General features: G+C 40.2%; 1 long non-coding RNA gene and 1 other non-coding gene across 2 annotated transcripts; both read right to left on the bottom strand.

Annotated features, from left to right (window-relative positions):
• Window positions 1-29,632: 29,632 nt before the first annotated feature.
• On the bottom strand, window positions 29,633-50,250 carry LOC117976802 (uncharacterized). The gene is made up of 4 exons (XR_004667571.2): window positions 50,144-50,250; window positions 31,229-31,461; window positions 30,497-30,790; window positions 29,633-30,202 (listed from the first exon to the last, which is right to left on the bottom strand). It is a non-coding gene; the product is annotated as an uncharacterized LOC117976802 (long non-coding RNA).
• LOC112437810 (small nucleolar RNA U13) lies at window positions 44,919-45,020 on the bottom strand. Its single transcript, XR_003026323.2, has one exon. It is a non-coding gene; the product is annotated as a small nucleolar RNA U13 (small nucleolar RNA).
• Window positions 50,251-72,089: the final 21,839 nt, after the last annotated feature.

The raw sequence follows: 72,089 nt of genomic DNA, 5'->3' as shown, positions 1-72,089 counted from the left end.
TTAGGTCTTATCATTGGAAGATATAGGTTGACAGATTTCAACTCATTAAAAGAAAAATATTTCTAAGTGGTAAAATTGCCCAAACATTAAGGAAGTGGCTATGAAGTAAAAATTGATGAAAGCAGGAGACAGATGTTATAGAAGAGGTAATGCTTTGTCTGTGAGAGTGGACCACCAAGAATCTACAGTTCCTTCTGCTGTAATTGGGATATTTGACCCTCTAAATCTCATGTTGCAATCTGATCCCCAGTGTTGAAGATGGGGTCTAATGGGAGGCATTTGGATCATGCGGGTAGAGCCCTTATGACTGGCTTGATGGCATCCTTGTGGTAATGAGTGAATTCTTATTCTCTTAGTTCCCACAAGAGCTGGTTGTTCAAAAGAGCCTGGCAGCTCCCCCTACTCTTGCCTCTTTTTTTGCTATATGATCTCCACACACTCTGTCTCCCTTTCACCTTCCACCATGAGTGGAAGCAGTCTGAAGCCCTCACTAGAAGCAGATACTGGCACATGCTTCTTATACATCCTGCAGAACTGTGAGCCAAATAAATCTGTTTTTTAAAATAAATTACTCAGTCTCAGGTACTTCTTTATAGTAACACAAAGGAATGAAGACACCTTCCAAATGTAGTATTCTGGGCAGAACTTAACGTAAAAGCTTCCCAGTGTCATACCATGCAATATAACCAAAACCATCTCATGTAAAACCTTCAGCATTGTCTAGAAGCTGTCAAGTGTAATGATCTTCAAAAATGAGGAACATATTCTTCACAGTTACACAAAAATAAGATACTGGGATACAGAAAAAAATAGATATTATATTTTTATTTAATTTTTATCTAAAGTATGAAAATTAAGCTTTTCTAATATTGTATATACAGACTGACAGTGTCTTTATTTACTCTATAAATAAATATGCATAAACATAAGTATATGCTCATTTTTGAGACCATTGAAGTGCATTTATTTATCCAGGTAAAAAAAATTTATTAAATGCTGTGTCCCAGACATTGTTCTAAATGCCAAGGAGACAGCAGAAAACAAGATAACAATATATATATTCTCTTGGAGTTTGGCTAAGAAAGGACTAATTGTAAAGAAATAAATAAATACAGTCAACTCTCTTTATTCACAATAAGTATGTTCTATAAAGTTGCCACAAACATCGAATTAGTGAAGACTAAACCATTGCTCTTAAGAAAAGTACGGAGTTAGATTGCTGTGAGCCCTTGATTACATCTTCATCAACTGATTAATACCCAAGCTTGTTTTATGTGTGTTTTTGTTTAAAGGTACCTTATCTAATATGTATATATACACCATTGATTCATTAACATTGAGCTCATGTCCAACAGCAATATAACTTATGTCTGACTACAGCATATTTAACACCATGTTTTGTATGTAAGGCATATACAGCCTTCCTGCACATAGAAACTCCAGACAGCACTTCAGAACTACACTTGGGGGCCATTTTAAACAGAGAAATCACCAACAAAAATGTGGGGAAAAAAACATGGCACTAAATATATCACAAAAAGGACACCTGTTTACAAGAAAATAGATGATTACCTTGTTCAACCCTAGCTGGGAACCTGTGCATCAGGTGACTCACGTATTTTGCTGCTCTGTGCATGCCTGCAAATGACCACAAAAGTAACTCCAGTACTCGCGCCTGTAATCCCAGCACTTGGGGAGGCCGAGGCGGGTGGATCATGAGGTCAGGAGATCGAGACCATCCTGGCTAACACGGTGAAATCCCGTCTCTACTAAAAATACAAAATATTAGCCGGTCGTGGTGGCGGGCACCTGTAGTCCCAGCTACTCGGGAGGCTGAGGCAGGAGAATGGCGTGAACCCGGGAGGTGGAGCTTGCAGTGAGCCGAGATCGCACCACTGCACTCTAGCCTGGGAGACAGAGCGAGACTCCGTCTCAAAAAAGAAAAAAAAAAAAAAAACGTAACTCCAGTATTGATGTTGAAGTTACAAATAAATTTTAGCAAGCAGGCAAACTCACAAATATGGGATACAAGAATAATGAGAATTAACTACATATTCTAAACAGATCATGTGGTAATAGGTGCTATGAAGAAAAAATAAATCAAGTAAAGGGAGTAGGGAGTGTTGGATGAATGGTATATATGGCATCCATTCTCCTGTTCTCAGGCCTTCAGGCTTGAACTGAAACTCTACCAGCTGTTTTCCAGGATCTCCAGCTTATAGACAGGAGACAGCTGGACTTCTCAGCCTTTGTAATTGCATGAGCTAATCATCATAATAAATATCTATCTATGTATATGTCTATGTATGTGTATGTATGTATCTATCTACCTATCATCTATCTATCTTGTGTTTGTTCTATTTCTCTGGAGAATCCTGACCGTGGTGAAAGTAAACACACCATCTCATTTACTTTCCAAATTGGAAAATTTTGAAAGCAAAGGAGAATGCTATCAAAACTTACACTAGATGACAGGTATAAACTGGAACTGTCTCTGGCAAACTAGGATGTTTCATCATCCTACTTATGACTGATTTTAAGCAAATTAAGCAACACCCCTGCTGCAGCTGAAGAATGCTAGATGCCACCTTGCACAGCCCGTGCCACCAGACTTAGAGTTGCCTCTGCCATTGCGTCTGCTGCCAGAATGAATTCTCCACTGAGCCTACCTGTTTGCCTCATTTAGCAATGATTCAGAGGGTGGAGGTTATCTGAGGGATTGAGCCTTGCTCACATGCACACTCTAGCTGCAAGGGAAACCAGGAAAGAATCTGTCATTTTTGGACTGCTACCTTGCCACCTTCTTTAGCAGGAGGTGAACCCTGCTTCCTACCAAGACTCATAAGGTGGTAGATTTCTCAAACACAGGAGGGGGTTACAGGCTTGAAGCAGTTAAGAAAGACCAGAAAGAAAAAAAAAAATAGTAAATGTCCTTTAGAGTCACCATTTCTTCTTCCTCCTTAGTTGAGACCTTGAAACGCAGCCAACATCCTCTGTGTCTTTTTAATCTTATGAGACACTATTAGGAGTTCAATTTGGGAATATTTGATTAATGACATAGATTCAATCAGAGTGCATTTATTACCAGTATTGCAATAATTTCACATCGGAAGACGTAACTGTGAGCAATAAATTCACTTTCTAAAATGCCAATTTTACACAAATAAAATCAATTTGAAATTGATTAACTCATAAGCACTGGCATTTTCTAATAAAATATGAATGGTTTAAATTATTCTTTATAAGTATTACAGAAGTGTTGAAGTTTTCATGGGTTATTCCATAAAACATTTTATGACTTCATGCTTCACTGTCCATTTTATGAACAGATTGCAGAGACATCTCAGAGGTTGGGGCACACCCTCTAATCAATACTCCCTGATTAGGTGCAGCATTTCTTTTTGACTATGAAGATACTGCAGAGCTGCTTTTCTTAAATACAAACAGGCACTTGCTAACTTAAAAGCTACATCTCAGTGTTTGCAATGCAGAATTCCTTCCAAAATAATAACAAAATAACAATAACAATATGTTTACTCTGTGCTGGAGATTATATTGTGTGCTTTATAAAGATTAATTTACCTAATCTTCATAATACCTTATAAAGTGAACAGGATTATCAACATTATTTTATAGATGAAAAATCAAAGCTTGCTGAGGTTAGTAATTTGTACAAATTTATACTACTAGTAATTGTTGGAGTCTAGATACTGACTCAGGTCCACTTCAGAGTAACCCACCCCCTTGGCCATCCACCTTGTACAGCACATTCACACATACACACACACTCACCATCATCATTGTACAGCTGGGTACTTGTGATTACATTTAGGGTCCACCCAGATAATCCAGGACAATCTCCCCATCTCAAGATTCTGAGCATCCTCACATTGCAAAGTCACTTTTGCCATATAAGGTAACATTCACAGATTCCAGATGCAAAAGCAGGATCTATTTGGAGGTCATTCTTCAGCCTACCATTAAACTCCTAGTCACTAACAATTCTTCAACTTCAGTGAAACCTCTATGCATGAAACCCACCACTATTTCACTCTCTATTACCCCCTCATTATTTCTCTTTCCACTTTACCCAGCCTAAAGTCCCTGACCCAAAATGACAGTCAGTCCATTGAAAACATCTTTAACAAATTCACCCCCTCCCTTTTTTACACACACCTAGAAAAACCCCAACCCTTGTCAAATCAAAATGTCCACACACTCTGAACCCTGAACCTTCTCCCCAACAGCTGAACGTTTCTTCTTCTTTTTTTTTGGGTTGCCCAGGCTGGGGTGCAGTGGCACAATCTTGGCTCACTGCAATCTTCACCTCCTGGATTCAAGTAATTCTCATGCCTCAGCCTCCTGCATAACAGGGACTACAGTTGCTCACCACCATGCCCGGCTAATTTTTTGTATTTTAGTAGAGACTGGGTGTCACCATGTTGCCCAGGGTAGTCTCGAACTCCTGAACTTAGGCAATCCACCCTCCTCAGCCCCCCAAAGTGCTAAGATTACAGGCATGAGCCACCATGCCCGGCCGAATTTCTAGTTTTAAACCCCACTCATATTATTATGTCAGGTAACCTCAATGTAATGATAAAAATCCCGATAAGCACTCAACTCCCTAGTAACTTCCACTGTACATTTCCTGGAGTTCTTTTACATCTTCTGTCATCAAATCTCCAATGCATACTCCCATCACCAACACCACACTCAGCAGAACTTGATGTCACCCAAAAGCCATCAAGAGACTAGAATCAATGAGACAGAAGCACCTGTGTCTTCCCACTATCGAATCTCCCAAGCCACGAGAACATCCACCCTAATTCTTTCTTCCTTCCTGACACAGTGAAAGAATTGATCCTCCTCCTATCAAAGGCCAGCTCCTGGACTTTTTCAGGACAGTGTGTGCCTCTTGCTAATCCCGGCTTTTGTCCCTGCAATTGTCCCCTCTTTGGCATCATTACTTATTACTCACTATGGGGTCATTCTCACTGGTATATATGAGTGCTCTAGTTTAGTCCATCTTTTTTTAAAAAAATAAATAAATCACTTCTCTCCTCATTATAATCCCTCAAAATATCCATTCCATTTCTCTGCTGAATTTCAAAGCACAACCATTCACTATATGCTAGACTTTCTTCTGGTGTTCAAATTATCAGGTTTGATTTTAGGAATGGAAAATTCCTGACACTATACCCCACAGAATCTTCCCACCAACTAGTAAGAGCCAGAAATTCAACTCTGAGGCCTTCACATTGAGGCTTTTGTTCCTGCTAAAAACACACTATGTTACTTTGTTTCCTGTCATTTATTTCTTGAGTAAATGAAGTCTCCATGGTCATGTACATGTGGATGAGGGAGGCGGATGCATAAGAAACAATGCAATAAACAAAAAAATTAGTTTGTTAATTCGGGAGTTTGGGGTGGGGCATAAAATTCCTATGTCTGTTTGATGCTAGATCAGCCTAGGAAGCAGATTCCCAATTTTCCTGGGGTTGCTGGGGGGCAGACAGAGATGACAAAGGGAAGACCAGGGGAAGTAGATGGGCTACTTCTCTCTTTGGTAGTCCAGACTCCAGGATAGTTAAGAAGCATGGGTCTAACCTGGGCATAGGATGTGTGGACAGGCAGGCAGCAGTCAGAACTAAGTCGTTAAGTGTGGGCCAAATAGAAGAGGTGGCATATCTGGCTGACTTTAAGTTGGAAAAAGACCCAGAGCAAATGGAAAAATGTCCCCCTGTTCTGAGGCCCAAGTCCCAAATGTCATCCAATCAGTAACTCCCACCACCTTTCTCTATGGGTATCGTCGCTACTCCCAGTGAATTAGGTTCCTCATGGAGGTTTGGAGTCCCACATAAGCTGAATGAGGGCTGTTCACTCAGCCTTACAGTCCACCAGTGCTGGAATCAGAGTTTCCTCTTCAGGACCATCAGCCTAGCCTCCATGGAGACACAGATGTCCAGGGAAATGTGTCTGTGAACATCATTGTGCAAGAATTTCACTACAGCATCAGCATCTAGTTCACATCATGAGAACAAGACAAGTCCAGTCCATGGTTTTGCCTGGCCTTGGTCCAGGGAGTCTCTCTCCCACAGCACACCTTTCTCCCCAGGCCCAGTAGAGAAGATGCAGCTGGCCTGAGAAAAACTTCCCTCTCCCCAGCTCAGTGCATTCACCCATCCCATCCGTTTCTTTCTTTATCTTCCTACATCTTATTCACTTTTCAGAACGTAGTTTGGGCCCCTTCTCAAGTCTGCAAATGATGTCTCTCTTTTGGGCTCCCACAGTCTGGTGCTCATTGTGTGAGAATTGCCAGTTTCCTTGTCTAAGCCTTAATATACTTGTCTGTTACCTCTCTTCCAAGGGCATCAGTGAATATTTGTTGGATAGAACTATGGCTTATTCAGACCTGCTGAGACCTGGGGGTAAAGTGGCCACACTCAATCCTTGACATTTTGGGGCACCTTTTAGCTTCAACTTTCCTTGTTTTGCTTCTTGAGTGGGACCTATAACTTCTCCAAAATAAAGTGAGTTCTTCTTACCCGACTTAGCATGGCGAGATTTCCAAAACAACACAAACCCAACTCCAAAGACTTGAAGAGCAATGAGCATCTTTAATGAAGACCTTTTCATTTTAAAAGGGAGGACAAAGTGAAGAGAGACCCGCACTACCCAATGCATAACAATACCTTCCTTTGAAGTTCTTTTCTCGTCTCTTTCCGCATCTCGCCCAAAGCCACATCATCACAGCTGATACAAGTTCATCTCCTCCCTGCTTTGTAAAAGCTTCAACTTTTGCAAGTTCTCTTTCTTACCTCACCTTTCCTCTCTCTCACTCCACCTCCTTCACCCACCAAAACTACCTCCTTCCACTAGACTTCTCACCCCACTACCCCTGGAAGCACATCAATGCCTTGGCCAACAAATGTGTCTTTCTCTTTCGAAGGCAATAGAAAGAAGAGATAGTAAATACTTAACACATTTTTTTAAGCACAAGGAAATTGGAGAAATTTGTCTGATCTTAGTATCTCTACATGTTCTTTAACATATTCTCCATTAAGACTGCAATTGTAGCAAAAATGTTAACATTAAGAACTCAATGATAATACAAGGCAGAGAAAACAGAAGTCCCAAGAGAGAAACAAGGCACTATAATGAGGCCATGGGGAAGAAAACTGAAGATCTTGGGTGAACAACTTCCCTTTCCCTTCTTTGATGTGGTACATTTAGCCCTAGAAACAGTAAACTGGCCAAGACCTCAAGGTTTTCCCTTGCATATTCAGGCTACTCCTACATCCTGCTGGATTCCTGTCACATTTCTCTGCCTTCTCCTCTAACACCTCTATTCCAACAGCTTCCACCAGCCATTTGGGGATCTAGTTCATTTCAGAGCTTCACAGCTAGATGGAGAGAGGGGTACTCAAGGGGAAGCTCAGGGAAAAGGTAGTGTTAGCAAATGGGCTCAGTTCTGGGAAAGCTGAAGTATCTCCATGCATGGGCAAATACAACTGCTTTCCAGTTCTGAATGGCTGAGGGGCGGAAAAAAGGCCTCCTCACTTGCTCTGCCTGGAGAACTGTCTTTTAGAGAAAAACTACACTTACTGACCACTTACCATATATAAGTCGAACACCTGTTCGTGCCCTTTACATACGTTAACTCCTCTTCTTCTCAATAACCATATAAGGTAGGTGTTGTCATTATGCCCATTGTTTTTAGACAGGGCCCAGGAAGGAAGCCTGTCTCAGAACACATGGCCAATAAGTGGTTTGGGTGCCCATGCCCTGACTCCTTCCCTGCTTTCTCGACCCCAGCACTGTACCTCCTCTTTAGCGCACAAGGAAATGTATTGAGCAGCTTCTGAATGTTTGGTTTAATCCACTTATTTCCCATCTTTTCTCAGGGGTGGTGGGTTGTGTTTCTGGGTGGAAGAAAGAGCTTAAAATAAAACCAGGGAATCACATTCTGGCATTGTGTCCATGGGAATAGAAGACAATTCTTCTAGGCCCTTATGGAAACACACAAGTGTTCTGTGGAGCCCAGAAGCTCAAGGTAAAATCCTCAGTATGAACCTGCAATCTGTAATATAGGGGTACATGGAGGGACCACTCCACCCCTCAAAGTTCCCCGCTCCCTCAGAACTTCTTCTTTTCTTGGCTATACATCCAACTAGAAATTCAGTTTGACAACTCTTATTGTCAAATACCAATACTAAGGCATATGATTCAAACCACAGCAGCCGCCACCCAGCGGAGTGCCCTCTCATATACACTTTGACATAGGATCCTGCATGCAACAAGTTTGAATGAATTGCTGTCTCTCTCAAAACTGGATTTAATCCCTAATATCAGCATTTGGTTGGTACTCTTTCAGAGATATACCTTGAGCATTCAAAAAATACTTAAAAGATTCATTATTTTACAATCATAACAGTAATAATGACAAAGGCTAAAATAAATTATTTATGTCTAAATCTTTCAAGAAGATTAGTCTGGCAGGCTAGAAAATCCAGCCAGTATTTTTTAAAATGTTTTTAGTTTTCTAGAGACAGGACAGAGATATCGCTATGCCACCCAGGCTGGTCTCAAACTCCTGCCAGCCAACATAACATGAGTCAGCCTCCAGCCTCCTTCTCCAACAGCAGCTGCAGTGTATCTCAGTTGCTTGATGTCAGCCAACACTCAGGTTCTGAAATTACTGAATGCATTACTTCCACTCCAGTGTGCAAATAGGGTAAGTTATTTTTTTTAAGCCAGGAATGAAAATAACCCTGCTAGGAATCAGTGCTATCAACAAATGAGGTAGGCTGGGCATGGTGGCTCATGCCTGTATTCCCAGCACTTTGGGAGTCCAATGCAGGGGAATCCTTTGAGGCAGCAAGTTCAAGACCAGCCTGGGCAACAGAGCAAGGCCCCATATCTACAAAAAAAGTTTAAAGTTAGCTAGGTGTGGTAGTGTGTACCTGTAGTCCTAGCTATTTGGGAGGCTGAGGTGAGAGGATTCCTTGAGCCCAGGGATTGAAGGCTGCACTGAGCTCCATCACGCCACTGCACTCCAGCCTGGGTGACAAAGCAAAACCCTGTTTCAAAAATAAAAAAATAAGTGAAAATTCTTCTATTTCTCAATAATGCCATATCTTTCATGAAATCAAAGAGAAAAAGAAACCAACAAGTCTAGAGTATTACTCTTCATACCAGATATTTAGATCCATATATAGAGATAATTGTCTACTATGTATAGCTTGTTTGGAGCCTTTGCCTAATAGCACCATGGCTTCATCAAAACCACTAATAACTATTAGGTGACGTAATAATCTAAGACGTCTCAAAGGATCAAAGTCTCTTTTTGGTCTGACATTTCCAAGCACTGATAAATATATTAGTGACTCAAAATAGACACTACACAAATTTCTCATTGCAATGATACTTGATTAATTTACTCCATGTTGATTTTCCAAATATGTTGTTGCATGGTCTGGCTACAGAATTTGCTTTAAAAAAGACAACTTCCTTGGATATTCTAGCACAAGTACACACATACATACATACACACACACATTTCTTGGCATTCTAACTTCTCAAAATATTTAAGAAAACCTGTTCTGCACATGGATGCACAAAGGGGAACAACACACACTAGGGTCTTTCAGAGGATGGAGGGTGGGAGGAGGGAGAGGATCAGGAAAAATAACTAATGGTACCTGGGTGATGAAATAATCTGTACACCAAGCCCCATGACACAAGTTTACCTGTGTAACAAACCTGCACTTGTACCCCTGAACTTAAAATAAAAGTAAAAATTCCTCTATTTGTATACATTTATAGAAGACTTATTTTGCAGGATTATTCCATTAAAGATAAAATATTTGGTATTACGAAAAAAAGAAAAGAAAACATGTTCCGTACTGAGACAGTGGGAACCTGACTAGGTGACAAGAACTGGGGAGGGGAGGTAATTATCGAGCCTAGGGCACTTGGAGAGATTGAAGGCAGAGCAGTCAGCACTGCTGCAGGGAATTGGGGCAACTGAGTGTGAGCAGGAGGAAGATAGAAAAAGAGGGGCAAGGCCCTTGAGGAGAAGGAATGGAGAAGTGAATAATGGGCACAGAAAAGGAAGAATTGAGATGGATTTCACCTTCTCTGCAATGGTTCTGAGTGTAGTCTCTTCTTAACAATTCTTGACAATAAATTTTATGTCCCAGTCTGCTCATCAAACCTTGGATTGGCCTTTCCAAATTTTGCACAGGTTGCTTAAGCCTTTGATGCTACTCAAACTGCTCCTTCCAGTTTTTTGGTTAACTGACCAAACATTCGTTGGTCAGTTGAATGTATTGGAAACCTGAACGTATTGGAACGCAACTCTACCTCCTAAGTGGGAAAACTCTAATGTGAGAGTCATATTAATCATGTCTTTTTATTTTCTGTGTTTTTGATGCTTTCACATCTTGGGAACTTGCTGACCTGCAAGGGACAGCTTCTCCCAAATTACTAGAAATGACTCATCTGTACGTACATCTTTCATATGCAAACCAACCTATCCAGGGCCCTCTCTCCTCCACACTCTGGGTCACTATTCCTCTGCTCTAATCACCACAGGGCCAGGTACCAGACAACTACAGACAACTCCGATGCTCCAGAGCCTGCTGAAATTATTCAAACTAACCAATCCTAAGCTTGCTTGCCTTGCCTTTCCCACAGAAACCACAATAAAGGCTCTTGCCACATTGTCCCTTCACTCTGCCTAATGACCGACCCTGGTGCTTCTCCCTGTGACCCTGTGGCATGGTACAGTGTGCCTGGTCCTCTTGGGAACTGTAAGTAGCAAACTGTCTTTTAAATGGCAGTCATCCTCTAATCTGTTGGCCTTACCATACCTGAACAATAATAAAACCTACATTTAGAACAACGGTAGGCAGTTTTTAAAAGTGATGGTTGGGAGATTAATTTGCAGGCTCTATAGGAGGAAAGAACTCGGTACAGAAATGGCATTTTGGATATGGATTGGTGCCTATGTATCTATGTGTACATGTCAACGTGCACACACTTGTCCTAATTAACTTTTTCTTCTCTTTTCATTAATATTAGTCATGTGTTTATAAAAAGGGCAGAGGAGAACAGACTTTAAGCTTCATTAGACTTGGTTTTGAAATTAGATTTTCTGGCATCCAAGTTCCTGATCAAGAGCACATTGAGGCATCTCTGAACCTCAGTTTCTCTATGACAAAACAGGTCAACAATATCAATCCCACATTGAAGTAGGAATTAAATGAATAATATATGTGACAATGCATCCACTGTTTGGTTATCTAGAATATACAGTGCCATTTCAGGTATTATCTCATGAAACATCACAGGTCATTGGATTTAACATCCTTATTTTTGATATGAAAAAACAGAGGCTCAAATAGGTTAGGAAACATTTCCAATAAGAAATAGACAGTAAATCACAGACAGGAGGTTAGAGACCAAGGCCTTTGAGCCACCTTCGGAACATGCTTTCAATGTTTGCTTCTGGTTCTTCATAGCTGAGCTTTATAGTTCTGTAGGAGAAAGAACCTCACCAACTAATTTAATTTCAGGTATTTTAAGATGAATCTGGTTTTCAATACACCTGACTGTGGGGATTGGGGGTGAGTAGAGAGAGAAGGAAAGGAGGCCGTGGCAGTGACTGCAAAGGAATAGCAGGAGGGATGTTTGTGATGAAACTGTTCTGTGCCTTAACAGTAGTGGTGACATACAAGTCTACACTTTTGATAAAATTTCCTAGAACTAAGTACACACACACGTACACACACACACACACACATGAATGTACATAAAACTGGTGAAATCTCAATGCAGTCAAGAGATTATATCAATGTCAATTTCCTGTGTGTGATATTGTACTATAGTTATACATGTTGTTACCATTGGAGAAAATGGGGCAAAGAGTACACAGGGTCTCTCTGTTGTATCTCTCACCATTACATGTCAAGCTACAATTATCTTAAAATAAAATGTAAATAAATGCTCCTGAGACTGAGTCCAGGAAGGTGGAATTTTCAGTTGGGGTAGGAAAGGAAGTGGAAGAAATATGTTGTAACCAAGATGAACTTCAGAGGTCTTTTAGGTATGAAAGGTCCTTAGCCCTACCCCACCAGCTTTGCCCTGGCTGTATGCAATCAGACAGGGAAGGAAGGCTTTTAGTGAGGTGCTCTAAGCCCCCTTATCCAACCTTGACACCACACTCAGGGTCACTATTCCTCTGGAGTGGCCCAGAGACCACTGCAGCCTCTGTCTCAGAACACTCCTGCAGATTGCCAGGGAATCCAACAGGGCAGAGGGAAGGGAGTTAGTCATGGAGCCATGGCTCTCACTTTTCCTTTACCTGGAGGTTAGGCAGGGGTCAAGCACAAGTCACAGAAGACACTGGCTTAATACAATTATGCATCTCAAGTTTATGCCACAGTATGGGGTAATAGTCTGTGGGTTTTGAGGTGGGGGTTTATTGTGGGTTATGCTGTCCTTTGGTATGTGACATAGTTCTTCTGTTCCAGGGGCCTCATGACTGAAGCAAGTATTCTGCTGTCTCCTTATGGTCTTCAATTAATGTGGGAATTAGTTCCACATTCCCTTCTCACTCCTTTCTCTTTCCCTCAGAAAGTCTAAGGAAACACATACCAGCTGTAGAATCCAGCGTCACGCCTGGCTTTAGACACTTCAAAGCCAGATGCTCTCTTCCAACTGGCGCCGAGCAGGACAAAGCTGGTTAAACCTGCCTTTGTGCTCCAGATGTACAGTCTATGTCCCTTTCACATTTCAAAAGTGCCTCCTTAAAATCCTTCATGCACCATGGTCCTACAACATGCAGGTATCAGGGACTGAAAACAGCTTAATAATAATGCCTCCTATGTCGTAAAGTGCTTTATTGTTTGGGGAGCTCGTGACAACCCTGGAAGAAGACAAAAAATTAATTATTTTCTCCATTTTATGGATGTGAAAATTTAGTCTATAAGAAGTTAAGAGACTAGCCATAGACACAGAGTTAGTTAATAGTGAATCTAGGATTCCAGTTCAGATTGGGTTGCCTGACCTGGTAGTTTTCACTTTACTTCACAGTTCATTTCCTCATCCTCAAACTGTGTTAAGTTAACCCCTATCTACTGAAAAACCAGACCCAATGTGCATAATAGCTCAAGCATATAACTTTACATCTTGCTCCACACAACAGTACTAGTACTGCATGGGCCAGTAACTCAGTGAGGTTGCCCTCCTCCATGCAGTCATTCAGGGAACCAGGATGACAGAAGCTCAGCCATCTTCACCCTGTGGCTGTGAAAGTCACCTTGGGGCCATCTCCTTCTAGCCAGCCAGAAAGAGAAGAATCACAGGTAATGAGTGTGGGAGGTTTTTATGAGATAAGCCTGAATGTTTGTGCACCCATAAACTCATATATTTAGATCCCAACCCTCAGGTTGATGACATTAGGAAGTGGGGCCTTTGGGAAGTTATTAGATCATGAGTGCAGAACCCTCACAAACAAAATTAGGTCCTTAGAAAAAAGGACTCCAAAGCGATCCCTCCCTTCTTCTGCCATGTAAGGTCACAGCAAAAGACACCATCTATAGACCACGAAATGGGCCCTCATTACACTTAATCTACTTGCACCATGATCTTGGACTTCCCAGCCTCCAGAACTGTCAGAAATACATTTCTGTTTAATTTATTCTGAGATTTGGCTTCTCCTAGAGGCATTTCCTCTTTATCAAAAACTGAAACCTTGCCAGGCACAGTGGTTCATGCCTGTAATCCCAACACTTTGGGAGGCCAAGGTGGGTGGATCACGAGGTCAGGAGTTCAAGACCAGCCTGACCAATATGGTGAAACACTGTCTGTACTAAAAAATACAAAAATTAGCCACGCATGGTGGTGCGCATCTGTAGTCCCAGCTACATGGGAGGCTAAGGTGGGAGAATCGCTGGAACCCAGGAGGCGGAGGTTGCAGTGAGCTGAGATCATGCCACTGCACTCCAGGCTGGGCAACAGAGCAAGATGCTGTCTCAAACAACAACAACAACAAAAACTGAAACCTTAAGCTAAAAAGTATTTCAGCCAGTAGAATTCTAGCTGTTTGCCATTCACCTGGCAGCATGAATGGGGAGTCAAGGGACTTCTGCTGCTCTGAAACCTCAATGCAGAACTTCTGCCAAGACACAGGGCCAGGCAGCCCTATCAGGCACTCCCCAGGCATTTGAACACACAAGGAGACAAAATTATAAGGGATGCAAGAACAAAATAATGCTAGACCATGGTCCTACAACTGTTTGTATCCTTGACTTCTAAAAGTATTTGAACACTTGTTTAAAATTTCTGCAGTTCAGTTTTTACTTTATGAAATGGAGGAATAACTCAAACCCCAGATTAAGCATCAGACTGAGAGGAAGTCTCACTGACTCCAGTATCCCATTGAGAATTCTTTCTTTGTAGTCCTGAACAATGACGTGTTCTTTGACTCCAAGAAAGTAGAGGTTGCCAACCCCCTCCCCTCAGTAAGGTATTTTCACTAAACATCCCACAAGGGTTGGTATACAAGTGGGGTCTTTTCCCCAGTACTATAAGGGGAAAGGGACTCAAGTCTCTTTTCATGGTCAAAAGGACCTCTGAAACTGAAGGATGTGATTAATGAAGATTGAAGAACCATCACCATCCAACAAGCAATCTAGACTGAGTGAGGGTGCTCAACTTAGACCTGCCCCTTTGCCTTGCTGTGCCTTCCTCCCTCACACCCTCATCCCCAAGGGTTTTCTTTCATAGCCTCATTTTGCACCACAGGAAAAAAATGAGTGTGCTGGCAAGGTAAACCCAATACTCCTGATTGCCTCACAAAGCCATGAAAAGCTAACTGAAGACTATCTATACAGCAGGGGAAGTACCCAAACCAAATATCCATCTTCATGCATCCCAGAAAGATTTAAGTCAAAGGTGGTAATGCTGTTTTCTACTGTGAACCACTGACCCATGGAAAAATCAATGGAAAGCCACAAACAAATACAAAGCAACCTGGTTCTTTATTTTCCTTAGAGAAATATAAAGTATTAACCTGCTTCCTAAATTATAAATAAGGAAGCCTTGGAACAAAGTCAATTAAAGTATAATATTAAAAAGATTGAAGAAAAAGAGACTTGTAAGATTTAGAGGAAAAGGCAGAGTTATCTCTTTTTAATGCTTACTTTCAAAGATAATCAGCTTACTAATTTTCTTGACTTTTAGGTCAACCTTAACCTTTTAACACATTGGTTGTTATCGGGAGGGTGCACACCTGTGGAAAGTAGTAAAACTGTACTTTCCTGGGCCATCTACAAGATCTTGATTCATTGGGGCTTTATCATATATGTATTTTTTGCTCCATGGGTAATTCTCAAGCACCATTCTGGTTCAGAATCTTGGTTTTAACTTATGGTCTCAACAAGGCAGCCCCACCAGTCCACAAAAGGATAAAGATTTCAACTTCTCTACCTTCTTCAATATCATGCTTACCCATGTAGCTTGATTTGGTCAATGAAATGTGGGCAAAGTGTCACTTTGGGAAAAGAGTCTACTTACCCAAAATTCATTGGCTTTTACCCCCTCTGCCACTATGATTAGTATGTGTCAGATAGAGGCTGCACCATTCTCCTGAATTCTACAGTGAAGAGGAATAAAGATAAAGCTGACCCACAATGGACTTGTAGCATGAGCAAAAACTAGGCTTTGTTTTTGCAGCCACTGAGATTTGGGGATTTCTGATGGTTAATTTCAGATGTCAACTTGACTGGGTTAAGGAATACCCAGATAGCTGGTAAAGCATGATTTCTGGGTATGCCTGTGAAGCTGGGCCTGAAAGAGATGGACATTTGAATCAGTGAATTGCATAAGGAAGATCCACCCTTAGCCAGTGTGGGAAAGCACCATCCAATTGGCTGAGGGCCCAGGTAGAACAAAAAAGCAGAGGAAAGGTGAGTTTATTCTCTCTCTCTCTCTCTCTCTTGCATGTGCGCACATGTCTTTCTCTCTCTCTGAGAGCTGGGATAGGATACTCATCTTCTGCCCTTATACATCAGAACTCCAGGTTCTCTGACCTTCAGATTCCAGGACTTGTACCAGCACCCCCATCAACCATGTTCTCTGGCCTTCAGATCTGAACTGGGCCACCCTATTGGCTTCCCTGCTTCTCCAGCTCGTAGACAGCATGTCATGGGGTGTCAGCCTTCATAATTGCATTAGCCAATTCCCCTCATAAATTTCCTCTTGTGTATCAATATATATGTATATATCTTATTGATTCTGTTTCTCTGGAGAATCCTGACTAATACAGGACTGTTTGTTACTGCAGCATAATCTAACCTATTTTGACTAATACACAGCTCCCCAAAATAAGATAAATGTTTTATTTCTTTCACTGGCTGGAAAATCCTTGTCTCTGCCTTACGTAAAAGGAGGAAAGTAGGCAGGTGACTCCTACCTGCCTGGTGCATTACATACCTGCCTGGTGTCTTTTCAGGTTTTTAACAATGCCATAAGGAAGTTGTCCCTTATTTCCACGCCCTAACCTCTTATCTCTGCACCCCGATCCCTTATTTCCATGCCCCGACCTCTTATCTCTGTGCCCCAACCCCTTATTTCCATGCCCTGACCTCTTATCTCTGCACCTCAACCCCTTATTTCCACGCCTCAACCCCTTTCCCGCTTTTCTGGAGGATAAGAACCCCTGAACCCCTTCCCTCCGTGTCCCTACTCTCTCTTTTCTCTGGGCTTGCCTCCTTCACTATGCGCAACCTTCCACCCTCCATTCCTGCTTCTTCTCCCTTAGCCTGTGTTCTCAAGAGCTTAAAACCTCTTCAACTCACACCCAACCTAAAATCTAATGCCTTATCTTCTTCTGCAACACCGCTTGGCCCCAGTACAAACTTCACAATGGCTCTAAATGGCCAGAAAACGGCACTTTCGATTTTTCCATCCTACAAGATCTAGATAATTCTTGTCATAAAATGGGCAAATGGTCTGAGGTGCCTGACATCCAGGCATTCTTTTACACATTGTTCCTTCCCTACTCTCTGTTCCCAATGCGACTGGTCCCAAATCCTCCTTCTTTCCCTCCCGCCTGTTCTCTCAGTCCCAACCCCAAGCGTCGCTGAGTCTTTCTAATCTTCCTTTTCTACAGACCCATCTGGTCTCTCCCCTCCTCCCCAGGCTGCCCCTCACCAGGCCGAGCCAGGTCCTAATTCTTCCTCAGCCTCTACTCCCCAACCCTATAATCCTTTTATCACCTCCCCTCCTCACACCTGGTCCAGCTTACAGTTTCATTCCGCGACTAGCCCTCCCCCACCTGCCCGGCAATTTCCTCTTAAAAAGGTGGCTGAAGCTAAAGGTATAGTCAAGGTTAATGCTCCTTTTTCTTTATCCAACCTCTCCCAAATCAGTTAGTGTTTAGGCTCTTTCATCAAATATGAAAAACCCAGCCCAGTTCACGGCTGGTTTGGCAGCAACCCTGAGACGCTTTACAGCCCTAGCCCCTAAAAGGTCAAAAGGCTATCTTATTCTCAATATACATTTTATTAACCAATCCGCTCCTGACATTAAATAAAACTCCAAAAATTAAATTCCGGCCCTCAAACCCCGCAACAGGACTTAATTAACCTCACCTTCAAGATGTACAATAATACAGTAGAGGCAGCCAAGTAGCAATGTATTTCTGAGTTGCAATTCCTTGCCTCCACTGTGAGACAAACCCCAGCCACATCTCCAGCACACAAGAACTCCAAATGCCCGAACCGCAGCTGCCAGGGGTTCCTCCAGAACCTCCTCCCCCAGGAGCTTGCTACAAGTGCCAGAAATCTGGCCACTGGGCCAAGGAATGCCCATAGCCCGGGATTCCTCCTAAGCCGCGTTCCATCTGTGTGGGACCCCACTGAAAATCAGACTGTTCAACTCACCTGGCAGCCGCTCCCAGAGCCCCTGGAACTCTGGCCCAAGGCTCTCTGACTGACTGACTCCTCCCCAGATCTTCTCGGCTTAGCAGCTGAAGACTGACACTGCCCGATCACCTCGGAAGCCTACAGGACCATCACAGACGCTCTGGGTAACTCTCACAGTGGAGGGTAAGTCCGTCCCCTTCTTAGTCAATACGGAGGCTACCCACTCCACATTACCTTCTATTCAAGGGCCTGTTTCCCTTGCCTCCATAACTGTTGTGGGTATTGACAGCCAGGCTTCTAAACCTCTTAAAACTCCCCAACTCTGGTGCCAACTTAGAAAACATTCTTTTATGCACTCTTTTTTAGTTATCCCCACCTGTCCAGTTCCCTTATTAGGCCAAGACATTTTAACTAAATTATCTGCTTCCCTGACTATTCCTGGACTACAGCCGCATCTCATTGCTGCCCTTCTCCCTAACCCAAAGCCTCCTTTGCATCTTCCTCTCGTATCCCCCCACCTTAACCCACAAGTATGGGACATCTCTACTCCTTCCCTGGCAACCCGATCACATACCCATTACCATCCCACTAAAACCTAATCACCTTTAACCCAATCAACGCCAATATCCCATCCCACAGCATGCTTTAAAAGGATTAAAGCCTGTTATCACTTGCCTGCTACAGCATGGCTTCTAAAACTTATAAACTCCCCTTACAACTCCCCCATTTCACCTGTCCTAAAACCAGACAAGGCTTACAGGTTAGTTCAAGATCTGTGCCTTATCAACCAAATTGTTTTGCCTATCCACCCCGTGGTGCCAAACCCATATACTCTCCTATCCTCAATACCTCCCTCCATAATCCATTATTCTGTCCTAGATCTCAAACATGCTTTCTTTACTATTCCTTTGCACCCTTCATCCCAGCCTGTCTTCGCTTTCACTTGGACTGACCCTGACACCCATCAGGCTCAGCAAATTACCCGGGCTGTACTGCCGCAAGTCTTCACAGACAGCCCTCATTACTTCAGTCAAGCTCAAATTTCTTCCTCATCTGTTACCTATCTTGGCATAATTCTCATAAAAACACACGTGCTCTCCCTGCTGATCATGTCTGGCTAATCTCCCAAACCCCAATCCCTTCTACAAAACAACTCCTTTCCTTCCTAGGCATGGTTAGTGCGGTCAGAATTCTTACACAAGAGCCGGGACCGCACCCTGTAGCCTTTCTGCCCAAACAACTTGACCTTACTGTTTTAGCCTAGCCCTCATGTCTGCGTGCAGCAGCTGCCACTGCTTTAATACTTTTAGAGGACCTAAAAATCACAAACTATGCTCAACTCACTCTACAGTTCTCATAACTTCGAAAATCTATTTTCTTCCTCATATCTGATACATATACTTTCTGCTTCCCAGCTCCTTCAGCTATACTCACTCTTTGTTGAGTCTCCCACAATTACCATTGTTCCTGGCACGGACTTCATTCCGGCCTCCCACGTTATTCCGGATACCACACCTGACCCTCATGACTGCATCTCTCTGATCCACCTGACGTTCACCCCATTTCCCCATATTTCCTTCTTTCCTGTTCCTCACCCTGATCACACTTAGTTTATTGATGGCAGTTCCACCAGGCCTAATCGCCACACACCAGCAAAGGCAGGCTATGCTATAGTACAAGCCACTAGCCCGCCCCTTAAAACCTCTCGTTTCCTTTCCATCATGGAAATCTATCTTCAAGGAAATAACTTCTCAGTGTTCCATCTGCTATTCTACTACTTCTCAAGGATTATTCAGGCCCCCTCCCTTCCCTACACATCAAGCTCGAGGATTTGCCCCCACCCAGGACTGGCAAATTAGCTTTACTCAACATGCCCTGAGTCAGATAACTAAAATACCTCTTAGTCTAGGTAGATACTTTCACTGGATAGGTAGAGGCCTTTCCTACAGGGTCTGAGAAGGCCACCGCAGTCATTTCTTCCCTTCTGTCAGACATAATTCCTCAGTTTAGCCTTCCCACCTCTATACAGTCTGATAACAGACCAGCCTTTATTAGTCAAATCAGCCAAGCAGTTTTTCAGGCTCTTAGTATTCAGTGAAACCTTTATATCCCTTATGGTCCTCAGTCTTCAGGAAAAGTAGAATGGACTAAAAGTCTTTTAAAAACACACCTCACCAAGCTCAGCCACCAACTTAAAAAGGACTGGACAATACTTTTACCACTTTCCCTTCTCAGAATTCAGGCCTGTCCTCGGAATGTTACAGAGTACAGCCTATTTGAGCTCCTGTATAGATGCTCCTTTTTATTAGGCCCCAGTCTCATCCCAGACACCAGACCAACTTAGACTGTGCCCCAAAAAACTTGTCATCCCCACTATTTTCTGTCTAGTCATACTCCTATTCACCGTTCTCAACTACTCATACATGTCCTGCTCTTGTTTACACTGCCAGTTTACACTGTTTCTCCAAGCCATCACAGCTGATATCTCCAGGTGCTATCCCCAAACCGCCATTCTTAACTCTTAAAGTAAATAAATAATCTTTGCTGGCAAGGCTATGCTGAACCTCTTTAAGCACTCTCTAATTAGATGTCCTGGGTCCTCCCAATTCTTAGACCTTTAATACCTGTTTTTCTCCTTCTCTTATTCCGTTTAGTTTTTCGATTCATACAAAACCGTATCCAGGCCATCACCAATAATTCTAAATGACAAATGTTTCTTCTAACAGTCCCACAATATCACCCCTTACCACAAAATCTTCCTTCAGCTTAATCTCTTCCACTCTAGGTTCCCACGCCGCCCCTAATCCCGCTCAAAGCAGCCCTGAGAAACATCGCCCATTATCTCTCCATACCATCCCCCAAAATTTTCGCCATCCCAACATTTTACCACTATTTTGTTTTATTTTTCTTATTAATATAAGAAGACAGGAATGTCAGGCCTCTGAGTCCAAGCTAAGCCATAATATCCCCTGTGACCTGCACGTACACATCCAGATGGCCAGTTCCTGCCTTAACTGATGACATTCCACCACAAAAGAAGTGAAAATGGCCTGTTCCTGCCTTAACTGATGACATTCCACCACAAAAGAAGTGAAAATGGCCTGTTCCTGCCTTAACTGATGACATTATCCTGTGAAATTCCTTCTCTTGGCTCATCCTGGCTCAAAAGCTCCCCTACTGAGCACCTTGTGACCCCCACTTCTGCCCGCCAGAGAACAACCCCCCTTTGACTGTAATTTCCCTTTACCTACCCAAATCTTATAAAACAGCCCCACCCCTGTCTCCCCTTGCTGACGCTTTTTTCAGACTCAGCCCGCCTGCACCCAGGTGATTAAAAGATTTATTGCTCACACAAAGCCTGTTTGGTGGTCTCTTCACACTGACACGCATGAAAGAAGTATTATCTTCATTTTAAAAATAAGAAATGTATGATTCAGAGAAGTAATTTGCCCAAGATTAGCCGTAATAATTTATCTTGGAATTAGACACACCCATGGCTAATTCTCAAGCTCACATACTCCAACATGGAAAGTTATTCAAAATATAACTACTTATGTCATTCTGTCTTTTATTTTTTTCTTCCTCTCTGCCAGGGTTTCTGTTTATGATGTTAGAAAGAAAGTCCCATAACAAGAAGGAGAACTAGGAGTGAGTGTCTCAAGAAGTAAGAAAGGGGTATTGCCCCTGAGTCAGCCTCAGTGAGAAGCACGCACCCCAGGATCCCTGTGACTGGGCCTCTTAGCACGTCTTTGAAACAGACGACTGTTGGGAGCATGTCTTACATGCCAGCAAAGAAAATGCTGATAATTAAATGAAAATGAAATCTCTAATGCAAATTGCATTAAAATATAATCCAGCTTATTTTTGAGAGAGGGAGGGTGCTGGTAACTGATTATAAATAAAATAGACCCAAAAAGCATTGATGTCTTGCTAGAGGAGTTACATATTTATAACCCCTTTAAAAATAAATTGTCATCCAAGTGTCATGCTGGGTTCTGCATCTCCATTGCTCCTAAAATAAACATGGGAGCACAGCCCAGAGTAAGATACAAAGGCTTTTTGCTCCCCCAGGAGCAAAGCCTTTCTTATAATCATGCCCGAAGCAGGCCAGAGACACACAGCTGTCCTCCACTCTACAGTCCTGTCTGTTTATTCTGTTCACCTGCGGAACCATGGGCTGTGAACAAGAGTGAGAACACACTCATCATACTGTGACACTCCACCCAGGGCATGATGTGACTCTGAGGGCAAAAGATCACACAGTTCTTGAGATAATACAACACACACACTGCATATAAAGTGTGAATTACCAACAAATAAATATTTATGTTGTTTTTCCAGAACAAGAGTTATAAGAGAGGTTTCTATTATATTACAAAACAGAAAGATATTAACCTGTCAGATGCCCAGTGCTCCTCATGCCGCCAGTGCCAGCTCACAGGCCTGTAAAGTAAGAAGTTTGTCCTTGACGAGGTCTTCTTCCTCTTTCTGAAATGATTCTCCCACTCCCTTAGACTCCCGCCTCTCATTTCCAGTGTTTAGCTATGTCTTTATTTCATTTATTAGCCACTATCTCTCTGGAAGCTTTCTCTAAAATCCAGGACAAACAGCACCTCCTGTATGAAACATCCTCTGACTACCCTCAACTCTCCATGACTTCGCTGTCTTTAGGAGCTCCCTCTACACTGACTTTCTGAGTTCAGCACTCCAGTATTTAATGACACCCTGTATGGTACCATTTATGGTTTCCCATTGAAATACCATACTTCCCAGAGTGGACATGTGAAGATCTGTTACCTGTATAGCATCCCTTCCTATAAGAAACAGCTCCTCCCCATTCTAAAGTAATTTGGCTTCATCTCTGTGGTTGAAGTGGGGCTAATCCCCCCATACCTCCTTCCTAGAGTTTGACAGAAGACGCAGATTTGACTAATCAGTAGAATTATCCCCCTTCCCAATAAGTGGTTCTAGAATTGAGTAGCCTAAGTTAGGATAATCTCTGGACCATTGTCCAAGAGGGTTCAGGAACTGTAACAACAGAGTACACCTGTGGCTGCCAGCAGCTGTGAAAAAAGCCAAGGCAGGCAAACAGAGATGAGAGACAAGAAGACGGGAAGAGAGAGATTATACTGCTTGATAACCCTGGCTCCAGCCACGCCTGAAGCTAAATACACCCCCCTGAAGTTAACATTTATATGAGTTAATCCTTTTTTTTTTTCTTAGTCCCAGCTGACATTCTGCCACTTGCAACAATAGGAGGCATAACTAATACAATTTCCCAATCTAATTATAAACTCAAGTTATTGGTCCATGCAATAATATTTGTATTAGGGGTATTACATGTATATTATATATTTTTTGTATCTTTTGTGGGAGGATAAAGTGGCAACAACCCTTACACTGATCATCATATTTAAAGGCATAGGTATATTAAGATAGAAGAAAATAATCAGAACTAGTGCCTGAGTTTCTGGGTAGCAATATAAATGTGCCAGACATTTACAGTAAGTGGGGTAGGGAAACCCTTGCAAGGTGAGTTAGGCCAAAGGAACAAGTCAAATTCCCCTTAACACAATAATGTCAAGGTCTAATATTTCAAAAGAAGTGAAGTTAAATCCATGTTAACTGTGGGACTGTCCATTCTTCATATGATATTGGACGGTACTGTCTTTTCGAACTCTCTCTTTGGTAACATGTGACTGCTTCCTAGCTGAACAGTGAGGAAAACAAGTTGTTATTGGGACCAGAACCCACTATTCCCAGTCTATCATAGCTAAACCAGGGAAGCACTTTTATTAATATCCGGCGAATGACTGAAGCCTGATAATTTATGAGAAAAGGAGGAACAAAGGATCCTGCTTTTCTTTTTGGGAATAAGATAGGAGGAAGAACACCTTCCATGGGGCAAAGGGTGGAAAGATCCAGACTGATGAATTTGGAAGGGAGGGATGCATGAAAAAGGGGGAGAGACAGGGATAGGAGAGGGAACCTCATAGGCTATCCTCCATCCAAAGGTCTGAGCCTGAACCACACTTTGGAAGTGTGGTATAGAGCAATTAATTCTGCTGGAAATAATTCCTGTCTCTGAAATTCTGACCCTCTAGGTCTCTTTATCTAAGAATCCATTATCCCTTCCCAAAGACTAGAGTATGTAATCTGGAGAAGTCTGGGGAGGTGGGAAAAGGGACTTCACCTTGTCATTTTGAGTGGTAAAGAAACTCTAGAAGACTTCTCCAAAGTGCAAAAGGCAGTAAGATCATATTTCCTGATTACTAAGTCCTCTCTATGAGGGTTAGCAAAGGCCACCCTTTAGAGAAAAAAGCGAGGATAATGCTATAACCAGGCCCTATGTGACACTGCCTGAGTGTACAGCAGACAGACAATGGCTACTCTGCTCGTTCTTCTTGTGGTCAACATGTGACCAGTCAGAGTTGAAGGTTACTATCTTTATTAGAAATGATTGGCAGAAATTCAGTTTTCTCAAAACAATGATGCTGAGTCATGTTGGATTTTCACTATAGAATGTTATAATGTGTTTACTGAGTGAGAAATACATACGTGCTCACTCACACAACATATGGATATGGCATGTTCTTAATATTAATAGCCTGAAAGCCATTGAAAGAAAGGGTCTCCAGTGGTTTGAAAAAGGAGGGGTAGGAAGAAAAATATTGGTTTAAAATATGGCACTTAGAGAATCTATTTTTTATGTCCTTTAAAGCACTACCACTTTTCAGGAGAAGATGAACTGAAAGCCCTATTTTAATAACTGGTTAGAAGTAACCTCTCTGGAAAGAACAAAGCTCATTTTCTGAAGACAATCCCTGCACCATGATAGTGAAAATGATGGGCAATTCAGGAAAATAAAAGCTAGCCTAGAAATCATATGCAACAAACCAAACAGCTTGTCCACAGCCCATTCCTCAGCAAGTGGGCAGAATAAACAGACAGGACTGCAGGGGGGAGGACAGCTGTGTGTCCCTGGCCTGCTTTGGGCAGCCAAATGGGTCACTCAAAAGCTCCAACTTGGAGGCTACAAGTTCAGTGTACTCAGTTTCACCAAGTTTAACTGAAAGAATTGGCTAGCACACTGATCTACAAGTGAAAAGACTTAAAGTTTAGTCTTATCTCTGCCAATAATTACCTCTGTGACCTTGAAAAAGTCATCTAATGTCCCCAGAAATCAGATAATCTTCAAGGGCCATCTAACTCTAACCTTCTAAGAATAAGTAAATTCTAACTTGGGTTACAGAAGAAAAGTCTCAAACTTTAGGATATTGTGAGTTGAACAGTAACGTCTTAACTGATGAAAATCCATTTGCAATGATTTTATTGAGATTGAAATAAAAGCTACTATTTAATGAGCACTTATTATATGCCAAGTCCTCTATTTATGTCATCTGCAGCCATTAACCTCATAAAGAAATATTATTATCCCTGTTTCACAGATCTGTAAATTGAGGTATAAAGAGTTTAGGAAAATTGCCCAAGATTTCCACAATTATTAAATTTTGAAGCCAAGATTTATGCACAGATCTGATTCATATTTTTACCCCCTTTTTTTCCTGTAGCTGGCTACCAATTCTATTTTTATTTATATAAAAACTCACAGTAAAAGAAAGTTTCTGAGCTCTGTGATGTGAAGTTTCTGATAAATATATGAGCAATTATGACAGAGATGGATAGCTGAACACCAAAATATGTGCACATCTATAGTGGGAGTATTGCTGGGAGGTAGACACATAGTCACCCACTACATTTCCTAGCACAACCCCTCTTGCTTCCAGGAAGGGCCAATAATTCTGTTTCTCCAACAGAATGTTAAGGACGTGATATATTTTGACTTCCAGACCGTGGAATTTGAGAAGTGCATGGGAGTTCTGCATACTCTCTTTTCTCAGCCACCTGCAGCAAAGAACTCCAAGGTAGAAGATGTAAACCATGAGAGGGTAGGAGCATGGGTCCCTGAATTACTGTGTAAAAGAGATCAGCCTACTGTTCAGGAACAACTACACTGAACTATCACATTAGTGAGGAAAGAACATTTGTTACATAAGACAGTAACATTCTAGGGTTTGTTTGTTACATCGGCTAGCATTTCCCTAAGACAGGTAATCAGATGAACTATGTAGTGAACTTCTTATCTCTTTGCCCCTACCTTCCTCTAACACAATATTTCTCAATCTGTGTGTTGGGGAGAGGCAAAAGAGTTGGGATAAGAGAATGGGGAAGCTTTAAAAGACAGAAAAGCAGAGGAATAGAATGGATATATCAAATTGTCTTAGCCCATTCACAGACACATCCCATTTTGGTAGTTATGACACACACACCCATTTGGTAATTGTATCTTGGTAATAATGATATGTGCCAACACACACACTACATCTACCTTCCTAATACCCAGCCACACGTATCAGTTGAGAACCACCGTCCTGACATTCAAAGATGGTCACAACTGTTGATTCAGTCCTTCGCCAATCTTTTAAGACAGTTCTATTCTCATGCCAGAAAATACAAGAAGGACCAGACCAGCACCGTAGCGGCTGGACTTCCCAATCTGTCAGTTTGGCAAACTAGCCCCACAACCAACTCAGAGATCCATCCTAAGCCCAAGAAAATTTACCTCTGAACTTGGGAAGGGAGTCAGGAGGACACATGAGATACCAGATCCAGGAAAGTGTTAAAAGCAGCCAAGTTCCTCTAGGAGAGCCCAGGACTTGATGGTGGAAAGTAGGTCTATGTGCCTAAGAGTCCTCGAAGGGTATGGTATGTGTGGGCTAGGTAGCTCTACAAATTCTCACAAAGTCTAACGCAAGTACACGAAATGCAATTACCAAAGGACAAAGCTGAATTGTGGCTGGAAATCCCAGACAACCATCCCAAGTTTAGGAGAATGCAGGTATCTGCATTCAGATAGGGAAAGAGGTGGGGAGTCCCATAAGAGCAGCATAAAGCATCCATTCAGATCTTCATGTCTTACCACGTCCTCAGGTGAATCTGATAGGAGGCAGGTTTCCTGTTCAACTCCTCCTATATTCCTTGTTGTGGCAGAAACATATTCCAAGGGCTGGGCCGCTCTGAGCTCATGGAAGAGGAGAGGTGGGTGAGTTATTATAAAACAGCATTAAGACTTTTCTAAACCAGGAGGTAACTTAGGGATAATTTTCCACCCCCTTACTTTACAAACGAAGGACCAAGCTCCATTTGCTGATTTTAACTAGATAAGAGACAGACAGAGAGAGAGATAAGGGGATAGCACAATGCCTGCAGCCTCCTCCTTGCCCAGTGACTGACCAGGAACCACATACAGGAAGAACTACAGGTCAACTACATTGTCTCCCAAAGCTTTAAGTGGCAGGCTGTGAATGTGAGGGGAGAGCCTTGCGAGAAGAAATGGTTACACAATGCCAGGCTTCCCCATGGGCCTTCAGAGAGTCTCAGTTTAGCATCAGTTTGGAACATTCAGGCCTGAATGTTCAGGACGGATGAAACAGACTGTTGCCCATTTCCTCCTCGCAGGTGGCAGTGGCACTGCTTCCACCTGGTTTCACTGGAAATCAACTACCCCCCACGCCAAGCTGTGTAGAGAAGGGTTTGAGAGCAATGATCAGGATTAAAAAACAACGACAACAACAACAAAAATCTTTCTTGGATCAGACATCGCAGATCCTGCTGAGAACTCTGTGCTGCTTTCCATGATGTACTCGAAGCAGAAGAATCCCCCAAATTGGGGCAACAGGAGGCACTGGAGAGGCTGGGCTGTAATCAGACTCCATTCCTTAGTGAGCTCTACCCTTAGCACAATCAGAGCCAAGGAATTTCATGCTTGGGTCTTGGAGCCTCCTCAGTGTTTAATCAATCAGCGGGACAAGTTTGCTAGATTCTCCATCTCAGCAGGGGCCTGAGCTGCCTGCCAAACACTTCCTGTGAGGAACTTTTGAAAAAAGAAAAAGGACAGTGAAAGAAAACAAAAACCAGCAAGCTGTGTCGGTGTGACAGGAAGGGGCCCCGTGGGACTAAGGGCAACTTTTCAGATAGAAGAAGGGGGAGCAGGGCCAAGTCCCACCTTGCCTGGCTCTGAGCGTCCCAGGGGCAACCTGTCACCTGCTCTTTAAAGAAGTGTAACATCCAAGCATGCAGGAGCCATGGGAGAGGCGTAGGTAGCATGTCTGAAGAAGGCTTGTTTATGCCTCCCTCTCTGGACTCCCTCTCCCTACCCTCCCTAGATGGGATCAGATGCTCCCTGTCACCAGACCCTTTTGTCAGACTGCAGAGTCCCTACCAATCTGAGTCCCTCCAAAAGCTTTTGTGTTCAATGAACTTCAGTTTCCAGGAGGCAATGTTTTAAATGAGTCACTCTCCAACTCCCTGCCTAAGTGATTTCATTTTTAATGAGCTTCATTGCCAGTGGCTTCATTGAGCAGGGTATTCTGATCAGAGAATACATAGGGAAAAAAAAGCCTTAGAAAGCATCAAATCCAGCCTCACAGTTTTTCAGAAGAGCAAACTAGGGTACTCTAATAAAGTGCTAAATATATAATGTGTGCTGGATATATTATGCTATATACTAAGATGGTAAAACCCATAATTTCTGCAGTATTAGGAGGAGAGATCATAAAACTTGCATAGAAGCAGGTGGTGCCTAAAACTATCTTACATTCCTCAGCATGAAAATAAGGTTAGTGTGTTAGTTTCCCAGGGCTGCCATAATAAAGTGCTACAAACTGGGTGGCTTAAGACAACAGAAATTTATTCTCTCACAGTTCTGGAGGCTGGAAGTCTGAAATCAAGGTGTCAGCAGGGTTGACTCTCTCCGAGGGCTCTGTGAGGGCATCAGTACCCATGCTTCTCTCCTGGTGATGGCTGGCAATCCTTGGCATTCCCTTGGCCCATAGATGCATCACTCCAACTGCTGTCCCCAGCATCCCATGACACTGTTCCTGTGTTTCAACACATCATCTTCACTCTGCGTGTGTCTCTCTTGTTTATATAAGGACCCCAGTCATACTGGATTCAGGGTTCAGCCTAATCAAATATGACCTCATCTTAACTTGGTTACGTCTGCAAAAACCTATTTCCAAGCAAGGTCATATCCACAAGTACCAAAGGTTAGCACTTCAAAACATGTTTTTTGGGGACACAATTTAACCCATATCAGGTAATATCTTTCCTGTCTACTTATTCTTAAGGAGAGTAGATGTTAAAACACACAAACTTGTAAACTTTGTGTATACACTTTGTGTTTTTTAAAAACCTTTTGTCTTCTATTTTCCTCAAAAGTAAGGGCTGTAAAAGATATACCCTGGGCCCCGTTCCAGTTCCTCCTTAGAGCCTGTGTTGTTTCCTCAGAAACCCAAGCTGTGTGTGTGGCACAGCAAGTAATGTCCAGAGAGCAGCTTTCCCAAGGTCAGGCTTGACCTCACATGCATCCAGGCTCTCAGCCAACACAAGTGGCACCCCAGCCCCCAGTGCTCTGTCATCTTTTTGTGATGGTGAGTTCCTTCTGCGGTATGTGTGCGCTGCTGTGAAGGATTGGAGAGGCATCTGAAGGAGACTGGAAAATGAACTTTGGCTTCCTTTAAGGAATTTGAAAGATGGAAAAGTCCTTGCCTCTCTACACTTGCTACTTTTCTTTCTGAATCTCAGCCACATTTGCCACTTCCCTTTAGCCTCCCAGTAACCCCTTGTGGCTCTGACCATGAGAGCGCTGAAGTTCAGAGACCACCTCACCCACCTGAGATTACCAAATAGTGGCAGAAAGTGGGGCTTGGGTGCAGAAGGTATATTTTTCAGGTTGAGAACTTTCTGTTACGTGCTTCAGCTCTGCAGAGAATGACTCTTCCCAGAAATATAATTGGAAAGGTAGGGTCCATAGGGTTTCTGGGTCTGCAGTTTAGATAAGAATACCAAAATCTAGAAAACATGAAAGATGGATCCTGTGAGGAGTTTCAGTGAGTCTAGTAACTCGAATGAGTTCTGGTGTTAGCTCATAGCCTTACTGCCTATTAAAATGAAACCTTTCTTAGCGGGAATCAGATTCAAGTTCAACTCATTATAGTTTGCTCAGAGCGAGCCACAGGTCTAGAGCACCGGATTTGATTGAAATACCAGGAAGCTGCTTGGTCTCTTCCAGTCCACATGTAATTAAATATCTATAGGGTGCCAGTGTCGCTATCCCCTGAGCACTGTGGAGGCTGCATCAGAAGCCCAGGACTCCACTTCTTTCCTCAAGGAGTTTAGAATATCATGGGTAGGCCTGATTTGTACACCTAAAATAAAGAGTTTCAAATGTTAGCATAAAACAAAACATATCAAGGGTCAACAAGTACAGCAGTAGGATCCACAGGCAGTCGGCATAAGGAGAAACCAGTGTCGAATGGAGGTAAAGGAAAGACTTTCTTTGGAGTCAGTCCTGCCCATCCCAGCTTTGCCTGGCTACAACTTCTGGTAAACCCTCAACTTGCAAATCCAGAACAATTCCATCTATTATCCCAGTTTTTCTTGAACTTTTTGACCACAACACACAATTAAAAAACTACTTTCTATGACAACTCAGTACTCACCTACAAAAGCATAAAGAAGCAGTATTCTTCTGGATGGGTTCCTTCATTTCTCTAGATTCAGTGTCCATCCTGCTTTTCTCCCCATGTAGCAGATGCAAGGGGACTATGTCAATGGGCTCTGTTGCCCTCCAGCCAAAGGTGGGTTTGGCCAAAAGGAGGCACCATTAGGAGATAGGGATGACAGGAGGGGAGTGGTATTGGGGCATGTTGCATGCCAGCTCCCACTTGCCAGCTGGTGTGTGATGTCTGCCTCCCTCTTCCAGAGATCCCAGCATTCACCAAGCAGGTCAGCACCTGTAGATAACAAAGCCAGGGAGATGAGGCTTTGAGCCACTAGATTTGGAACTGCTGAGCACATTGTTTGGAGGCTAACTTCCTAGGTGGGCCAGTGCCTCCGTTCTAACAATACTCAGCCAAAATTTCTTATTCTCCTGGCTAACTGACTCAAGGAAGCATGAGGTGTTAAACCATGAAGCAAGGAAGATGGGTCCTGAAGAACGGAAAGGGTTTTGAAAAGTGAAAGAAATTGTAAAAAAAAAAAGACACAAGGTAGCCCTGTTCTTTAATCAAGCAACTCATTTGATTTGATGCTTAGATTGGCAATAGCATCCCCTTTGAAGGTCTGTGAAAGCAAAGAGAACATCTTTCTTGCATGACTCTCAAAATTTGTAAGACTAATTTCTCTTATATACTGAACAATGTCTCCCTGTAAAAATAAAAAGTGCTACTCACTTCTTTCAAAGATGATTTCATGAAATTGGCTATTCATAGGAGTCCGGCTCCATCTCCTGTTCAGGAGCACCGGGGCGTATCTAACCTCTGTGCCAGTGGCTGGGCTTTCTCAATCAACCTGTTGTATGTTGCTGTTGTATCTGACTTTGCAAAGAGCAGCCTCACATACACAGAGCTGAAGGTAACTGGTTGGCATTTTTATGAGCTTTTATTCTTTATTGCATTGCTTTAATCTAAGAAGAAAAAAGTGAATTTAAGGTTTTATAATCCTAATAACCCATGTTGCATTTATTATACATCCAGCCCATAAGCCTCTGATCATGAATATTGACTATCCTGAGTAATGACAAGGGGAGACAGTGGTTGGTTGAGCCTTCCGAATGTTGGCAGCTGAAGAAACCTGTGGTTTTCATGTGGTCTGCATGTCTCATCAGCACTGAGGAGAGCGGTCAAGCCAGAGAAGAAAGCTGCTTCCCTTCCCCTGTGGAATGGAGACTGTGCAGCCCTGCCCTCTCTGGCAACCATCTCATCTGAAAACTGTTGAAGTAGATGAAAAGAATCTGAAAATTTCCTTGAAGAAGATTATGCCCATCCACAGGATTTTGAGCCACTTTCATTGGCTTGGTGTGGCAGTCTTCCCTCCATAAAAAGTATAAGTCACCTGGGGCCTGCATTGTTTCCTCTTTAAATGCTTTTATCTGGCTCCCCATGATGAGCCATTAGCAGCACTGTAAAGTGATGCAAGCTATATAGTGGAAGTAAAGTGGACCTTGACATCTGAAGCATAGATTTGAGTCTCGGCCCATTCCCCACTGCCTTGTGAACCTGGGCTAGCCATTAAGAAGACTGAGCTTTTACTTTCTTGTTATAATTCAGAAATAATAGCAATATTTCACTTATGGGTTTGTTATGCAAGTTAAATGAGTGTTTGGAGGTTGGTCCTAGGGAGGAGTTTGGGTCATGGGGACAATTCCTCAGGAATAGATGAATACCCTCTCATGGGGGTGAGTGAGTTCTGTCTCTCTCACAGGAATGGATGAGTTCCCACACGAATGAACTGTTAAAAAGAGGCTGGCTTCCTCTGCTTTTCTCGCTTGCTTCCTCTTGTGCCGTGTGATCTCTTTGCACTTGCCTGCTTTCCCGCTTTCCACCATGAGTGGAAGCAGCCTGAGGCCCTCACTAGAAGTAGCTGCTCAATCATGAACCTTGCAGCCACCAAAATCATGAACTAAACAAATTTCTCTTTATAAATTACCCAGCCTCAGGCATTCTGTTGTAACAACACTAAACGGAGTAAAACAGGGGATAATCCTTAGATTAAGGGAAGACCCTTAATCCAGATGCACTATTAAATGTAAAAGAGCAGCAATCCCCAACCTTTTTGGCACCAGGAATGAGTTTCACAGAAGACAATTTTTCCACAGATTTGAGGGTGGGATGGTTTCAGGACGATTCAAGCGCATTACATTTATTGTGCACTTTATTTCCATTATGATTATGTTGTAATAGATAATGAAATAATATACACCTCACCATAATGCAGAATCAGTGGGAGCCCTGAGTTTATTTTCCTGCAACTAGATGTTCCCATCTGCGGGGTGATAGGAGACAGTCACAAATTATCAGACATTACATTCTCATAAGGAGCACACAACCTAGACCCCTCACATGTGCAGTTTACAATAGGGTTCGTGCTCCTGTGAGAATCTAATGCCACCAGTGATCTGACAGGAGGCAGAGCTCGGGCAGTAATGCTCACTCACCTGCCACCCACCTACTGCTGTGCGGCCTGGTTCCTAAGAGGCCACAGACCAGTACTGGTCCATGGCCCAGGGGTTGCAGACTCCTGTAAAAGAGCAGCACAGGCAGTGGAAATTGCAAGATCGTTCAGGGTAGCTCAAGTAGCTGAAGATGCTGAGAGAGCAGGTGTATATAAGAGTGAGGTAGACAGTGAAGAATGACAGGCAGGCAAGGACCAGTCCACGACAGCTAGAAAACTAGTTATGAAAGCCCCCAATAGGGTGGCAATTGAGCCATGGGTATACATGAGATTGTCCAGGGAGAATATGTGGGATTTAAAAAAAAAAAAGGAAAAGTCATGAGAATTAAATCATTTGGAATATTCAGATTGAATGGAAAAATGAAGAAAAAGCTATTCACGATGGATACTTGAGAATTAGTGTCATAAAGTCAGAAAATGAGACTTAAAGAAAAGAAACCACCTTGGAAAGTGTAGCAGGGAAATTGCATAAGACAAGAATTAATGGTATCTGTTGGGTTTGGCTTTTAGGTAGTCTCTGGCAGTCTGGAGCAAAAGCAGTTTGAAATGGTGATCATGAAAGCCTGATTTCAGAAGTTTAAAGATAAAACAGAAGATTAAAATCTGGAGGTCATGAAAGAAGCAATATTTTCAAGTGAAGAAAAGAAAGAATGTGTTAATAGGTAGGTTACTGAGTAGAAAGAGGTTTACCAAAACCATAGAGACACGAGTCTATTTATAGAATTCAATAGAAATGGGATAATTTAAAACACAAGAAAAAGAGAGGGATAAAAAGAAAGAGGTAACTTTATGTTGCTCTCCAGAAACTCTGGAACTACCATGAAGGTGACTCTGAACTCACACTCTGAACATCTCTGCCTATTCCTTCTACCAAGCTATAACCAATGTGTCTATCCTTCTGCCAAAAACTTCGGCATAACTGCTATCCCATCAAACATACATAAAGGCCCTAATGTCAAGGTGTAGTAAAGACATAGAGTGCTTAGTGGTCCAGAAGCAGCAGGCCAGGAAGGTGGAGGAGGACAGAAGCAAGAACAACTTCCAGAGAGGAGGAGGAGAAGAGCTGCAGGAAACAGGCTTCTGTTCCCATGACCTTTAACCTTGTGCTAATTGCAGTAAGTGCATTGTGTGCCAGGTGGGGAGGATGCCAACAAAAAACAACAACAAAAACAAACACAAACACACACAAAACCATAGTCTTTTGGGCCGGGAGAACCTAAAAATTGAGTCTGGAGAATTATGACTGTGAAAGAGTGAGGGTGGGGAGCAGTCCCAACAGAGAAAGGGCCAGAAATGTGGTCTCCAAATTCCATCTATACACATTGCTGACTGAATCCTGAATCATACATTTGGGGGGAAAAAAAATCCCCTCAAAGCAGCTCTGCTAAAGACAAAGATCTTAAATTGAGTCCACACTGCATGAGAAACAGAGTTTGTAACACAGGACCAGCCAAGAGAGTTGCTTGCTAAAATAAAAGAACTCTCATTCAAGAAAAGTGACAGGATCCAGAATCTGTACAAGATTGCATTCACAATATTAAACTTATAATCTAAAATTAGCCAACATGTAAGGGCTTTAAAAATCAGAACACGGCCGGGCGCAATGGCTCATGACTGTAATCCCAGCATTTTGGGAGGCCGAGGTGGGCAGATCACGAGGTCAGGAGTTCAAGACCAGCCTGGCCAACATGGTGAAATCTTGTCTCTACTAAAAATACAAAAATTAGCTGGGCATGGTGGCATGCACCTACCTCTAATCCCAGCTACTTGGGAGGCTGAGGCAGAAGAATCGCTTGAACCTGGGAGGCGGAGGTTGCAGTGAGCCGAGATCATGCCACTGTAAGTAAAAAAATAAAAAAACAGAACACATTCTCAAAAGAAAAGAAAAATCAAGTGAGATTTTATCCTGATCCTAAGATGTTGGAATTAGCAGCGAAGATTTTAAAGCAGCTATGGTAATCATGCTCAGTGGAGTAAAATAAAATATGCTTGCAACAATTGCAAGGATAGGAATCTCAGAAGAAAAATGTAAATACTGCAAAACAAACATATAAAAATTTTAGAACTGAATTCTAGAACCGCAGCAATGTGGTTGCAAAGTTTTTATACTGTATGTGAACTGGTACAATTGTAGCTGAAAAGGGACTGTAGAAAGATAAGATTATATATTGTAATCCTACAGCAATTATGCTTTTATTGCAAAAGAGTACATGTAAAAATCATGAAAAAATTAAAATAGAATTCTAAAATATCTTCTAATAACGAAAAAGTCAAGACAGAAAGATTAAAGAGGCAAGTAAAATAATAATTAAATAGATTCAAATAAAACTATATCAATATTTAATGTAATTACTAATAATAGGCTAAACACTCAAAAGGGAAAAATTGTCAGAATAGATTAAAAAATACAAGCCCACTATATTCTATATACACAAGACTAACTTTAAATATGAAGACACAGATAGGCTAAAAGTAAATGGAAAGAAATGATAAATCATGTAAATAGTAAGTACAAAAAGATGGAGTAACTATTTTAATATCAAATAAAATGAATTTTAAGAAGAAAAGTATTAGCAGACACAAAAGTGATAATTCTTCATGTTAAAAGTGGCAATTCATTAAGAAGACTTAATCATAACTGTGTTTGTACTTAACAGTTTCACAATATATAGAGAAAAAATTAGCAGATTTAAAAGAGAAGTAGACATTTTTACAATCATAGCTGCAAAGTTTAACACCATTCTCTCAACAATTGCTAAAACAATCATACAAAATATCAACAAAGACACAGGATATCTGAATAACACTATCAACTATCTTGACTCTATTGATGTTTATAGAACACTCAACCCAACAGAGGCATAATACATATTTTATAAGTGCACGTAAAACATTCACAAAAATAGGCATAATACATATTCTTTACAAGTACACAAAAATATCCTTAACCATAAAACAAATCTCGATAAATGTAAAAGACTGAGAAGAGTGACTTCACCAAAATGGCAGAGTAGAAGCAATCTGGCTTCACTCTCCCCCATGGAAAACTGAAAACAAATATCTAGAGCCAAGATTATCATCAGCAGTATCTCAGAACTCAAATCTGAGGCCAAAATGATCCCCAGGGCCATAGAGAGGTGAAAAACTCTGAGTAGATGGTACAAGAAATGAACTCTACATCTGTGATGTCCTTTCCCCAAGCTGCCGCGCACTGCACAGAAAAGTCCCCACAGAATCAAACTTTCTACATTAGAAAAAGTGAGATCCAGGCAGACAGCTAGCTTTTCCACCATGTCGAATTTCTTCACTGGAAAACCTTTCCTGCCTAAACCACAGAAAAAATTCTGAGTGGCTGAAAGGAGGAAAAACCCTGAGGGCAGCTTGAGAAGAACAGAGAAGGTGGGACTAGCAACCCTGGCCTTTGAAATTGTCCTGTTTATCTCAGCCAAAGGAGATGCCAAATCAGTGTAGCTTTTCAGCAGCATCACACCATAGGTGGTAAGGTCCACAGGTCCCTTGGACATGAAACCCTGCCTAGTCTTTCCACACAGCCTGGGTAGCCCCTGCCCAATCGGGATGGGCAGCAGTCTGAATGTTTGTGAGAATCAAGGCAAACCTAGGCTTGAGGAGGTGCCATCTACTGCCAAAAAGGAGGCAGTGAGGTAGGGTAAAAGGGGCTCAACACGTGAACCACAAAGAACCTCTAAACAAACACACTCTAGGAAGACCAAAACAAGCCACACAGCAAAGACTGAAATAATTAACTAATCCTTCAGTGTAAAGACATAGATGTATGTCCACAAGAAACAACAGCAAACAGGGAACCATGGTCTCCCCAAACAGACAACGAAAGGAGCCAGTGATCAACCCAGCAAGATGGCGATGTGTGAACTCTCAGATCAAGAATTCCAAATTATCAGTTTTAAGGAAACTCAGTGAACTTCAACATAACACAGAAAATAAATGCAGAAATTTGTCACAGAAAGTTAACAAAGAGATTGAAATAATTTTTACAAAATCAAATGAATCTTGGAACTGAGAAATACATTTGCTAAAATAAAAAAATGCATTAAAGGCTATTAACAGCAGAATGGATCAAGCAGAAGAAAGAATCAGTGAGCCTAAAGACAGGTTATTTGAAAACACATTGTAAGAGAAGAAAAAAGAAAATGAAAGGGAACAAACTACACCTACGGGATACAGAAAATAACTCCAAAAGAGCAAATCTAAGAGTCACTGGTGTTAAAGAAGGAGTTGAGAAAGAGCAAGGAGTAGAAAGCTTATTCAGAGAAAACAAAACAGAAAACTTTTCAAACATAGAGAAAAATATAAATATCCAGGTACAGGAAGGTCAGAGATCACCAAACAGATTCAATCCAAATAAGACTACCTCAAGGCATACAACAATCAGACTCTCAGATCTCAAGGACAAAGAAAGGATCATTAAAGCAGAATGAGAAAAGAAGCAAATAACATATAAAGGAGCTCCAATCCATCTGGCTACAGACATCTCATCAGAAACCATACAGGTTCAGTAACGAATGGAATGACGGCCGGGTGCGGTGGCTCATGCCAGTAATCCCAGCACTTTGGGAGGCCGAGGCGGGCGGATCACAAGGTCAGGAGATCGAGACTATCCTCGCTAACACGGTGAAACCCCATCTTTACTAAAAATACAAAAAATTAGCCAGGCACGGTGGCAGGCACCTGTAGTCCCAGCTACTCGGGAGGCTGAGGCAGGAGAATGGCGCGAACCTGGCAGGCAGAGCTTGCAGTGAGCCGAGATCACGCCACTGCACTCCAGCCTGGGCGACAGAGTGAGACTCTGTCTCAAAACAAACAAACAAACAAACAAACAAAACAAGAATGGGATGACATATTCAAAGTGCTGAAAGAAAAAACAAAACTGCCAACTGAGAATTCCATACCCCAGCAAAACTATTCTTTAAACACAAAAGAAAGTTAAAAGTCTTTCTCAGACAAACAATAGCTGAGAAACTTCATCACCATCAGACCTGTCTTGTAAGAAATTCTAAAGGGAATTCTTCAATCTGAAAGAAAAGGACAATAACATACAACAATAAAAAAAAACTGAAAGCGTAAAACCCACTGGTAAAAGTAAATACACAAACTCAGAATATTCTAATGTTGTAATTGTGGTATATAGGACACTCACAGCTCTAGTATGAAGACTAAATGTCAAAACTACAAAAAATAATAACTAAGCAACTTGTTAATATGTAAAGATATAAATTAAGATAACAAAAAGTCAAAATGTGAGGGGATGAAGTTAAAGTGTAGAGGTTATTTTTAGATTTTCCTATGTTGGTTTATTTTCTTTGTGACCTGAGACAAGTCATCATCTGTTTAAAATAACTTGTTCTATCTATGGTTTTTGTAAGCATCATGGTTACCACAATGCAAAACCTGTAATAGATACACTAAAAATAAAAGCAATGAATTAAAACATACTACCAGAAAATAATCACTTACCCACAAAGGAAGATGGTAAGAAAGGAAGAAAAAAAGAGGAGTTACAAAACAACCAGAAAACAGGTAGCAAAATAAGTTACTTATCAATAACTCCTTGCCTATCAATATTAACACTGAATGTAAGAGTAGCCTAAATTCTTCAGTTAAAACAATAAAACATAGAGTAACTGGGTGGATTAAAAAAAAAAAAAAACAGGACCCAACTATATGCTTCCCATAAGAAAATCACCACCTGTAAAGACACAACAGACTGAAAGTGAAGAAATGGAAAAAGATATTCCATGCAAGCAGAAACCAATTAAAAAGCAGGAGTAGCTATACTTTTATATTAGATAAAACACAGTTGATCCATGAATAATTCAAAGGTTAAGGGTGCCAACCCCTTGCACAGTTGAAAATTTGTGTATAGCTTTTGGCTCCCAAGAAACTTAACTACTAATAGCCTACTGTTAACCAAAAGCCTTATCAATTACATAAACAGTCAATTAACACATAGACTAGCATCTACATATATTTTATGCACTCATGACGTATCTAACTTTTTAAAATTTTTTTCAATATTTCTAGGCTATGTGCTTTGTCTGTGATTTTATCAAATTGTCACAAATCTCCAAAAAAATTTCCAATATATTTACTGAAAAAAATCTGCATACAAGTAAACCCACACAGTTCAAACGCATGTTGTTCAAGGGTCAATTGTAGACTACAAGTTAAAGATCATAAAAAGAGACAAAATGGTCACTATACAATGATAAAGGGGTCAGTTCAGTGAGAGGATATAACAAATGTAAATATATATGCACACAACACTGGAGCACCCAAATATATAAAGCAAACATCAATGGATCTAAAGGGAAAATAGACCACAATACAATAATAGTAGGGGACCTCACCACCCTACTCTCAGTAATTGACAGATCATCCAGACAGAAAATCAACAAACACATTGAAGTTAAACTATACATTAGACTAGATAGACCTAAGCAATATTTACAACCTTTCACTCAACTGCTGCAGAACACACATTCTTCTCAGCAGCCCGTGGACATTATCCAGTATAGGACACAAAACAAGTCTCAACAAATTCAGAAAGATCAAAATCATATCGAGCATCTTTTTTGGGCACAGTGAAATAAAACTAGAAATCAATAACAGGAACTTTTAAAATTACAAAAACACATGGAAATTAAACAATATGCTCTTGAATAATCAATGGGTCAATGAAGAAATTAAGAAGAAAATTCTAAAATGTCTTGAAACAAATGGAAATGGAAATGAAACATATGAAAATACATGGAATACAACAAAATCAGTACCAACGGGGAAGTTTATAGCAATGTAAGATTGAAATAATACAATGTATGTGCTCTGATCACAAAGAAATTAAATTAGAAATCCATAGCAATAAGACAATTGAGAAAACCCAAATAATTAGATGGTGTACTTCTAAATAATCTTCTGGTCAAAGAAGATATCATGAAAGAAATTAGAAAATATTTTGAACTGAGTAACAATGAAATTATCATTGATATCAAATTTGTGGAATGGAACTAAATCAATGCCTAAAGGGAAATTAATAACTGTGTTTAAATGCCTATGTTAAAAATAAGAAAGATCTAGAGTCAGTGATCTGAGATCTCACCTTATAAAATGAAAAAACAAGAGCAAATTAAACTAAAGTAAAGAGAGAGAAGAAAATATAACAAAGAGCAGAAAACAATAAAATAAAAAATAAACATGCAATAAAAAAGAAAAGTGAAAAGAAAATCTGATTCTTTGAAAAGACCAACAAATTGGCAAGCCTCAATAGATTGAGCAAAACAAAAAATAGAGGTACAAATTATCAGAATAAGGAATGAAAAAAGGGGCATAAGACTAGAGATACTATGGATATTAGAAGGATAATAAGGGAATATGTTATACAAGTTTAAGCTAACAGATCTGACAATGTAGATGAAATGGGCAAATTCTTTTAATAACGTGAATAAGAAAATCGATCCAAGATGAAATCAATAAATTAAATGTCCCTATATCAACAAAAGAAAATTGAATTCATAACTTAAAACTTTTTCACAGAGAAAACTCTAGGGCAAGATTGCTTTAATAATATTTCTATCAAATATTTAATAAATAACACCCAAATCTACACAAAGTCCTTCAGAAAACAGAGAAAGAGGAAATACTTCCCAGCTCATTGTACAAGGTCAGTATTATCCTAATACAAAACTAGACAAAGATAACACAAGAAAAAAAAGAACTATAATTCAAGATTTCTCATAAACATGGACACAAAAATTCTAGCAAAATGTTGGTGAATGAAATACAGCAATATATATAAAGCCTAATGTATTCATGATTAAGTAATGTTTATGCCAGGAATGCAGACTTAGTTTAATATTCAAAACTCAGCCAATGTAATTCTCCATATTAACATGAAAAAGAAGAAAAGGCATATCATCATTTTAATTGATACTAAAAAATTTAAAAGCATTTTATAAAATTCAATACCCTTTCATTACAAAAATTCATAGTTTGGAATGGAAGGAACAAACTCAATCTAATTAAGGGCATCTGTGAAAAACCTATAGCCAACTTCATATTCAGTGAAGGTCAATGGTGAAAGGTTCAGTGCTTTCAGCCCAAGATCAGGAATGAAGGACAGTCATCCACCCCCACTTTTCTTCAACATTATACTGAGGTATCTAACTAATGGGCTCAAAGAAATAAATAAAACCATAATAAAGGGAAAAGAATAATGAAAACTTTCTTTACTGACACGATATGATCATGTATATAAAAAATTCTGAGGAATAAACAAAAAAAGAACTAACAAATGAATTTAAGAAAGTCATAGAACGCAGTCAATTTACAAATATCCATTACATTTCTATATTCTAATAATAAGAAATTAGAAAATAAAAATTTTTAATAATATACTTAAGAATAAATTTAACAAGAAATGTAGAAGACCTCTACACTGAAAACTATAAATCAACACAAAAGGAAACTGAAGAAAAATACACTGTGCTCATAGATTGATCAATAGTGTTAAGATGGCAGTTCTCCCCCAAACTGATCTATACAGTCAATGCAGTCCCGATCAGAATCTTAGCAGACAACTTTAAAAATATTGACAAGCTGATTTTAAAATTTACATGAGGGGCCAGGCGCAGTGGCTCACACCTGTAATCCCAGCACTTTCGGAGGACAAGGGGGGCAGATCACCTGAGGTCAGGAGTTCAAGACCAGCCTGGTCCAAAATGGTGAAACCTCATCTCTACTAAAAATACGAAAATTAGCTGGATGTGGTGGTGGGCACCTGTAATCCCAGCTACTCTGGAGGCTGAGGCAAAAGAATTGCTTGAATCTGGGAGGCGGAGATTGCAATGAGCTGAGATGGCACCACTGCACTCCACCCTGGGCGACAGAGCGAGACTCTGTCTTAAAAAAAAAAAAAAATTAAAAAAATTAAAAATATAATAAAATTTACATGAAAAGTCAAAGGACTGATAATAGGCAAAACAATTTTGGAAAAGGAGAATAAAATTGGGGGATTTAATTTCATGACTGACTATAAAGCTACTGTAATTAAACAGGGTGATATTGGCATAAAGATAGGCATGTAATTAATGGAGCTTGGAGACTCCAGAAATAGACAATTATGAGCAATGCTGCTATGGACATTTGTGAATATGAATCCTGATACACCTAAGCATAACTTTCTATAGGGCACATGTCAAGGAGTATAGGTATAGTCAACAGGTATGGGTATCTTCTACTCACTGCAAAGACTATGTTCTAAAAGCAGCATACCAATTTACTCTTTTGTCAGCAATAAATGGCAGTTTCTGTCTTTGAGCACCCTTTCCAGCACTTGTAATTGTTGAACTTTTTCATTCTAGCCAATCTGATAAGTACACAGTGTTATCTTATCAAAGTTCCAATTTGCATTTCCCTAAGTAATAATAAGCATATATGTCTTTTCATACATTACTTGGTCATTTAGATATCCTATTTGTAATATGCTTATTTAAGTCACTTCCCGTTTCTCTATTAGATAACATGTATTTTTACTATTAATTTGAAGAAGTTTTAAAATATACTCTAGATATAAACCTTTTATTCGTTACACGACAAATAAAAATGTGTTACAAACATATTTTCCCATCTTGCGGTTTGCTGTTTGCCTCTCATTATTTGTATTTTGGTGAGCAAAAGATCTTAATTTTAATGTAGTCCAATATATTAATCCTTTAGACAGCCCAGAAATAAACCCATACATCTATGGCCAATTGATTTTTGACATAGGTTTCAAGAATATACAATGGGAAAAAGATAGTCTCTTCAATAAATGGTGTTGGGAGAACTGGATATCCATACACAGAAGAGTGAGATTAGATCTTTTTCTCATACCATGTGAACAAATCAACTCAAAATAGACTAAAGACTTAAATATAAGACTTGAGACTATAAAACTACTAGAAGAAAACATGCTCCACAACACTGGCCTGGGCAGTAATTGATATAGATAGATATAGATGATAGATAGATAGATAGATAGATAGATAGATAGATAGATAGATAATAGATATAGATATAGATATCTGAAAACACAGGCAACAAAATTTATATATATATAAAATAGACAAATGGGATAGTATCAAACTAAAAAGCTGCTGCATAGCAAATGAAACAATTAACAGAAGGAAGAGACAATCCACAGAATGGGAGAAAATATTTGCAAATCATGTACCTGGCAAGAGGTTAATAGCCAAAATACATAAAGAACCTAAACAACTCCAGAGCAAAAAAACTAATTACCCAATTTTAAAAATGGGCAAAGGATCTGAATATATAGTTCTCAAAAGAAGACATACAAATGGCCAACAGGTTCATGAAAAAAATGCTCAACATCACTAATCATCAGAGAAATGCAAATTAAGACCATAATGAGATATCACCTCACACCTGTGAGAATGGCTATTTACCAAACTGAGGAAAGATTAACATTGGCAAGGATGTGAAGAAAAGGAAACCCTTGTACCCTATTGCTGGATATAAATTAATATAGCCATTCTGTAAAATGGTATGGAAGTTCCTCAAAAAACTTAAAATAGAACAACCAAATGATCCAGCCATCCCACTGCTGGGTATATATCCAAAGGAACTTAAATCAATGTCTAAGGGCTACCTGTACTCCCATGTTCATTGCAGCATTATTTACAATAGTCAAGATATGCAATCAACCTAGGCATCTGTCAACAGATAAATGGATAAAGAAATGTGGTATATAACCTAATGGATTGCTACTCAACCCTATAAAGAAGTAAATCCTGTCATTTTCAACAACGTGGATGAAACTGGAAGACATTAGGTTAAGTGAATTAAGGTAGGCACAGAAAGACAGACACTGTACGATCTCACTTATGTGGGATCTAAAAAAGCCAAACTCACAGAAGTGGAAAATAGAATGATGGTTACTGGAGGCTGGGGGGTGCAGGGAAGTAGGGAGGGAATAGGGAGATATTGGTCAAAGAGTACAAAGTTTCAGTTAAACAGGAAGAATAAGTTTTTGAGGTCTATTGCACATTACATAATAATGTATTATACATTTCAAAAAACCTAAGACAGTAAATTCCAAATGTCTCACCACAAAAACAGAGGTGCTAGATATGCTAATTACATTGATTTAGTAATTCCTTTTTGTATACATGTATCAAAACATCACATTGCACCCCATAAATGTATATTGATTTATCAATTAAAATAATATTAATGAAAATCAATAATTACTAAAATATATAAATAAAAGTAGTTAATATTGTCTTAAAAACAAATACATCAATCCTTTATTTTATAGTTAGAGCTTTCTGAGTCTTGTTTTTCCACACTCTGAAGTCTTGAAGGCATTCACCTGTATTACCTTCGAAAAGCTTTTCCACTTTGCCATTCACACTTAGGTCTACTGACTGCCTAGCATTATCTTTTATATATAGTGTGAGAAAAGGATCCTATTTCATTTTTTCCTTTATGGATATCAAATTGTCCTGGCATTATTTATTGAAAAGATAGCCTTTTCCCAATATTTATATATACTTATATACTAATATACACATATAAATAAATACTTGGCTTATGTCCCCTGTTCCATTGGTCTATTTTTCAGTCTTCATGCCAATATCACACTATCTTAATCATTATAAATTTACAAGTCTTGATAGTGAGTAGGCCAATTTTTCTCAAGCTTTTTTTTTCCTTCAAAGGTGTCTTAATTATTGTCTTTAATTTTAGTATCCATTTTTCTTCAAGCGTGTCTTAACTATTCTCAGTCTTTTAATATTAGTATTTTTAGGTTAATTTTAGAATAAGTTTGTCAGGTTCTGGAAAATACCTGACTGGTATTTTGTTTTGTTTTCATGTCAGATGGTTAACGTGCCTACATCATAACAGGGTTCGAGGGAGGCACATCTCATGCATGAGGGTGAAAACCCAGTCATCACTTACGAGCTACAAAAGGATCTGCCTGGTAGTTTGACTGGGATTGCACTGAATCTTCATGTGCATTTGGAAGAACCAACATCTTCATACTCCGTGTGAGCTTGAAAAATAATATGCATTCTATGGTTGTTGACTGCAGACCTCTATATATGGACATTAAGTAGTTTTGTTAATCATGCTGTTCAAATTTTCCACATTATTAATAATTTTTGTCTGCTGCTTCTATCAATTACTGACAGAGGTATTTCATCATATCCCACTATAATTGCAGACTTGTCTATTTCTCTTTGTAGTTCTATCAATTTTTGATTTATGTATTTTAAGCATATTATTAAAAGTATAGAAATTTAAAACGCGATAAAGCCAAATTTTTAAAAATTCAAAAGCAAAGAAACTAGCAACTATAAAAAGTGGTAACAAACTTGGAAAAAAAACCTGGAAGTTCTAGAATTGGGGAAAAAGGCAATAACAAAAGTTAAGAATTCAATGGATGGCTTTAATCCCAAATTAGATACAGCAGAATTATTAAACTAAAAATTAGGTTAAAAGAATCTATCAAGATGAAGTATGGACAGCAGACAAAAAGATGGAAAATACAGAGAAGTAGGTAAAAGACATAGAACATGCAATGAGAATATGCAACGCGCAATTAATTGTTATTCCCAAAAGAGAAGCAAAAGCAATATTTGAGAAGATAGAGAATTTTCCAAAACTGATTAATTTAAGAAGCCTAGAGGGCTTAAGTCGACCAGGACCATCTTAATCCAATTTCAAGGCTTGGGGTTTTGTGATCTACCCGGAGGACTGGAAGCTCAGTTGTGGGAGCTGTTTTATTCCTGATTAACTCCTACTTACCAGGGTGAAATCCTTGATGGGTTCTGAATTCTTTTTTTTTTTTCTTTTTCTTTTTTTCGTTTTTTGAGACGGAGTCTCGCTCTGTCGCCAGGCTGGAGTATAGTGGTGCGATCTCGGCTCACTGCAAGCTCCGCCTCCCGGGTTCACGCCATTCTCCTGCCTCAGCCTCCCAAGTAGCTGGGACTACAGGCGGCTACTATCACGCCCAGCTAATTTTTGTATTTTTAGTAGAGACGGGGTTTCACCATGTTGGCCAGGATGGTCTCAATCTCTTGACCTCGTGATCCGCCCGCCTCGGCCTCCCAAAGTGCTGGAATTACAGGCCTGAGCCACCGCGCCCGGCCAGGTTCTGAATTCTTATTGTTTTTCTCTCTAGTCTCAGAAAGCTGCCAAAGTGCAGCTCAGAACCTTAGATACTGTATCAGCTAGTGACCATTGAGAAAAATGAAACCACCCTATATTTCTAGCAGAGAAGGATTTAGTTGTTTATAATCAGAGAATTGGTAGTAAAAATGTTGCAAGAACTGGAGAAGTGAAAGGGAAAGGAAATATCACCCAGAGATCAAGAAGCCACCTTAACCCCTGGGTTGTAGTCCACCAGCCCACACGATTGCCACTGCTCCTGGCACTGCTACTGAAAATGACCTACCGCTTCTAAGAAGCTCAGGAGTTAACCCCATCAATGCTGCAGAAACCAACACCAAAGTTGTTGGAGCCTACAATAAGTCACTGTCAGAAGTGGAAAAATGGCTTTTTTCTCTCCTCGTCCAATCAACTTAAGACCACGGGGGCAACGCTATAGTTCGAAAAAGACAGATTTATTCGGCTGTTGCAACAAGGGAAACACCAGAGGAACCATGGAGCATCTCACCAAACACCAGGAAAGACAGCATTATTACAGGATTTGGGAGAAGTGTACAGTTTAGATGAAATTAAAGTGAAGCAGTGTTTGAATAGGCTCAAAGCAAAACAAGGTTGTGTGTAAAGGGTCAATATCATATCTGGACTGCAAAGTGGATCAGAGTCCTGTTTCCTTCGAAACTAAAAAGTTAAGACATATGTGGTATGTTGTGTCTAGAAATCACTTATCTGAAACTCAGCATACAGATTGGATATCAAGTTTGCTTCTCTATATCAAACAGGCTCAGATCCTTCAGGCAAAACTGAGATGTGTTTTATTCTTATAGATATAATTTCAAACCACAAATGATTTTTGGAAAAGGTATTTTCCAATGAGTAGGAAAGCAGTGGTGATTTAAAGAAGATATTATGACACTATACAACTGCAGCATGGCCTTAGAGAAATATTGTTTCCCATTAACTTTACACTTTGGCAGCTTTCTGGAACTAGAGAGAAAAACATTAAGAATCCAGGACCTATCAAGGCTTTATCTGTGGCTGTTGCCCTAGCCTGTTGAATGGCAGGACAGATTGTTACTTTCTCAGTCTGGGTTCACTGTTATATTCTCATCCCTTTCTTCCATTTTCAGTCTTCCTCTAGTGTTTCCCATTGCCAGAACCTAACTAGAACTCAGCTGGCAAGAAAGTCTGGGAAAAGTAGTTTTCAGGCTTGTTGCCCTGAGATACAAAGCAAAGAGATGAAATGGAGCTGAGAGCCAAGAGGAAAAACAACTGACAGAATCTATCTTTTCAAGTTCAGTAAATGCTCAAGAACAAAGTAGTCTTGGATGATGATCTCATCTCTCTAGTTTCTCATCTCCACCGAGATCTTAGCCCATAGTTCCTGACTACCTTTTTCATTCTCTGACACATAAAAGAAAATGATTTTTAGATTTTCCAGCTATTTTAGTTGTTTGAACAGAGTGGATATTTTAGCAAAATTACCTACTTCACCATTACCCATCCCTTCTACTTTCTGTTCAATCTTATCAAACTAATCTTCCTAAACTCAGCTCTGATCATGTCACTTCCCTTTTCAAATATCTCACATGGTTCTGTGTCTCCTGAAAAATCTAACATTTTTACCTGATATTCAGGGACCTCTATGATCCACTTTTGATGTAACACTTCATTCATAATTATCCTCCTCTACTCTCTCATAGGAATAGGATGAGTCACTTCTACAAGAGACTAGGGTCACCAGGCATGGTGGCTCATTCCCGTAATCTCAGCACTGTGAGAGACTGAGGCAGGAGAATCACTTGGGTCCAGGATTTCAGGACCAGCCTGGGCAACATAGCAAGACCTCGTCTCTACTAAAAATTTAAAAATTAGCTGGGTGTGGTGGCATGCACCTGTAGTCCAAGCTACTGAGGATGCTGATGCAGGAGGATCGTTTGAGCCCAGTAGGCTGAGGCTGCAGTGAACTATGATCATTCCACTGCGCTGTGGTCTGGGTGACAGAGCTAGCCCCTGTCTCGAAAAAAAAAAAAAAAAAAAAGAGATGAGAGTCAATCCACCAGTATGAGACTGCCTTCTTTAAAGCACAAGGACCACGGGTGGACGTTTATAACAAGCAATATCAATCACCGTCCTTCTGTGCTTTTCAAATGAACCTGGGACAGAGTCCTCATTTTCTGCAGTAAGGATCGGAGCCCAGGGTTTCCCATGCATATGTGTCCTGCTTTAAGGAAGCTGGTCTGACGAAATAAAGTCGTTGGGAAAAGCAGTCTTATGTGCACAGCATTTCAACCTCCTCTGGGCTGTGCAAGAACTGGACTTGGGCCTAAAACACTTTCTTACAAAGAGAAAAGGAGTCCTCACAGGCTGCACTGGACTTATCACCTTGTGTGGGAATGCTTTGCCCTGTTTCAGACTCAATGTGCACCCCTTTGTTCTGCTTAAGCATGTGTGTCTTATGGCATTCGACCAACCCCACCACTGTTCTATATACAGCTATAGTCTATCTGTCCCTGCAGGGAGGGGATGGGGTCCTTCCGCCATATATCTGTTCATGCAGGGAGGGGATGGGGTCCTTCTGCTGTAACACAGAGGGATGTGTTGCAGGCTCAACAGAGGACCTCAGACATTACACTCTCAGCACTGGGTTCTCATCTCCATTATAAATCCTATTTGTGTAGCAACAGCTGTCAAGAGGTGGCTCAATATGTGCAAATGAGAAATGAGACCAGTCAGTGTGTAGACAGGAACATTTTGCCTGTAGATGGTCTCTGATGCTGACCTCAATAGGTTATGTGAGCTCAGGACACAAGGCAATTTTTATTAGATTGCACCATTCAATGTCCTTAAATTCAGTGCAACCCAAAATGTTTTTCCAAGCTATGTATCATTTCAGTAAAATTGAATCCATATTATTTTAATTCATGGACAATTGACCAGTTAACAAGTTGTATGGTGAGAACAAGTTAATGTCTCCAAACTTTTCAAACCTTGTATTGAAACTCATTTTTTCAGTTATTTTTCTTAGAAACAAAAAGCTTATTATGCAAAAAATAAGTAAATAAATAAACAAACTAACCCCAAACTCCATATGGTCTCAATTAGTCAAGCCCTAGGGGAGCTTAGAAGTGTGTGGTGGGGGAAAGGGTTTGTGACCTAAGAGAACCCATGTTTCTCCCTTTATAAGACTGTAATTCTTCCCTCTCTTTGATTTTCAGATCTCCCCTCCAGATCTACGACATCAAATTTTTCACCCAACGTATTTTATAGTTGTAAAGGGTTTTTTCATCTATCATTTCACTAGATCCTCAGTAAAACCCTATGAAGTCAGCATCTCTAGACAGTAATTTTGTTCCCATTAAATAGAAGGGAAGGTGAGGCTGAAAGAAGTTAGATATCTAAAGGCTCACAGTGTGATATCCAGCCTTCAAAATAGCCCCCAGTGACCCCTGCCTCCCACATTGTACCAGGATTGGCCAGTGTGACCAATAGCAATCAGCAGAAGTAATGCTTTGTCACTTCCAATACTAGGTTATAAAAAGGCAGTGACTTCAGTCTTAAGATCTCATGTTCATTCTCTCTCTCTCTCTCTCACACCTCTCTCTCTCTCTCTCTCTCTCCCTGTCTCTCTCTCCTATGACAGGCCAATGTGATAAGGAACTGAAGTCTCCAGCCAACAGCTAGAAAGAAACTGAGACCTGCCAAAAACCATATGAGTGAGATTGAAAGTGGATCCTTCAGCCCCAGTCAAGCCTTCTGATGAGTTAAACACGGAAAAGGGTGAGCAATTCAGATTCATATTGACTGAAATATTGAAGTCACCTTTAGGCCATAAATTGCACCCATGTTATGGATATTAGATAGCATCTACTAAAGCCTTCTCATTTTATAGATGAGGAAAATGACACCCAGAAAGGAGAGGGACTTACCCCAGGTCACACAGCAAACAGTAGAAACAAGACCAGGACCCAGGCTCTCTCATATTGTATAGGAGTCTTCTATTACTTTTCCATCATCAAGACTGCTCTTAAATGTTTTCCAATGATGGTGTTCCTGGAGGCAGGCTAAACAGGTCAATCTCAGGCCAAAATTTAAAATGAATAGCAGAAATCATTAATGTATCCCCATGCCCTACTTCACAAATGGATTTTGGGGGGAATTTTGCTTAAATCTGAGACAAGCTAAAGGAAAAGAGAAGAGAGATGCTGATGCTGCATTTTTTTAAGAGCTGGGTCAGAGACACAGAAGAGAGAAATGAAATGAGGTTACTGACCACCCACTTTAAAATATTATACAATTCATATGGATCTTAAGAGGGCACCAAGAAAGAATGTTTATCAATTTCCCATAAAAATATGAAGTCAGTCTTTTAATAAGACACAAATATTGCAACTTCTTGGAGCAATTTTGCTGAGTGGGCTGAACTGGTATAGAATGCCCTTGTTACATATATCTTCACTATAATATACCCACTTAGTAATTTAGTGCTTGAGACCATCAAAATTATTTTGCGTTGCCATGTATTAGATTTCCAGTAATGGAAAAAGCATTTTCACTGATCCATCTCTGCATGCACTGTAGTAGTTTAAATACTTTAACATCATTACAATTAAATACAAATGTTCTCCAAATATTTTTACTAACATTTAATTTATTTAAATGTCTAAAGCTACTGAAGTAAAGGTGAATAAGGTGAGTCATGTTAAAATGGTTACTAGCCTGATCGATGGGCCAAGAAGATACTGGGGAAAAAGAAATGGTCCCAAAATTAGCCCATAGTCAGTGATAAATAGGCCTAAATACTGACTGGGAAGCCCTGCTTCACTACTAATAAGAAAGAGGACACTCTCTCCCAACTTAGTTATAACGACAGTCACTACTAACATTTATTGAGCATTTACTCTATGCTAAGCAGTGTACCAAGCACTTCATATGTGTTATTTTGCATAACCTTTATAAGAACCCTATCAGGTAGCTAGTATTACATTTATTTTACCCATTTTATAGATTAAAAATATGAAACTTAAGGAAATTAATTAGCTTTACCAAGATCTACTGGCTAATAAGAGTAGATCTCAGAGATTCAATGACACCAGGCCTCTCTCTCCACCTCTCATTTCTTTTTTTTTTCCCCCACCTCTCATTTCTGTCTCATTCTCAACATCAACTTTATTCTTCAGCCTCCTCCATGTGTCTAGAAATGGGCAAAAGAGGTTCTGGGGTGACATTTATAAAGTTATTGATCCAAGGAAAAGTCTCTAGTTTGCGTACAAATCCCAGGGAAGACGTAGATTAGCCTGGCTTAGGCCACATACCCAATTCTGGGTCAATCATTATGTCTAAGAAGGCTCCATGATTACCTATATCCATGGTCATATACCCACCCCTGTGATCAATAAAACAGATGCTATGACTGGCAGCATTATCAGGTTCCATTATTGTAGTGGATCAGCATCCTAAAGGAAGTGGAAGGGTGCCAGACAGACAAAAACAGATACCCACTTTAGTAGCCTGTCGTGGTAGTGGTAAACCCCAGAGTGGAGAAGTGTCCAGGCAATGGTCAGTCCAGAGGAATTCCATAAAGAAGATGAAATGTCAGCCGGGTGCCATGGCTCATGCCTGTAATCCCAGCACTTTGAGAGGCTGAGGCGGGCAGGTCGCTTGAGGCCAGGAGTTTGAGACCAGCCTGGCCAATATGGCGAGACCCCATCTCTACTAAAAATACAAAAATTAGCCTGGCATGGTGGCATACACCTGTCATCCCAGTTTCTTGGGAGGCTGAGGCAGGAGAATTACATGAACCCAAGGAGGCAGAGGCTGTGGTGAGCAGAGATCGCACCACTGCACTCTAGCCTGGGTGACAGGGCAAGACTCAGTCTCAAAAACAAAACAAAACAAAACAAAAAAAACAGTTGAAACATGAAGAAAGGCATGAAGATGTTAAATATCATAATGCATCCAGAGATCTGCAAGTATTTTAGATGTGTCTGGATAGTAAGATGTGTATGGCAAGGGATAGAGATCTGAGATTAAAGGCTGTGAAGAACTTTGTACAATACCCTAAGGAGCTGGTGCTTCATTCTAAAAGCAAGGATAAAGTCATTGAAGGGTTTTAAGAAAGGGGAAAATATGAGGGGTTCTGATTGTGAGAAAGATTAGTCTTTGGACAAATATAAAAGGAAGGTTAGGAGTAGAAAAGTCAGTGAGAAAATCTACAATAGTCCAGGCAAGAGAAAGTGAGAAAATGAACAGCAGCAGTTTGCAGTGGGCTTGGTGATCAAGATATATATATATATGCACGTGTGTGTGTGTGTGTGTGTGTGTGTGTGTGTGTGTGTGTGTATTTTTTTTTTTTTTTTTTTTTGAGAGAGACAGGGTCTCACTCTGTCACCCAGGCTGGAGTGCAGTAGCACAATCTCAGGTCACTGCAACCTCCGCCTCCCGGGTTCAAACGATTCTCCCACTTCACAGTAGCTGAGATTACAGCCTCAAGAGTAGCCAGGATTACAGGTGCCTGCCACCAAGCCCAGCAAACTTTTTGTATTTTTAGTAGAGATGGGGTTTCACCATGTTGGCCAGGCTGGTCTTGAACTCTTGACCTCAAGTGATGCACCCGCCTCGGTCTCCCAAAGTGCTGGGATTATAGACGTGAGCCACTGAGCCCAGCCATTATCCCTTATATATTAAGGTGACAGAATAAAGTTGACTATGTCATAACAGTGAGTTATTCATCCCAGTATGTGCATTGGAATTGAGGTGAATTAATTCCTTTTCTGTAACATTTTCTAATAAATTGCATCTACTTCTTGAGCTTAAATTGAACAAATAAAGTATCTCACAAAAATGTAAAGTTTTACTGTATTCATAGCCTTGTGGTTAAGATTATACTCTGTAGGAGATACCAATAAATATGTGTATTTAAATGGCAGACCATCACAGGAGAGTTTATTCGCAAATGAAGTTGTGAGAAATTTCAGCAATAAAATAGCAGATAAAGTAGTGATAATTTTAATTTAATAATTCAGAATATATATAGGTATAATTTTAAAGGGACATGTGTTCCCCCTGGCTAATGTTCTTTCTTGTTTGCCATTTTATGTTCATCAGTTTGTTAATATTCTTTAACCTCCTCTCTTATCTTTAAGACAAAAGGTAATAAACTAGCCCGATGCTTTGTATTCCCATAGTCACTTGGGTTAATAGTTTTCCTTTTCCTCTTCTACTTTCTTTAAATCTATTGAGATTTGTAGCAATAGTTCAGCCATAATTATGACCTAGAAAAATTGTGAATAGGAAAATAGGGCAATCACTTCACTATGTATATGTATATCAAAACATCATATTGTATGCTTTAAATATATACAGTTTTTAAAAGAAAGAAAAATGTGGCTTTTAGTTTTCTTTTTCAATGTATGTTAAGTGCCTAGCGCAGCAGCTGGCCAGAAGGAGGAGCTCAGACGCAGGCAAAACAGGGCTTGATCTGCATCCTGCTAGTCCGTGCCCTCCCATATGCAAATGAAGCCCTGGCAGAAGAAGTCCATCCATTGAAGTGCTTCCTAGTGAACTCTCTGCCATGTCTGCTATTTAGTTCCTTCTACATCTTACCCAGAAAATGGAGGCCTGTTTAGGGCTATTATAGTCAGTAATCTTTCATGATAAATAATCATAAATCAGACATGCAGAATATCTACTCTCCTCCTAAAGAAAAAATAAGTAATTTCTTACAATGCCAATCAGTTGGTTTCTTTTTGCTCCAGTAGACTGGCTGAGAGCCATTACTAGAAGGAAATGCACATTGCAGGTAACTGGAAGGATAAATCTTAGTAAAATTAGTACAATAAACCTTTCTCAATTACAAATATACTTCATATAATTCTAATACAGGTGACCCTGGCTTTAAGCCTGCTGCTGAACTTACGATCCTTCCTACTTTGACATTACTGTAAAGACCAAACCCCATATTGATGACTATTAATTTCTGCAAGCAATGCTTCAGCATTTTGATTGCCAGCCTGATATGCTTACCGAGTATGATATGACAATAACTCAGCTACCACGGTCTACAGGTACACTTAGAGTAAGTGAATCTCTTTCAAGCTGCTCTACATTTTATTTTAGCATGTTTTCTGTAAACTTTTAAATGCCCTGCTCTTCATTGTGTCTAAGAAAAAGATGTGATGGAATGCATAGAGTGCCAAAACTACTTTAAAAAAAGGTGAGATAATCCATCTCTTTGAAAAGGAAACATGAGAGTTTTAACAGTAGGAGAAATGAATGTGAATGAGCAAACTTCCAAGTCCACTTGTCACACTCACAAACACAAGCACAACTCTGAAGTTCAAGCAAACATCTCTGGAGACCCTGAAGAGCACTGAGCCAATGCAGTGGTATTTTAAAAAATAAAATGGAATGATTTATCACATGGAAGACCTTACATTGTGTGATGGGGGGTGCCAAAGCCATGCTCCACTTCTTTGTCTAGTTGAATAGAGCAAGTCACCTTGGAAAGGGGCTTCCTTAGTCAAAATATAATTTTCAAGGGCCTCTCTTATCTAATAGATACTCACTGCTCCAGAAATGTCTGTAACAGATTTTTTTTTAATGTTCTGACAAAGGCAGGCCCTTGCAGTGTGTAACTTGTGGCAGGAGAAGTTACACCAAGTTTAACGATTTTTCTTTAGGCTTTTTAAGAAGGCAGGAACAAAGACCTCAACACTTGCTCCTCAAAATTCAAAGTTAAGAAAAACAGAGTAGATCAGGATTGGCTGACCCAAGTTCTGCTGGCCAAGGAGACCTAAAGGATCTTAAAAGTAAACTCACCACTGGGACTGAGCTGATGTCCAGTTCCAGCACAGGAATCTTAAGAGTTCTGGTCCAGGCTGGAGCTAGAAGCACCTCTAAACTTGATTGCCTGGCACCATAATTCCTGCTTTGAAAATGCAATGGCTGAACATGCAAATTCAAACAACAATGAAAAGGCTCCAGCAATCAAGCCTGTGGCACTACAAGCAGAACCTGGGTAAGCACAAGCATCGTTCCAGGGTCTATAAGAGTCCATTGTAACCTGCAAGGCTAACCTTCAAATAAGATATAGAGCACCTGCAAAAGCACCATCAGGGCTGACCTGTTTCTACATTTATCACACCAGAATTTCAACTGATTAGAAAATTGGAAATGAAGGAAAGTCCATAGAATGAAAACATTAACTGCCTGTTAAAAGGTCATGTCAGGAATTGAACATTTAATTCAATATAAATTCAATAAATTCAAAAATTAATTCAAAGTAATTGTGTTTCTAATGAAATTAAGAAGCAATTCCAGGCCGGGCGCAGTGGCTCATGCCTGCAATCCCAGCACTTTGGGAGGCTGAGGCCGATGGATCACCTTAGCTCAGGAGTTGGAGAGCACCCTGGGCAATATGGTGAAACCTCATCTCTACTGAACGTACAAAAATTAGCCAGGCGTGGTGGCGGGCACCTGTAATCTCAGCTACTCAGGAGACTGAGGCAGGAGAATCGCTTGAACCTGGGAGGTGGAGGTTGCAGTGAGCCGAGATAGAGCCATTGCACTCCAGCCTGGGCGACAAGAGTGAAACTCTGCCAAAAAAAAAAAAAAAAAGAAGCAATTGCATTTACAATAGTATCCAGAATAATGAAATACTTAGGAATAAAGTTAACAAAAAAAAATACAAAACATACGCTTTGAAAACTACAAAACATTGTTGAAAGAAATTAAAGAAGATCTAAAAACATAGAAAATTGCCCCAAATTCGTCGATTTAAAGAATTCATGTTGTTAAAATGGCAATATTCCCCAAACTGATCTACAGTTTCAATGCAATCCTAATCAAAACCCGAGCTGCCTTTTGGAAGAAACTGACAAGCTAATCCTGAAATTCACATAGAAATGCAAGAGACCCAGTATAGCCAAAACAATATTGAAGAAAAATGAAGCTGAAGGATTCACACTTTCTGATTTACTACAAAACTTACTACACAGCTGAAATAATCAAGACAGTAGTGTGCTACTGGCATAATGATAGACATATAGAGTATAATTGAGAATTCAGAAATGAACCCATACATTTATGCACAATTGTTTTTCTACCATGATACCAAGACCATTTAATGGAGAAGGAATAGTCTTTTCCACAAATGGTTCTGAGAAAACTGGATATTCATATACAAAAAAAAAATGTGTACCACTTCCATATACAAAAATGAACTAATTTTTAATTCAAAATAATTATATTTCTAATGAAATTAAGAAGCAATTCCAGGCCAGGCACGGTGGCTCATGCCTGTAATCCCAGCACATAAAAGTTGATCATAGTCCTAAATGTAAGAGCTAAAATATAAAACTCATAGAAGAATGCTGTATTAGGGTTCTCTAGAGAGACGAAACTAGTAGGAGATATATATATATAAAATACTTAATAAACTTCCCTTTATATATATATATCATATATATGATATAGTTATATCATATATATGATATATATAGTTATGATATAGTTATATCATATATATGATATATATAATAGTTGTATCAACTAACACTCTACTGTAAAAAGCACGAGTCTCCCCATCAATCTGCATCCTCACCTGCATTTCGTTTTTCAAACTTCTTGATTTTTTGCATTTTATGTGCACATATATATGATATATATATATAAAGGGAAGTTTATTAAGTATTAACTTACACAATCACAAGGTCCCACCATAGGCTGTCTGCAAGCTGAGGAGCAACAAGAGCCAGTCTGAGTCCCAGAACTGAAGAACTTGGAGTCCCTTGTTCGAGGGCAGGAAGCATCCAGCACGGGAGAAAGATGTAGGCTGGGAGCCTAGGCCAGTCTCTCATTTTCATGTTTTTCTGACTGCTTTATATTCCCTGGCAGCTGATTAGATTGTGCCCACCAGATTAAAGGTAGATCCACCTTCCCCAGCCCAGTGACTCAAATGTTAATCTCTTTTGGCAACACCCTCACAGACACACCCAGGATCAATAGTTTGTATCCTTCAATCCAATCAAGTTGACACTCAGTATTAACCATCACACATACATAGGTGCAAATCTTTGTGGTCTTGTATAGGACAGTGGTTTCTTAGATGTAACACCAAAAGCACAAGAAACAAGAGTTTCTTGAAAAGGACAAATTTGACTTTATCAGAATTTAGAATTTTTATCCTTCAGAGGACACCACCAAGAAAATGAAAAGACAAGCTGCAGAATGATAGAAAATATCTGCAAATATTGTTTACAATAAAGAATCTGGTATCCAGAGTGTATTCTAAAAACTATCGTAAAGTCACCAATAAAAAGACAATTCAGTTTTTAAAGGGGTAAAGGAATTTTTTTTTTTTTTTTTTTTTTTTGAGATGGAGTCTCACTCTGTCACCCTGGCTGGAGTGCAGTGGAGTGATCTCTGCCCACTACAAGCTCCACCTCCCAGGTTCACGCCATTCTCCTGCCTCAGCCTCCCGAGTAGCTGGGACTACAGGTGCCTACCACCACACCCAGCTATTTTTTGTATTTTTAGTAGAGACGGGATTTCACTGTGTTAGCCAGGATGGTCTCGATCTCCTGACCTCATGATCCACCCACCTTGGCCTCCTAAAGTGCTGGGATTACAGGCGTGAGCCACCACACCCAACTAATTTTTTGTATTTTTAGTAGAGATGGAGTTTCACCGTGTTAGCCAGGATGGTCTCGATCTCCTGACCTCGTGATCTACCCACCTTGGCCTCCCAAAGTGCTGGGATTACAGGTGTGAGCCACCATGCCTGGCCTTAAAGGGGTAAAGGATTTTAATAGACATTTCTCCAAAGAAGATACACAAATGGCCAATAAACATGTAAAAATACACTCAATCTCATTAATCAATGCAAATCAAAACCACATAAGATACCACTTCACACTCACTAGAATGGCTATAATAAAAAAGATGGGTAATAACAAGTGTTGGCAAGTATGTGGAGAAATTGGAACCCTCACATACTGCTAACGGAAGTGTCAAATGGTGCAGCCACTATAAAAAACAGTCTGGAAATTTCTTAAAAGTTTAAACATAAAGTTACCATGTGATCCAGCAATTCCACTCCTCCCAAGAAAAATGAAAACATATTTATACAAAAACCTGTACAGAAACATTCATAAAAGTATTATTCACAATAACCCAAAGTGGAAATAACACAAATATCCATCAACTGATGAATAGTTAGCCAAATGCTGTCTATTCATACAGTGGAATATTATTCAGCCACAAAAAGGAAAGAAGTACAGATATATGTTACAATATAAACTGTGAAAACATTATACTAAGTGAAATAACTCAGTACAAAGGCTATATATTATATGATTCCATTAATGTGAAAAATCCAAAATAAGTAAATCTATAGAGACAGAGTGGCTGTCTAGGGTGGGCAGGGGAAGGTTAGGGAGTTGACAGAAGAATTGACAGGGCTTCTTTGGGCATGATGAAAATATTCCGAACTTAGATCATAGTGATGGATCTGCAACTGTGTGAATATACTATAAGCCATTAAATTATACATTTTAAAGGGATAACTTTTATGGAATATAAATTATATCTCAATAATGATGTTTACAAAAGAAATATACAAGTACATGTCTTATTTTCTCTAGGAAATGGAGATAACATTTTCCTGTGGGGCTATACAAACTTTAAAGAATCCACTTATTTTATATATTTCTCATAAAAAGATTCAGCATGGAGAAACAGTATACAGTAGTAGGTAAGAGCATGAACTCTGGAGTCAGACACCCCAGAACCAAAATATGACCCAGGCTGGAGTCACAGTTCAGTGCAGCCTCGACTTCCCAGGCTTAAGTAATCCTCCCACCTCAGCCTCCCAAGTAGCTGGGATCATACAAGTGCACCACCACACCCGGCTAATTTCTTACTAGATAATTTTTTTGTAGAGATGAGTTCTTCCTGTTTTTCTCAGGCTGGTCTCAAACACCTGGGTTCAAGTGATCCTCCTCCCTTGGCCTCCCAAAGTGCTGGTATTACAGATGTGAGCCACCATGCCTGGCCCAGTTGTATCATCCTATACCTCAGTTTTTTCATCTGAAAAACAGGGATAACAGTAAAACTCACCTCACTAAATTGCTGGAAAGATTAAATGAAAAGTGTTTAGCATAGTGCCTGACATGAGGTTAAGTGCAAAATAAAGTTTAATATTCAAAATAATTTTAATATACATATTTAATGTAGGCTTTAAGAAAATGATAAGGTTGCTTGCATGGGGGAGAGAATCTGTAGACTAGGTGAAGGATGCAGGAGGAAGATATTTCACACTGTATCATCTTTTCATATTTTTAGATTTTTGAATCATGTAAGTGTATTACACATGCACTGAAAAAATTAATTTAATTATTTTTTAAAAAATAAACCAGACTGTAATTGTACTCCCAAACTGGTCTAGCAGGCTAGACTAGTTATGCTCGCATGACTGTAGGATCAGGTAGAGCAAATCTAATACCTGGCGAAAATGTTGGCAAAGGTATGCATCTCATCCAGATGATCATCCAGATGGCATGTTGGAAGATACGCAACAGAAAAGTTTTTATTGTAAGCAATAGGTAGATGTGTTTCTTCAGATAGAAAACTGATTGATAGGGAGGCTGAGGCGGGCAGATCACGAGGTCAGGAGATTGAGACCATCCTGGCTAATACGGTGAAACCTCATCTCTACAAAAAATACAAAAAATTAACCAGGTGTGGTGGTGGGTGCCTGTAGTGCCAGCTACTCAGGAGGCTGAGGCAGAGAACTGCTTGAACCCAGGAGGCAAAGGTTGCAGTGAGCCGAGATTGTGCCACTGCACTCCAGCCTGGGCGACAGAGCAAGACTCCGTCTCAAAAAAAAAAAAAGAAAAGAAAAGAAAACTGATTGATAAAAAAATTAAACAGCTGCTGGGTATGGTGGCTTATCCTTGTACTCCTAGCACTTTGGGAGGCTGAGGTGGGTGGATCGCTTGAGCTCAGGAGTTCAAGACTAGTCTGGGCAACATAGTGAAACTCTGTCTCTACCAAAAATATAAAAATTTGCCTGGGATGGTGGCATGTGCCTGTGGTCCCAGCTACTCGGGAGGCTGAGGAAGGAGGATTGCTTGAGCCTGGGATGTGGAGGTTGCAGTGAGCTATGATCACGCCACTGCACTCCAGTCTGGCTAACAGGGTGAGACCTGTCTCAAAAAAAAAAAAAAAAAAAAAGATGTGGTGGTTAGGAGCATGGAATCTGGAACTAGACTTCCTGGTTTGAATTCCAGCTTTCTTATGACATTGAGTAAGATTTTTTTAACCTCTGTGTGCCTCAGTTGTCTTATCTGTAATATGGGGATACTATCTTAGGGTTTGTGAGAATTGCAATAACACTTAGACCAGAACCTGGTGTATAGTAGTGCTACAGAAATGTTAGCTATTGTAATTATTGGGGAAATTGCAAGCACTGACACAGAGGCATGGAAGAATTATCTGAAAAGTTAAATTATCCCTTGGTTTCCAGAAAAAGAAAAATGAAAAGTTAAATTAAAATATCAAAAATACAGGCTATCATTTGAGAAAGCTCTTTCACACTGACAAATAAAAATATTTTGGAGGCATATGTCTTAGACATAATGCATGCTCAAGGAATCAGGAACATTTATAAATTGACAAACTATCAATAATTTAGTTGAAATTAATAAAAGGAAAAAGAAAAACAAAGGAGAGAAAGGAAATGTTGCCAAAGAGTCATTCTTCTGTTACTTACTATTGGCAAATTTCAAAGGCATCCATGAACACTGAAATCAGAAATGAAAATTGTTGAGAAAGGCAACTCTAATTTTGAATACTTCAAAGGTGCTTGGAGAATGAAGAAATTCCCATTGCTAGAAGAGCTTTCCAATGAAAAGACATACCTTTTATTCAAACTTCATTGGACACTTATTTGTAAACTACTATTCTTCCTATACAAGGTCTTTGGGGAAAAATATATCAGATTCGTTGCATATGTGACACATGCATAAAGAAGGAAGCATGATAGTAAAATGAATGCCTATGGATCCATCACCCGCTTAAGACTTGGAGTATTAACAAAACTACTGTATCTATATGTGCTCCTTCCCTAGCTCGTTCTCTAGCTTCCTTCTCAGTATGTTGTTTTTAAGCATTTTAAAAATGGTACCATTCTATATGTACTATTCTACTGTATGACTTTTTTTCTCACTCAGTAATATTTTTAAAGATTCATTCATAATTTTACATGAATATGAGACTCATTTACTTTTCACTAACTTATGTAAAATTCCATTTAAAAGATATTCCACCATTACAGAAATTATATTCCTGTCAGTGAGCATTTTGATTGTTTCAGGATTTTTGTTCTTACCAACCATGCTCCAGTGAATGTTACCACATGGGTCTCAGTGTGTATATTTAGAGTATTTCTTCATGACACCTATGAGTGAAATTGATCATTTGTAGAATAATTAAGTGTTCAGCTCTATAAGGGAATGAAAACAATGTTTTTTAAAGTAGTTGTATCAACTAACACTCTACTGTAAAAAGCACGAGACTTCCCATCAATCCGCATCCTCACCTGCATTTGGTTTTGTCAAACTTCTTGATTTTTTGCATTTTTATGTGCACTTAATTTGCATTTCCTGATGACTAATGGTGTATCTTCACTTATATCCATTTGCCATTTGTGTTTCCTCTTCTATGAAATGGCTATAATCTTTTGCCCATGAACAGAATCATTTTTCAGTTATCGTTTTTCTTTCTGATGTGTGATCCTTTGCAAATATATGCTGTGTGGCTTACCTTTTCAGACTTTTTTTGATAGAGACTTTTGTTTCCTTAATTTTAATGTAAAATATTGGCTCATCAATTTTTTTCCTCTCTGTTAAGAATGATTCCTCTACCAAATGTTTCAATTAAATTTAAAATGTTTGCCTTTCATGTCTAGCTCATTAATCCATTGGGAACTGATTTTTTATATGAGAAAGGGGACTAAATCCACTTTTTTTCCCATGTGGAACACCATCTTTCCCAACCCCAATTCCTGACTATTCTATTTTTTCTCAGTGATCTACAATATTACCTATGTCAAATATAAAATTTCCCAGTATGCTTGGGGCTGCTTCTGAACTCTCATTTTCTTTTATTGGCCATTTTATCTATCACATTAGCAATACAGCACTATTTTAATTACTAAAGCTTTATATAATTACTAAAGCTTAATATAAAAAGGAAAGTCTCCCTACCCCTCCATCTTACTGTTCTTCAGGACTATCTTGGTGATTCTTGGGCTTGCCTATGACATACAATATTCTAACAAGTAACACCGGCCTCATGATAGGCTAGCTTATGCTCTAAGAACTAACAATCTCCATATCTGAGTGGTTTAAAACAAACAAAAAAAAAGGTGATTTCTTGTTTATGCTACATAATCTTTTTTACTCTTTTCCATGACAGCCCCATTCTAGGGGTCAGGCTAACAAAGCAGTCATCTAAGACTCATTGTTTTCCCTCCACGGTAGAGGGTAAGAGGGCAGGAGGACAGCTCACTGTCAATCAAACTCTGACATGAAGTAACGTGCACTTCCAAATACAGCTCCTGGGCCAGAGCTGCTCAAGTGCTCCCAGCAAACTGCAAGGAAGCCAGAAAGTGCAGTCTACTATGTATCAGAAAGATAGTCAAAAGCCTTTGTCAAACTAATGGCTACAACCTGGACCATGACCTCAAAAGCCTACGCCTCAGTGCCTTCCAAGAATCTTACACAAGAATACAGATAGAAATAGGGGGTGGCAGGTCAACAGCCTGGATACAGAATCTGAAGAATCCCACTTCATCATTTGTCATTTATTTGGTGGAATTTTAGGTTTAAATCAAGACTTTAGTTAAATAAGCTTCTGCCAAATGCTGTGGAAGTAAAATAATATCAGTCACCTCTTTGAGAATGGAAAGTATTGAATCAGAAAATGGGTTTACCTTCTTATATTAAAGGAAAATTAGGAAGCTGTCCACTTGAACCTAAAATTCCTTTGTTCCAGATGCTTTCTTGTAAACCCCTTCCCTGTGCTAGCTAATCAGAAAACCCATTTGTTGACTAATCCCGTGGAAGATGATATTTCAAGTAAGAGTGTGTCTGACTATTCGTGACTAATTTTTGCCACAAATTACAAATCCTCTCTTGTTATTTCCTGACATTCAATGTAAAGAGATGAGGACTCTGTTGCTCTTAATTCTTTTAGTATGCATCCAGCCTATACTAGCCTGAAATAGGAGACATTTTAGATAACTTTGAAAAGTCATAGAATATGACTTGCAACTAATTATTTATCATTCTACCTGGTGTTAATAAATTTATTGTTTCAAGTAAGACAGAATTGACAATGATCTTTTCTATTGATGTTTTGTTCTTTTTCCACTTAGAATTGACTCCATTGTTACACAAAGTCTAAAATGTTTGCTGTAACTGGTTAGTGTTTGAGATAGATATAATTGCAATCTTCCTGCTGCAGTTGTTTACAACAAGCATGCTTTTTTAAAAAATGCCTCTATTTATACATCTGGGTACAATACAATGTCTCATTCTCCCATAAATGTGTATAACTAGTCTACACTGTAGAGTTCCTAACTACTAAGCAATAGGCTATGAATCTCCTGAACCCACCTGTCGTCAAGAAGAAAAAGAGCTAGCACTTAATTAAGCACATCTGGTAGAAATATGTAAAAACACACACACACGAAATTTAAACATAGTAAAATGAAAAGAGTGAGGCCTTGAGTCAGGCTGCCTGGGTTTGAGCCTAGCCTCCATCATTTTTTAGCTGTGTGAACTGAGACAATTATAACATAGAAATAAAGGCCATGGGTTCTAGAATTAGGTTTGCAGATTCCGCCTCATGAGTCTTTGGGAAAGTTATTTAACCTAAGCCTCATTTTCTTCATCCGTAAAATGAAGATGATAGTAGTAGTTACCTCATGGTATATGTATTACATTATGCTTTTAAAGTTCTTAGCATAATTCCAGGCACACAGTAATTGTTCAAGGAATGAAAGCTGTCATTGCACTAGTAACATTGATATTATCATAAAAATTTATGTATATTTACTACAGGGAAATTTTATTGTGTTTGTCATTATAGGCAACCGCAAGTTCATAAATGATGGATATAGATTTGTCTTCACCTTCCAAAGATCACATTTTTTTTCTACTGGGTCAGCTGGAAAACATAGACTTTTCTGGAAAAATGAACACAGGATCCTAGGAATGGACACAGGCTCAATTGATGGATATGCACAAATGTAGTGATATGAAGGTATATAGTCATATGGCAAAGACTTTCCATACACAGGGGCAGAAACCTACAAGACAAGCAAGCCCACTGCCTGACCACTGGCTGCATTATCTGCCCCAGGGCTGCTTCTACCCCAGGGGCCTGCAGGTGGTCCTGGAGAGCAAGACCTCAAGAATACAGCCTGGTTTCTAGAAGACAAGAACCCTCCTATGCTTTGTACAAGGATGTGTGGTTGTAGCACAGTAAGAGGCAAATTCAGGTCATCCTTGCAGCCCTCCTGATTTCAGAGGGAGGGTTTCCACTGTGGGCAGAGGGAAGACTCTTGCCCAAGTTACCACAGTAAGTTGGCTGCCACCTTGTCCCCAATTTGTAAACACCCCCACAATCGACAGAAATTTCCAGACTTTCTAATTCAGTGGAACTTGGATGTTCTAAAATAGAATAGGAATCTTATTTTATCTTAAGCATTATATCAAATACTGGCTTTTTCCTCCCAGGGCTGAAAATAGTGGAAAATGTCAATGATGATGCTGAAGAGAGTAAGACAATAACAAAATTAGCCTCTTTCATGCTAAGGGTCACGAAGATGGGTCTTTTCCATGGATGGCTCGGGTTTGTGTGTACTGCAGGAAGCTCATGACCCATGAGCCACTTGTGCATGATTTGGCCCAAAGAACCGTGCTAATTGGTAACAGGTTGCAACTCTTCATTTCCTTCTCACTCACCTTCTACAAGCACCTTTGGCCTTCTCCTTCACCCTAGCTGTTGCTCATTTGTTCTGAAAGATTTCCCTTCTGCTTTCAAGGGCTAGCCTGGCTTAGTTAGCCACAATGCCCCCACTTCCTACCCAGATGCCCCTTCATGAATAACCCCATTCATCCCATGCATGGGAGAAATTGGCTCATCCTCAAGCTCTGATTAATACAACCTCCAATACTAGTTTCTTTCCAACAAAGTAACCTGGTTTCCTATCAACAGACCAGTACCTAAAATCTAGGTGGGGTGAGGGGGTAGTTTAAAACAATGAGAAAGTCCAAGAACTTTTTGTTTAATTTTCTATTTGCTAATGACTTGTGCAACTCCCTCCTTTCGTCCCTTTTGCTTGGTTGATTGGTTGGATTTTTCTTTCCTTACTGGGGAAAATTCAGGCTATAACATTTTAAGAAGATTTTCTCTGGTTTGTATGTCAAAAGAATAGGTAAATCTTATGGTCCAGATGGGCCTGTGGGCGTAGTGAATTCCTGAAGAGATTCCAATTCCTAAAAATGTGGGAAACTCCCTCCCTCTGCCTGTAAGTGGCTGATGGGACACAGTGGTGATCATAGACTCAGGAAGACCACAGACAGAGAGGAGTGCATCAGATCGTCATGTACTAAAAACCTCCAGTATTAGAATCAAGACCTGGCTTAATCAAAGATATTTACCCACGTCCAGGCACTGTGTGGGTTGCTGTTGAGAAATTGAAAATTGTCACATTGCCCTTGTCACTAATGGGCTCACAATCTATGGTGAAGAAGAAATACATATACAAAGAACTCCAATCCAAGATAGAATGATATAAATTCCTTAAAAGTTCAAAATAAAAAGATCTGTGAGTTAAAAGGGAAAGAAATAGACAAAGACTAAATGGGGAGACAAAGAATGATCCTATGAAGGAAGTTAGGCTTGAGAAAGACCTTAGAAGAATAAGGAAGTAAGGAGGAATTAATCAGACAGAGACCCTTGCACCGGCTTTGTTTATCTTCATAAGGTGAACCATAAGGAGACATGATGTTATACATCTACTTACTCATCAATCGGTCGTCTCTCCACCCAATAGAATATGAGATCCATGAAGACAGAGGCTCTAGATGTCCTGTTTTTGTCACAGCACCAAGAGCAGTGCCTGCCACATAGTAAGCACATCATGGCTATTTGTTGGATACATGATTGAAGTGTCCAAGTAGTCCAGGCAGAAGGGACAAAGTAAGCAAAGAAAGACTGAGATTTATAAAACGAACAAACACATACTCATTTGTTGGCTATTCTGTTTCAGGAATTAAGTGCTTCCAAGGTATTCACATTTACTGTCTGTGTCTAACACAGGGCTCAGCAAACTTTTTCTGTAAAGGGCCAGATAATAAGTATTATAGGCCTTCCAGGCCATACCGTCTCTGTGGCAACTACTCAACTCTGCTGTGGGAGCACGAAAGCCACCATCGATGATATGTTAAAAAATGGGCATGGCTGTGTTGCAACACAACTTTATTTACCAAAACAGACAGCAGGCCCAATTTGGCCCACAGGCTGTAGTTTGCCAATCCCTCCATAAATCAAAGGTAAATAAATTATTGCACTATACACTATTAACCACTGCACATAAATATGTGAGTAAAGAGAGAAAGAGACATATTATGAATCTGTTATGGACTGAATGTTTGTGTTTTCCCAAAATTCATATGTTAAAGCCCAACCTTCAGTGTGGTAGAAGGTGGGGCCTTTGGCAGTTGATTAGGTCATAAAGGTAGACCTAAGCCTTTAAGAATAGTATTAGTGTCCTTATAAGGAGAGGCCAGAGAGGGACCTAGCTCACTCTCCTTCTGCCTTGTGATGATACAATGAGAAGTCGGTGGTCTGCCACCCAGAAGTGAGCCCTCACCAAGAACCCAACCCTGCTGGCACCCTGATCCAGAACCCAACCATGCTAGCACCCTGATCTGGGACTTCCAGTCTCCAGAACTGTGAGAAAAAAATGCCTGTTGTTTACAAGCCACCTGGTCTGGGGTACTTTGTTACAGCTGCCCAAACTAATACACAATATCTGCACCATTGATTGATTACCTGACTACAGGTATTTTAGTCCCACATTATCCTAAGGAATAAAGGATTTACTCAGTCACATTAACGTTCCCAGGCATGAGTTGAAAACTCAGCTCAGTTCCCTCCAGAGCATTTTGAACCGTTATCAGATAGGATGAGCAAATTCCTAAGCACATGGCAGAGACACTGGAGCAGATGTCCCCAGGAGAACTTCCTTTCATGACTCAAGTTTAAATTTTCATTTGAAATATATGGATGACTCAGCACACCTCTCGTCAAGTGCAAATATATATGTGTGAATGTGGGATAAAATATTCATGTCTTTTGTGGGGATTTCACACGGAAATTCCAACTATTAGTAGACCATAATCACTCTGAGATGAAGACAGCAACAGTATAATATCGACCAGGTTGTACCACAACCCAGATTTAGTGACATGGGAGGTGGCTGGCCATGTACTCAGACAAGTTAGAAGGAAAGTTGATACAGGCACAGCTAGGGCTGTAGTAACTGACACAGAAATTCAGGCTGTCAGGAAGTGGAAGCCAAGGAAATCAGCCAGAGCAGCAAGGGTCAAGCAAGTATCAAAGGTGTAAGAAGGTCAGGGGTAAAACCTAGAAAACAACCAAGACTGAAAGTTTCAGACAGCTTGCCACTGGTTCAGAGAAGTCAGGAAAGGGAGCCAAAGGAGCCCAGCACAAAGCTGACTTTTTGTGCTTTTGGCCTTTTGGCCACATCCCAGGAGATTTGTCAGGTGGAGACTTACCAGCCCTTCCAGTGTATAACATTGTTCTGTTCGTGTAGTTCTCCTTATCTTGTGAGCAATGAATGTTGGCCAGGAAGACTCAAAAGTCACATCCAGGTTCTTTACCCAATGTCAAATATATCAAGTTAAATCAAAGGTTTAATTCCTTGCACCTTTATCATTCCTCATTTCTACACCTTCTATGGATGAGAGATTGATGCTAATGAATAAATAAATGGGAGTCTTGTGGGAGACTCATCTTCCCTGCCTGAGCATGCAGATAGATGCATGCCTGCCTGCATTCCCCACCTTCCTGTCAGCCATATGACTATGCATAGTCATGCATTCCCAACCTGCCTGTCAGCCATATGACTGTGTACTAACCGACGGGATGAGAATAGGAAGTGATGGGCTGTAACTTCCAGGCCTGGCCCCTAAAACTTCCCAAATGTGGTCTTTCATCTTTTTTTGTTTTGTTTTGTTTCGTTTTCGTTGTTGTTGGTGTTTTTTACAAAGAGAAACTCAATATTCTTCTTCCAAAAAAATGCACCAAAAAGGATTGAATACAGGATCACCCCTGGCCACATCCCCCATCCTAAGCAGGGTCTGAGATGAGGCCAGGCCTGACCTGGGCTTGGGAGAAACTGAATGGGCTCCCTGTAGCCTTGGCGAGGGAATTAGGGAATCAGGCAGGCCTGGGAGTGTGACTCTGCTGTTAGTACCAGGAGCCGCCCGAAGCTGGGCTCAGCGACAGGGCAGCACATGGCCTTGTTGGCTCTACCTGAGGGTCTGGGGAAGGGCTGGTGTCAGAAAGCTCCCTGCAGGAAGTCACCTGAATGACTCTCAGATTCCCAGACCCCCTCCACCCCCCACCAACCGCTGTAAACATGAGAATGGGCTCGAGAGCCCCCCACCGTTCCAAGCACCTCAGGACAAGATGAGGGTCTGAAATGTGTGGCTGGGCTTCAGGCAGCCCAGGAGCTGCCAGGCTTTCTCCCCTTCCACTTGGCTGGAATGGAAAAGACCCCCAGGGAAAAATGGGAGTGTATAAGATGGCAAAGGGACAAGATTGAAGGAACCCGGGTTCCTGAATCACTGTGTGGAGGGGAGCCAGCAGTCCAGGAGAACCATCATTGTTCTGTGATATGGGCTTTAAGCCTCTGAGATTGGCGGTATATCTATTGTGGCAGTCCACATTACTCTAACTAATGTACAGTAGAAGAACACACTTAGGTACTGGAAAATCTTTGCAACCATCTCCTGACTTCACAGAGCCTTCACACTGTAAAACTCAGTGTGAAAAAAATGAATAAGAAGAAATAAATGAAATTAAGTTAAATGAACATTCTTCTCATTTAAGCAAAGTTCAATCATATTTCCTATGCATAAAGAAAATAAATAAGTAGACAAATAGCCCTTGGGAACTGAGATAGGACTAAAGGATCTAAACTGATCTAATTCTTATAGACCATTGAGAAAATGGTGAAAATAAGAGACTTCTGAAAATTACCATACTATGAAATGCATAGGAGGACCACTAGCAGACACCAAAGAATATTTTCTTTTTCTTTTGCCTTAAAAATTACTGTTATTTTTTCTTTTTTCTCCCTATTCTCTCAACTATCATAGTTGTTAGTTAGTCCCACCTAACACTTGATTATGTAATATCTTTCCTTATTAGTTTCATGCAAATAACTGCAACTAAATTGCAATTCCCTAAGGGCAAGGACCAAGTTGTCAACACTTTTCATTCTGTCCCTTACCAGCTTGTAAACTGAGTCTACCATACGTCTCGGCCCAAGATCCACAATCATCATTGATCTGTGACCAGGTCCCTGTTTTGTTGTTTGGTTTGGTTTGGTTTGGTTTGATTTGGTTTGGTTTGGTTTGTTGTTTTTCCCCTTTATCCTCCAACGCCAATCTCAATTTCCCTTTCCCCAATAGAATTACTCACTTTAGTTTATTAAATGCATATATTCCCATTCCATCATTCATATTGTCATTTAGATATGTGTTCAACCTTGAAAAATAGTTGACATTATTTTGTGTGTGCATATTATATTTATAAATGATATTTTACTATTGATCCCATTGTGTACCTTGCTTTTTTCATTCAGTCTTTTGTTTTTGAGGTCTATGTATGTTGCTACATGTAAATTTAGCTCACTTCTTCTGACTCATCCATAGTATTCTCTAGCATGATAATTGATTTTGAATCCATCCACACATCATAAAAGTAAGTATAACAAAACAACTTGATGAGAAAGTTCCTAGTTGGCCATGAATTGTCTGGAATAGACTGGAATTTTATAAAATTTAACTATTTGGTTAATGACTCAGAATCAGATTTGGCAGTGTGTTCATTTCATTCACAAATGATAAGAGTTTTGGAGGTAAAGAGAGTAACCAGATGACACCCCACTCTCACCCCTCCCAGCCTGCTGTCTCTGTCATAATGTCCTCTGTCTTTATCTGATAGTAAATTTGTGAGAAATTAACTTCAGTAGTTTCCTGTTTTGCACAGCTTCTGTAAAATTGGCATGTTTGGGCAGTTCTTGGGAAGACAGAAGCGACTTACTGATGTTTTTCTTTAGATATCAAGAATACCATATTTTATCTTTCCTCTATCCTACACCCTACCATAATCACTCCCTCCTTTATGCAAAAAAGCGATGGTTATGATCTGAAACATGAAGCCCTAATTCAGTGTTTCTTAAGGTATGGTTCACGATGTCACAAGAATGTCACAAGAATGCCTCACAATGGCATCAGAAAGCCTCAGCATTTGTTAAAACGATGATCCCAGAGCCTTCCCCAGCTGAATCAGACCCTCTGATTGGGAGTAAGACCCCAAAAATTGCACTTTTTTCCACCTCCTTTGGTGACCATTGTGCATATAAAGGCTCAAACTCCTCCGTTATTTATTATGCATATAAAGGCTCAAATTCCTCTGTTAGTTATTCAGTGTGGAAATTAATGGTATTTAATGGGTCCAGATCGCAGCATACTTCATGGTTTTAGAATACTGTAATGAAAGCTACTCACCTGGCTTTACCACCTGGGCACTTGATCTTGAAATGTATAGCAAGAAGGATCCATGTAAGTACAAGCATTTATATGAAACAATATCCAAAGAGGCTTGTTTGACTTCAGGACTTTATAAAGATAACAGATTACTTCAAGATATCAGTTCAAGTTCTATATTCTATGCAGAAAATCATACTCTATTTTCTACACACATTTCTAGGTAACTGAATTCTGAACAGAGTTTCCTAATTGAGGAAATGGTGACCTCCTTTAAAGCTAAAAAGTCAAGCCTCATCCAATCCACATTCTCTTCTCCTGGAATACAGATGCTCTACTGTTAGAATTTTGTACATTCATCTTTGTGCACATGTTTGCCAATACTTGACTTAAAAAAATGGTGCCTGAGCCTGCTCTTTCCACAATTGGAAAGATTCTTTTAAGTTCACTGTAACCGGCAGAGATCCTTCCTACTACAATCAAAACAGAAGTGAGATCCCTTGTTACTTAGAATGTGAAAGCCCTGCTGCTTCTTGTGCAATCCCATTAAACATGACTCCAGTGATAATGAGGTTCACATTGGCTGGCACATGTGAGAAGGCAGGGTGTATTCAGCTCTGCCTCCTGCTCCAGGGCCATCTTTAGCAGGGCAATAGTAGAGGGAGCAGCATTGTCAGTGGGGGGAAAGACACAGGTCCAAGCCTCATGGGAAGTCCTGATGCCCAGGCGTGTACTGAGCCACACAGCATGAGCCAGGCATCTATTTGCCTCTGGCTGCCACATAGCACCTGGGCACTGAGGGCTAATGGCTCACAATTCAATGAAGTATCCTTGGAAGGGTTCGATGCAGCTTGCCTCATCAAATCAAGGCTCAGATGAAGGCTTTATTTTTTGGACAATAATCACTTAAAACAAAAAATTGCAATCAGCATTTCTGATTATCAACAAATCATTTGGAAATTATTATAATGATCTGATGAAATTTGTAGCTATTCTA

Source organism: Pan paniscus, chromosome 17 (assembly GCF_029289425.2).
Source record: "Pan paniscus chromosome 17, NHGRI_mPanPan1-v2.0_pri, whole genome shotgun sequence".
NCBI classification, from domain to species: domain Eukaryota; kingdom Metazoa; phylum Chordata; class Mammalia; order Primates; family Hominidae; genus Pan; species Pan paniscus.
This window is presented reverse-complemented; position numbering and strand designations above follow the sequence as displayed.